Genomic DNA, 70110 nt, shown 5'->3' with positions numbered 1-70110 from the left:
AGTTTCACCCTCAATGGATTCTAAATTTAAAATTTTTACTTGAATGCCCTTGGTAATATTAAAATATCTTACTAGTATTGGATACAATTTAGTTTCATTATGATTGGATGCATCAGATAAAACCGTTACAAATGCTGCAGTTTCCAAGTCTTCTGTAAGTATTTTGTCACAGTAATTTTTAAATACTGATTTAATAATAGCCTCGCATTTTGTCCTGGCACATGAAAATTTAGCATCATGAAACTTTTTCAATAATTTAGTTGTACAATCCATACTACGAAAACTTTAATTGTGAATCATGGTATGAAATGCAAATGTTCCCTCCATTGCAGCTAACTGTTTTTCATTTTCAGAATAATTTGAAGTTTTAAAAAAAACTTGTTATTTTAAAACTGGAAGCAGATGCATCTGATGATTGCTTATGTTTCTTGGTGGTCAAGTGTTTCATAATAGCTGCTCTGCCCCCAACTGCAATACAAAATTCTCCGCTGCAAATATTGCAGAAAACAATGTTATCCTTCTTTGATATGAGGAATGGAAATTCCTTATTCAATTTATCATTGAAATGGCATTTCCTCTTTTTTGATTTTTCCATCCCTAAATGAAATTTAAAATTAAAAATAAAATATAGAGCTACACGAATGATGCAAGCACATTCATTATGAATAAATAAAATTAATTATTAAAACTGAAACAATAACACAAGCGAATAAACATAAATAAAGTTATACATATTTGGAAATTATTAAATAGATAATGAATTAATAAAATGTGCATTATTGTGCTCACCTGTGTATGATTGAATATTCATTGAGAAAGAAGTGAGTCTAATGCGGGCGTGTGTGCCGTGTCGTGTTTCGGTAAGAAGTAAACAAAGCCACTTGTGCTCGGCACACTCTTCCGCGTGGTGCACTCTCTCAAAACAATTCTCCTGTGCGGAACGCATGCATCTCATAATCGCGTCTCGCCGCACTGTACCGAGCCTTGACAAATCATCATATCAAATACAAATACGTCACATCACACACAACGGATCGGATCGGCATTGATCGAATACGGAGATTTACACATTAGTCTTCAAATATCAAAAAAGAGGACATGAAGGAGGACACTTTTCGAGAGAGGACAGAACTTACAAAAGAAGGACTGTCCTCCCTAAAGGAGGACGATTGGTCACCTTACTGTTACGTATAATGCTCCTTGACTTGAAAATCAGGGTGGAAGAATTGCTATTAACAGTTTTGCTTTAAGTCAGAACAAGTGTTTTTTGACTTCGCAACTTTTTAAAGTAGATTTCAACTCCCAGTCCATCCATCTTAAAGTTGCCAAGTTTGAAAAACACTGGGTTAGAGGATAAGTATAATTTATTTTCCCCCTTAATCAAATTATTCTGAAGAGATTACAGACTGTATAAAAACCACACTTAAAATAACCTCAATGTAGTTTAAAGCAACCATAAATAATAACCATTGACATACAAGCCCTCACATAAGGACAGAAAAACAAAGAATAAAATGAACAGAAAGTAAGATGGTAATGGGTATATAGAGAGAGAGACTCAAGGAAAAGTCCTCCAAATCAACAGATATCTTGAACTAGGGCAGCCTAGGACTTTCTCAATGTATCTTGAGAACACTGGTGTCCTTAAAAAAGAAAAATAAAAAGCAGTAATACACCAGCCCTTAGACAGAGTAATGTCCACCATATTATCTGGTTCACAAATGACTAAGCAAAGGTTTATAAAGTACAGAATAAATCAGATGGACTAGCAACATTCTAAACCAAAATATATTGTTCATAGATCATTATGGCTGGATATGTACAACACATTAAGCCAAAGCCAACTAATTATGCTTTAACTAAACATTTTTTATAAGCTGGATCCTTAAACTTATGTTAAAGCATAACTAGAGAAGATGCTTTTAAAAGCCAATAGATGTAATGTTTACAGGGGCAGCCTAGAATTGGGGATACCAAATTCAAAGCCCCACTGTATCACTGTATCTAGGTCTCACCAAAAGATGAAATTACCTACATTGCTGTTATTTGAATAAAAAGAGAATGGAAAGACAGTAAAGCATAAATGTTATTTTTCACCCTAGAGAAGTTGAGATAGAAATGTGTAATTGCCATATAAAAGCAGAATAAAACAATACTTTATTTTATTAAAAATTGTGGTTCCTAGCTTCCTCCAGGTAGATAAAAGCCGGAATGCTGCATTTACCCATAACACTATGCTGAGCTACCCAAATTTACAGGCGATAGTGGAGCTAGTACACATAGAGGCCTGCTGAGTCAATCTTACAGCTTTAGAATGACCTAGAAACTGTCCTAAGCTTCTTTAAGCCTTTCCAAAAGAGATATCATTTCATATCCTTTTAGGACAGTTGTCATTTGTATAGTTAACACTGGGAGAAAAGCATTTGAAGATCCAGAGAATTGTAACTGAGTATATCCATACTTAAATATACTATACAGTACCTTAAAGAAAAACTACATCAATAATTGATTCTTATATTGTAACTTAACATACAGAACAACAAGCAATTTTAACTCCTCTGTCACAAAGTAAATGAATCTGATACTGGGCTGCAAATCTTGGCAATTCACTCAATTTCTCCAAATAAACAATTTGTTCCTTTTTCTTTAGATATTTGGAACTGCTGTCATGTCATCCCTGCCTATTTTTTTCTGTAAAAATGAACAGTCTTTAATTGCATTTCTTGTGTTTCGTGATTTAATTCTTAGTCATCTTTGTTATCTTTCTTTTTGATCTCCCTTTTTAAAAAACTTTGAAATGGTGACAGGCTTGAACAAACACTTCAAGGCTTTGCAGAGCAATATTAGCTTCTGTTGGCTTCCTGTCTTCTACAGTCCTCTGCTGATTTTTGGAAACTTCTTAAAGGAACATGTTTTTTTCATTGTAAGAACCAGATGTCCAATATCTGTCTTGTTCCAATTAAAAGTGTTCACCATCTGCAATAGACCCAGAAGTACACACAATGTCCTTTTCCTGTGAATGAATTTATATATCATAGAACAGTAAAATAAATTGTTGATAAATGCAACACGTGGCATATATACATATATACAATTTTTGACTGAACTCTTCTATATTTCAGCCATACACGATTTATACATCTATTTTGCCACTAGGAGATATTTATTCAATCATACTAAGCTATGATATCATTTGATTTTAGTTTAATATATTTGAATCCAGTTCATTGTGGTAGCCATTAAATTTCAAGAAACCCTGGACAATATCTTATTGTAGTATGTGATTCAGTCCATGTATTTCTGGAAACTAAAATAAGATCAAAGCTGGCTTTTAGGTGAATTAAGAGTGCCAAGTTTCTTAACTTAAAAAGAATAGAAACCCTTCCCAATAAAAAATATACTTTATTAGAGAGCCCAAATTACGTAGACATATATTGTTCATTAGTTCCTAATAGTTTGAAAGTGTAAAGATGATTAAATATGCCAGCACAGATGGATAAATTTTAAAATTCTGAAATAAAGGAAAAAGGTTTGACATGAGATACAGTAAGTTATTGTTTAAAGGAGCTTCTAATTTACTTGACCATCTGGGATAATTACATTTGGGATATAAATGGTGTTTTGACCTCAACACAATTTTTGATTAATCCTTTTTAAAATAATTTATATTCTCACGAGGGGGAGAAAAAACTCTTTTTATAGAAAAGAATAAAATACTAACATCTTTATTATCTGCATAAAATAATATACCTCATACTATACTAACTCATAGTTGGATTAACTGTGGTTTGCTACATAAATCAAATTTGTTGGGTTTACATAGCATGCTAAACTTTCAGCTCACACATCAATGGACTAAGATCATACAATAAGGTAAATGCCAAATAAGCAAAACATATTCTCTCTTAAGAGCGTATGTGACTCAGATCACAGACGGGGGGACATTAAGAGAGTATGGTGGAGTGGTTAAAGCAGGGGTGTCAAACTCAATTTCATTGAGGGCCGCATCAGCATTGCAGTTGCCCTCAGGGGGCCGGGTGGGTAAGGCTAGGGTGGGCACGGCCTACTGGGTGGGCATGGCCAGCTCTACATCGTTCGCATCAAGGGTGCCTATGGGGGCCTGGGCAAGAGTGGGACAGATCTGAGGGTCTCTGGCAGAAGGAGGGTCTCTGGGCCAGGGCCAAGGCAGTGGGGGCTGTTTCCTCACTGTTTCCAGGATGGCTTCGCGGGCCACATGAAACCACTTTGCGGGCCGGATCTGGCCTCCGGGCCTTGTGTTTGATATGTCTGGGTTAAAGTGTAGACTCAAAGCAAATAGACTTCCCTCAGCTATGGAACCATGTTGGGGACTTTGGGATAATATTCTGTAATCATTCTCTTCCAACCCCCTCCCCGCTTTTGTTGTGGTTTTTCTTGTGGGGACAGATAGGAGAAGAGCGCACTAACTATGCCGTCTTCAGTTTCTGAAGGAATGATAATTAATTCAATAAATAAATATATTTTATTTAATGAACAAACCACAGCTTGCTCTATTCACACACTATTTCTTGATTTTGGTTTAAATACATTATTATGTGAACTCAAACAACTTACCATAGCTTGTCTTAATTTATGAACTTGGTTTTAGGCATTGCACCCACCTAATCTCATGTAAGACTAGTTCTACATATATCTGTACCACAATCAACAGCTAGTATTAATTGATGGTTAAATATAAGACAGGATTCATACATCTTTCTAACCCATGGTTTAACAGCAATATAAGAAGCCACAATTAGCATGGTTCACAGTCAAAAGTCTTAGAAAGATTAATTCAAACCACATCTAGTATGAGCCATACCATTTGTAATTTTTAATCCATTATTAAACAAACCATAGCTTATGATGTGCAGAACCACTAAGTGTCTTCCCTAGTTCTGTAAAGGGTTTGTTCAGTTTTTGCTTTGTTATATGAATCTGAACACTGACAAATATATCATGGTTTATGCGAACCATGTCAACTAAAGCATAAACAGTTTGCCCTTGCTATTGCATACATTGGCTCAAGGATGGAAATATTACTTTCAAACTGGTCCAGCTAAAGACACTTGAGACAGGCTCATTAGTGAGTTAAGGGACCAGATGAAAATTCCTTAGCGATTGGCAGCAAAAAAAAATAATGCTGCTAGAAAACATTTGTATCTTGGTTAGGTGCAAAACTGGGGGGAGCCCATATATACCTTGTGATTGATTACATTAATTACAAATTCAACATCCCTTTCATAAGTGTTCTTGTAAACTGGGTGGGATTTTCTCTTATTTTTTTCTCTTGCATAAAGGACTTTGCATGTATTTGTGCTGCTATTAAAGTTCATTTTCAGACCACTTTTCTAATCTTTTACGTTCGGTTTCAATATTGATACTATCTTCTGGAGTTGTAAGCTCAATTCAGAAGTCTCAAAAAAAATAATACAAAGGCACGCCATTTTGTATCATGCCGGGGAAAACTGCACAGATGTGTCCATGGTAAGTCATGATTTGAGTTTTCTCAAAAGTCAACCAACCTTTTTAACTTCTAAAGTAGTGTAATAAACATTCCTTTCACTTCTATCTATTTATTTATTTTATTACATTTATATATTTATGAAAATGTTGAATGGTAAAGGACACAGAGGAAAATCAAATGACACCTCACTCCAGTTTATTTTTTTATTTTATTTTTTTATTTTAATTCCATTTATATCCCGCCCTTCTCCAAAGACTCAGGGCGGCTTACAAACTTAGCAGTAGCCTTCATTCTATGTATATGCCTGCTTATTAGGGCTTTCGCCCCCCCCCCAAGCAGCATTATTACAAAGTCAGCTTAATTGCCCCCAACAATCTGGGTCCTCATTTTACCTACCTCGGAAGGATGGAAGGCTGAGTCAACCTTGAGCCTGGTGGGATGCGAACCTGCACTAATTGCAGGCAGCTGGTGTTACTTAAGGAGGCATTAGCCCACTGCTCCACCAAGGCTATTAATGAAGAACTCCTTGAACTCCAGGTTTAATGAAGAACTCCTTGAACTCCAGGTCAGCTATAGTTCCAGTTGAATCTGAATGTCATGGAGACTTTTGCCCCAAAGTTGAAAATCATCTGCTAAAAACATTGTTGTTATGCAGTACCAAATAACAGATGTAGGGGTCTCTGATGTTGAGTAATTTATTTTTTGAAAAAAATGCAATTGAAAAAAAACATAATACATACTAAACTCAGAAAGGAAAAGGAAAAGAGAGAATAGTGCAAGAAAAAAGAAAAAGGGAAAATGAAAGAGGAAAAAATAAGAAAAAAGAAAAGAAATATTTAAAGAAGCAACTTCAAATCTTCATTACAAACAAACACACAAACTTAGTAGTTCTTCACCCAGCTTAAGGTTAGATGCAAGCATCTGTTTTTCCCACAGCCCACCTCTTTTCCATCTGCAAATCCATCATTAACATTTTACTCCTGATGTCAGCCAAAGGTCCATAAAGGGTTCCCAGAATTTTATAGAAACTAGTCTTATTTTAACCTTGGTCAAAGAAAGCAACTTCGCACTCTTCTTCTTGCTTCTAACAATCTTGATCTTGATCTCATTCAGATGTTGCCATAGAATTTTATCTCTCTTTATCTGTTTGGTTTTGCTTTTTCCAATCCGAAGGGTTCTTTGAGAATTTAGCAAACCTTTTTTATAAATCCAGTAAGATGTCGTTATCTAGATCATTTCTCTTTGTAATTATCATTTTTATTTCTACTATCATCTTTATCTTATAATCCACATTTATTTATTTTCCAGTATTTCAACAATTTCTTTAAATTCTAGTATTTCTGCATGAGGTTAGGTTTGTTTCACCTCTTTATTCTGTAGATCAGGGGTCCCCCCCCACCAGCATGCCAGCAACCTGGCCGCACAAACAAGCAAAGCCCCATCTGCAGGATGCAGGGAGCAAGCAAAACCACGCCCCCTTCAGTCTGCAGAAAAACCTCTCATCATGTAGTCTCTGGTGTCCAAAAAGGTTGGGGACCTCTGCTGTAGATCTTCCAAGATATTATCTTTCACATCTGTTATTACTTCTTTAACATCTTTTGGACATAATCTGTTGATAGAGGCAGACATCACTGCTGACATTCTAGTTGCCAGTTTCTGTCTCTGCTGTTCAAATATCTCCTGGAATATTATATTTCAAATATCATACCATTTTCTGTCATTTTGTACTGACCAAAGACAAAAGAGCAGTCTCTCTCTCTCTCTCTCTCTCTCCCCCCTTTTTTTTCTTTCAATTTTTATGACTGGAAATGTTAGTCCCCTATAGTGTCCAATTTCTGGAATAATGAAATCTCAAATTTCTATTACAACTTAAGATAGACTAAACAATTTAGTTCCCACAAAGGTACTGTTTATTTGTCTATTATTATAAATGATTCATTCATAACTTTCTTGAATTAAAGTCTGAATTAGCTTTTTGTCATTTGTTTCAAATTCTAACAATTATATTTATTTTTTCTTTCATTCTGGAACTATGTTAAACTCATCAGCTGGCTTTGCAAACTTGTCACTAGGAGTCAAACCTATTTACTTTAAAGCAGTAAGATTATCCCTCTACTGAAGACAGTGAAAATAATGTGATGTCTTAAATGGAATTTACTGTTTGTATTATGCTTTTTAAATGTATTGTATTCTTTTTAATTCAGCCCTGTGAACCATGGTTGTTATCACTTACTATACAGGCAATGAGAAGCGTGATGTTGAATGCTAGGCATCTATGCTGAGCTTGGTAGAAGTAAGGCATGAGCTTGGTCACATCTTAAAGTCTTATTTTTATTATGGGCTAAGCTGCTGTGGATAACAGCTCACTTAACATATGTCTTGCAAAATGCTTTGAACCATATTAGATGTGACTCCTCTCTCTTTTTTTCAGCAACTTAAAAACATGACAGAGCTATGTCAGCCTCTGATGATGGGTGAGTCAGAACCCAGCGGAGTTCATCAAGCAGAATCTCCTACTTCCAGTAGCTGAATGGCATCAGAATGCGTGATGTTCCTTGCTGGATCAGACCAAAGGCCAGTCTGGCAGAATTTCCTGCTGGCTCAAAGCTGTGTCTCTCATTTTTTTAAAAAGAATCATACTGCAAAGACTCAGAGTTCCAAATTACTGATGGACAAAGTGAAAACAGTGGACTCCCTATATGCAGTGGCGTAGCGTGGGTTATCAGCACCTGGGGCAAGGCAAGTAATTTGCGCCCCCTAACCCGTGGCGATCCGGCGGCTCGGATCGGATTCGCACAGCCAGCACTGCAGTGAGAGAGAGTGAGTGAGTGAGCCAGGCAGGGGCAGAGAGCTGCGAGTGCGAGCGCGCCCCCCCAGATGTTGCGCCCGGTGCGGCCGGGGGCCCCTGCACCCCCCACACTATGCCACTGCCTATATGAATAGCTGCATAAACAAATACATTAATTTCATGTGGTTCTGTTGATCCTGCCATTGCATTGTAAAACACACAGAACTGTATGAGGTGACAGGCAGACAGACAGACAGACAGACAGACAGAGGATGATAGATGATAGATAATGAGGATGATAGATATAGATAGACAGAAAGACAGACAGGCAGACAACTGTATAAATAAGTTAATTTCAGGCAGCTCTGCTGATCCTCCCATTTTAGTAGCAGAAAGAAACAAACAAGAGATAAAAGACAACCTGCTTCTGCAATAAAATAACTTTCTTCTTTCCAGATTCCTTCAAGTGAGGCAGTAGATCCAGCCCAGTGGCCTGTAATGTCTTTTTGCCACAAGAAGTAACTAGGGATGATTAAACCCAGTGTTTTTTGTAAAACAAAAAGGTGCCGGAACTCACACATGTCATACAACCCGCCTTGCCTACCCTACAAGGTTCCATCCAAAAAAGGTGCCGGAACTCCGTTCTGTTCTGATGACAAAAAAAAGCCCTGATTAAACCCATTTCCTACTTTTGAAGCATGAGATTGCAGTGTATGCCTCCCAGCATACACAAAGGACAGCACAGGGGTCAGCAGAGGGGCTGGACAGCTCCAGGCGATAACTGCTCACTCAGGATAAGCCTAAGGAGTTAAGCTGTTGACAGTCCCAGGCATGGTCAGCCTGGTGGGAAGCCAGGATCTACACCCATTGTCACCTGCACTGGCAGGAAGCCCAGGTTTGAACTGATTGGATGCCATCCACCTGGGCAGGTACAAATAGACGCCAGGCTTCCCTGTTTCCCCAGTTCGTTCTGTTCAGAATAAACTCATCTTTACCCCAGCTCTGTGTCCGTCTCTATGTGAAGCACGCGACTTTACAAGATAACTTCCGTCTACCGGTGGCTGTTAAAATCTGAACGGAAAAGGCCGTTCCTCCTCCCGCTGAGAGTAAGTAAGAGGCTTGTTTGGGGGACAGCGCGAGGACCCCTGGGCCAGACGCAATAGAACAGCGTTTCCCAACCTTAGGAACTTGAAGATGCGTGGACTTTAACTCCCAGAATTCCCCAGCCAGCATAGCTGGCTGGGGAATTCTGGGAGTTGAAGTCCACGCATCTTCAAGTTCCTAAGGTTGGGAAACGCTGCAATAGAAAGCCTTCGGTCGTTAACCCCACCAGGCGCCGCCTTGGGAAGCTACCCGAGAGCTGACGGGCGAGCGTCTAGCGGCGATTGGGACAGGCAAGCCAGCGCCAGGGGGGGGCGGAGGGGGCGGGGAGAGGGTTGGTCTATTGCCGCAGCGGCGGTGGCGGCACTTCGGCTTCTTTGCTTCCAAGCAGAGCGCGGTGGGAGCAGGAGCGGCGACGCAGTTCCTCCGGGCTCAGAATCGGGAGGTCGGGGTTCGTTCGGACGTAGCTCTCGACCCGGGAACCAGGCGACCTCAGAGAGGGCGAAACTCAGTCGCGTTTGTGCAGCTCGCGCGGCTTCCAGGTTAAGGCGGTCCCGCGAAACGGGGGGGGGGGGGGTGGCACGCCGGGGGTCACAACGGCGAAATCCGTCCGGAGTCGAGAAGGGACTCCAGGCGGGGACGCGATCCTCAATCCCCGCGTCCTCCTCGGCTTGCAACGCGCCTCACAAAAGGCTCCGGGGGGAGGCGGGTGGTGGTCAAAAAAGCGAAGCCGGTAGAAGTGGTGGCGGCGGCGTGGGGTGGGGGTGGCGGGACGCGGAGAAGCTAGTTCGGTTCCGATCGCGGGATGGGGTGGGGGGGTGCTGAAAAAGTTAACCGTCGACTCTCTGCAGACATCCCCCCCCCCAACAGCGCCTGGATGGGGTTGCTGAAAGAAGCGCCTGTTACAGCGTGGGGCTGCAGTGCGGGTTCAGTTCACGTCTGAAGGCTGCTGAGGACAGATCAGGGACCGGGGTGCTTATTTGCCGAGTCGCTTTTTCGGAAGGAAGAGACAAAAAGAGAGAGAGAGAGATTCTTCATGTATCAGTTCTACTCTCGTCTCAAAACATTTCGGGCATGGAAAAGGAGAAACTCTTTGCTCGGTCTTTCTTCCTGGGTGTAAGGAGCTCCGGGTATAATTTTTTCTTTACCGACCTAATTTTAATTTAAAATAGCTTTGGGTGCGTTGTGTATGGGGGAGAGGTGAGGGTTGGTGGTTCGAAGGCAATTACAATCTTTGTGTTGCGAAATTATAACCAGGGATAAGAGGGAACCCCCTCATTGGTAATACGCATGTATTAAAGGAAACCCGCTAGGTTTGTAACATTATACTTAGAGGTATCTAAGTATAATGTTGGGCTGCAATTTAATTCATTGAAAACTTATTGAACTTATTGAAAAGCTTTTTTTTAAAAAAAATCCTGAGATATAGGGCACTTCTCAGAAGGATTTTCAAAAAATCTTATGAGTGACGAGGCGTCATCCTCTATTCCATATTGGAAACCCACCACCATCACCACCACCTCAACTGAACAGCCAGAAAGTTAATTTTTTGTTTATTTAGCTACTAGACATTTTATATGGCCACCCATATGAATGCTGGGCAGCTAACAACAAAAAAACAAACAAAAAATATAAATAAATCTCTAAGAAGATTTGTTCAAACTCCAGCAAATGACGCCACATTAAAACAGCCATAATATGATCACTCGGCACCATAAACTGCTTCTCACACACACCATACCTATATTGGGCTGACTCCTTATTCTTGCCCAATGCCTGGAAGAAAAACCAGGTCTTCACAATCTTCTACAACAGGGCTTTTCAACCAGTGGTATGGGTACCACCTGGCAGGTGATACTTGACCATCCTAGAAAAGTGGTAGCAGGGGAGGGGAATGAGCTGAACCGGTGGCAGCACTGCACAAGCCTGAGCGAGAGATGGCTGGAGCTGCAGGGCTGTCAGGGCTCAGTAGAAGTGACAGGATCAGCACCAGGCTCCAGCTGAATCTCGGCACTGATCCTGGTGCTTCTGCTGAGCCATGAAGAAGCACCAGTCAGCTGGAATGTTGCAGCATCTCCAGGGTCTTGGGATTTACATTCAGATGCTTGGCAACTGATTCATATTTATGACGGTCACAGTGTCCCAGGGTCATGTGAAGTGACCAAAACCTGCTGCAACTGCCCAGCATAGGGGGGGGGGAATAGAAACCAAACAACCCCCACTGCCAATCCTCAACAGAAATGCTCACAACAATGAAAGCCTCAGACAGGAGGAAGAGCGCCCCCAGGCGGGCAGGCAGGTGTCTTGCTCGGCTGTGGCTTGGGGGGCACTTTTTTCAGTGCCATTGTAACTTCGAACAGTCACTAAGCAAACTGTTGTAAGTCGAGGACTACCTGTACTTCATCACTTTTTTCCTTTTTTTCTTTTTCTTTTCGATTCTTAAGTTTTTGACACCTTGCTAGGCGACTGGTGGTACTCGGATGTTGCCATATCCTAAAAGTGGTACAATGAGTGAAAAGGTTGAAAAGCCCTGTTCTGGAAGCCAAGATGGTTGGGACCCTCCCAATCTGGGGATTGAGAGCAGTGGGGGTGGGGGTGTGCTATTTCACTGGGCTGGCTCTGCAACATAACCTCTCCTCCCCTCCCTCTCCCCCTTTAAAGTAAAGGTGTGCATAATGGAGTTTATGAACAGCTAACTTATGAATACATGAAACTAATTATAATTCATAAACAGCTTTTGTTGGCAGCATTTTTACTATAACCTGCCTCCTATAGTAAATATGGAACTCTATGATGATTGAGGAGGCTTCTGTGACTGGTAAACAGGAACCAGAAGAATATATTCAATTATAATTTATGTACAATACATCTATGTGGAAAAATAAGATTTTCCTGAAAAGGACAAGATGCCCAGTTTGCTCCAAATTTTTAGAAGTGTGTGTGTGTGTGTGTGAGAGAGAGAGAGAGAGAGAATGAGAAAAAGAGAGGGAGGGAGGGACACATAGCTTATTAATGAGTTATTCTTTTGAACAGCATGGGTCCCAAATAAGCAAAGTTTACTGAGCTAATTTCTAAATAAATTTTAAATTTAGATTAAGAAAATAGGCAAATGTATGTAATGAATTAAAAACTTTGTGTTACTTGGAAAGTAACACAAGGCATACAGACATAGGCATACTTTAAAGTAAGCACCCATTCTTAACTCATTCTGCATGTTTGCCTACTCTTAAATCAATAGATAGTATAGTAAGCTTGTAATCATATATCTAATGATCTGGAGACAAATTCTATTGAATTTTATGAGACTGCTTTGTAGATAAGGATGCTTATAATTACAGATTCTAAAGAATGTTTATTTTTTTTGTGTATTTTGTGTATTTTGTGTATTTTCCATGTGCAAATCAATGTAATCTATAGAATATACTGGCAAAGATGTATGGATTCCTGAAACTTGAAAAGTGATTTGCTACGTACACATGATGCAGGGTTGAATTATAATTTGCGTGAAACCATAAGTATTTATCTTGAGAAAAACATGACGACACCATATCCATCCTATTCCTTGTGTATCTGTCTAGTTTTGGTGCTAGAAATAAGAAAATTAAAATGTTGGGATTTAGTTTTGTCTATAAGCCTACTAAAATATTAGGTGTATATAATCAGGAAAAGTACTTTATGGAATCTTTTGCTCTAATTTAAAACAAACAATCCCCCTCCCAACCCGCCAACACACACTAAATTCTGGAGGTGAGCTTTGATTCAAATAAAACTCCAAATAAGATGCTCTTTTTGCAGCTCTGAATGGAATCCTGTTAATTATAATCTGACCTGATATGTTTTGGCTGGTTTCTTGAAGATGTTTTGCAAATCAGATTTGTCCATAAAACACTCCAGAAAAATGAGCAAGCAAGCCTAATATTCCTGACATGTGTCCATAGAACTTTTTTGCTTCTAAGGGTTCCTTTCTTGGGCTCCACTGGAGGAACTGATTGCTGTAATTGCACAAGGGTGACAGTTGCCCAGAGAAACTTCTCCCTAATCTGTGTTGGGATTGAGGCCATCGGTATTTTCCAGGCTGTGTGCCAGGGAATAAAAGGATGGCTCATAATAAAGCCATGTGAGAGTTACTGTTCAATGTCAGCCAAGAAAGGAAGATTTAATAATGGATGACCCCTTTGTGCTGCTAGGCTTGGAGAATATCCCTCCATAAAGATTTAGCTACTGGTATTTAGCTCTAAAGGGGATCTTATAGGGTGCAGGGGCAATGGAGGTTGCCTGCAACTCTTAGGATGGCAGTCGCTTCGAATTTGAATATATTCAAGCTAGCAAAACTAGCCTTATAAACTAGAATGCCAAGATTTATGTTCAAACATTTGGTCTCCTGCTTTTCTGTTTATGAGACCATTGGAATCACCAGAAGTATCATAAAGGAAAGCAAGTTATGTTTGCAAAGGGTACAATAAAAAGCAAATAGGTAAAGTGAGGTTAGAAAATATTCCAATTCGAGATCTTTGAGAGTTCAAGAAAGAGTTTGGAACTGAGATTGCTTACAACCAAATGGGAAAAAAATGAAAAAAATCGAAACCAGTGGAAACTTGCTGAAGTAGACTCCAAAGAATTGAATTCATAGGCAATTCCATGGCTACTTGGAGAGTTCCTGGCTTAGTTTTGATTATCTGATGCTGCATTATGATTTACTGACAAACCCTTACTGGATCTTCCACAGCTAAGATAGTACAGATGATGCCAGTCACACTTTGTTTAATTTATCATCTGAAACTGGAATTGTGGCTTAGTTCTTTTCAAACAATCCAGAGTTGGTGGTAGGGGTAACAGGAACAAGGAAGAGGCAGAGGTTTCTGCAGATAGCCTCGATAACAGGCAAAGGACAAAACATGTCATGCCGTCGCAATCCAAATTCTGCCTTTTTGTGTACATAAATACATAAGGGGTAGAGTTTGTACGTAACACTTTGCATTACTTCCCTCCCCTTTGTATGCACAAGAAGACCATGCATGACAGGAGAAACTATCCTTCTCCTTCATGACTGACCTGGATACTGTATGTGTGTGTGTTGTATTAAAGGTAATATCTCCTTTGAGTTAAGCTTGACTCCTGGGATTTATAGGCATGCATTAAATTTCTTGGCAGCAGCATGAAAAATGGTTTGCTTTTGCCTTCCTCCAGGATATTTTTCAATCTCCCAGACTAACCTACAGGCTTGACATTTCCTAATAGTCTCCCATCCATGTACTAGCTAGATCTGGCCCTGCTTAGCTTTTGAACCCAGACAAGGTCGTGCTGCCACCTTTTGCAATAAAGGGGAAATACTGTCAAATACTTTGAACAGCAAAACAGCCCGTAATTTGTATTTTATGAAATAAGATTTGTGAGACAGGGCTTGACATGGAAGCCCAGGATTATTAATGACAGCTGAAGCGGAGACATGACTAAAACTTTGGAGTAATAAATGCAGATAGAATGATTTGGCACTGATGCTTCCCCCACCCATGGTTTTTCAGAGCAGTGCCATTTTTTCATTTGCGAACAACATAGCTTTATTGATGCATCTGGGAGAAAAAAATCCCTGAGATCATGACACAATTCCCTTCCCCATTAATCTTGTCCTCCTGGAAAGTTTGGGTGGAGCCACAGGAAACTCAATTCATTCTCCTTTCCCAGACAGCTAATCAGTGGGGCTTTGGTTGAAATTGAGGCTTTTATCTCCACAGGCTGCTGTATTTCTCCAGTTTCATATCCTGCAAAGTGTTTTTTTCTCAGTGCCACCATTAATTTGCCATACTCTGCATTTCTATTCTTTTTCAGTTCTTACGGGCTTTAATGTTAAAATGCAAGAGCCCCAACAAAATATGAGATAGATTAGACTATCGACAACATATAAATACAAGAAGTCCTCGACCTATGACCACTGTTGAGGCCAAAACTTATGTTGCTCAGTGAAACATTTGTTAAGTGAGTTTTGATCCATTTTACGACTTTTCTTGCCACAGTTGTGAAGTGAACCACTGCAGCTGTTAATTTAGTAACATGGTTGTTAAGTGAATCGAATTTGCCCATCAACTTAGCTGATCAGAAGGTCGCAGAAGGAGATCACATGACCCTGGGACGCTGCAACCGTCATAAATATGAACCAGTTGCTAAGTGTCTGGATTTTGATCACGTGATTACAGAGCTGCTGCAATGGTTGTAAGTGTGAAAAAGTTCCTTTTTTCAGCACCATTGTAAGTAAATGAACTGTCGAGGACTACCTGTATTCATGTTTTACTTTTGCCTTTATGGATTGCAATTGCAGTTTGTTAGAGGGATCATGGTTCTTCAGCATTTACAGCTAAATGTAGCACCTTAATTGCTATGATACAACTTCTAATTGGTTGCAGATATGTCACTATCACTAACAGTTCTGTAATGCTAAAGGAGGCATGTTATTATGTAGATCCTGCTTGAACTAAGCTGATGAAAATTAAGCATTTTACTCTCAGCATCATAATCAACTCTTTGGGGAAAAAAACCCTTGATTTTAAAGGTAACATGTAAAATTTAAAAAGTAAATAAAATTGAAGATTGTAAACCATGACTTTTGAATTAGAGCACTGGGTAAACCCAATATATTGTGTTTTATTGAAAAAGCATATCTGACAACTTATAGCATATTATAATAAGCAAACCTGGCCAAAAAAATAATTTTACTGATATTGGCTTAGCATAGTGCTTGAATTAGGTTTATTCATCAATTCACGATTAAAAATCAATAGTTTAATATGAGGGAATCAGATCATTTTGTACATGTCTTAGTCAGACAAAACTGATTTTATTCATTATCCATTGCTTTGAAACAAAAATTTCTTGTCAGATTTCTGCATCTTAATACTTAAGGTGACTCTGTTTCTAGGGAACTGGAAACCTGGACTCGTATTTCACCTTATATCATGGACTGCCTCACCAAAATTTGATACCGCAAAAGAAAGGATGGAGTAGAGAGACACCTTGCCTTGAAAATAGTTGCTGCTGTAGTAAGATTTTACCCTCTGGAACACTTTGTTCAAGGATCCAACAACAAAAGTTGCAGGAAGTATGGATCAAATGTTTTTTGTTCACCAATATATGTTCCCCTTTATAGAAAATGAACAGCAGAGAATGTCTGGAATCTATAACTTGGAAGCTGAGAGACCTCTGTTTTATTTCTATCATTTTTACCAAAGGCTCATTACTTTTCAAGACCCACACTTGTAGGAAGTATGTGAGGAATTTGACAAGGGACAGGAAGAAAGATAACATGCTAGAGATCACAAGGTGATTTCTGTAAGATGCATAGTGTCCATGTCCCCAATATTTTGGACTTCATGAACTTAATTGCTCATATGATTAATATTTCTTGCCATGGGCTGGGGTTGCCAAAGAACTAAGTTGCAACATTGGAAAGATAAATTGACATTTGGCATACAGTAGTGGAGGATGGATGGATGGATGATTTGTCAAAGTTTAAACTGATTTTCTTTGCATTTACATATTACCATGATTTTTTTCTCCTCTAATTGCATATTACATAGGGTATTTATAGCTGTTACCCTCAGACTTGTTATTTATATTTTTTGTTGTGCCAGCACTATATTATAAATGGAATAAGACAAAAAATAAACAGCCAAATTTGAAAGAGGGTGTAGAAGCTGTACCAGGAAGCAGGAGATGAGATGCAATGGGCTTTATATTGTCTATGATAAAAATACATTAGTTTAAAAATAAAATAGTTCTTTAAACCCATTCCTATCCTATGTTTCCTAGAGGAGAAGGGGGAAGAATGTATTGCCTCCTATGCAAACTATTGTTTATTGCTCTTTGATCTGTATAACCTTTTCTCACCATTGTATCCGCTGAGAGAGAGAGAGAGAGAGAGAGAGAGAGAGAGAGAGAGAGACTGATGTTAATTCTTAGGAAGTACTTAGCAAAACAAATGTAAACCAAAAGGGTTTTTTTTATGTACTCTGATTAGGCGATCCAGACAAGAATGTAACCTTTGAAGTCTTTCAAATGGACTGAAAAGGAGGGGAATGGGAAGTCTGGAAAAGGGATGTATATAATGCTATACATTTTGAAGTATCTCTGAGATTCACCCCATTTTGCAAACTGCTTTTTCTATATTCTGCAGAATAAACTCTTTTCTTACCAATCCAATTTTGTTAGTGTTCTAAACGCATTTCTAACATCTGTTAAACACCTTATGCCTCTGCTGTTCCTCTGCCTCTGGTGCCATCATCTTCCTATATCTTACCTTCCTCCCCCCCCCAACCCGCCCCAATTTGATTGCAATTCTATCTTCAGGCTTATCAGAACACTTTGTAAACATTAATTAAAGCCCACATTTTTCCACAGATGAGAGCGAGACATAACTGACACACACAAGACGTGTTGTGTCCATGCATGCTGAGCCTCAGGAAACAGGCTGACATAGCAGTGTGCTGATATATCTTTGCACTGACAAGCCATCAGCTTCAGGCTTTCTGACTGAGCATAACTACCTCCCCTTCATCTCTGTTTTGTTCCAGTTTGTGGGTTTTTTTTTCATTGAATGAGGAGGAGGAAGAATGATTACTAAGTATTTGAATGAAAAATTCTCAATCCAAAGAAGCAAGAAAAATAGAAGTGAAAGAGATGTCAGGGCTGGTCTCAAGTGGCCATGTTTCCAACCCTCCCATATTAAGATTCTATTCCTCAGATGGATCACAACCTTCCTTCTGTTGTTCTGGTAAAAAAATGTCCCTTTCCTCCATATTTAACCTGTCCCTCAAGGTGAGGTTTAGAGCCAATAGCAAATGGGTGCCCGGAGCAGCCACGACTAAGCACAATACCATTGCAAGTCCAGATTGCCCTCTGGATCAGGAGGATTTATAACTGGGGCACCTCTCCACACATTACTTGTGATGTCGCATTTAGTTAAGCTCCTCAACCGTGACTTTTATGTCATATCATAAAGCTGTTGGCACTTTCTATCTATAGCATGGTGATCGCTGTGGAAATTGCTGCAGGCTGAACTGTAGTGAAAACCTCCACCCTCTTTTCTTTGCCCACCTAGTGTAAATCTCTCCTGGATGCGTGTCCTCCGGTTTCATGCTTGTTTGTATAAATGAGCAATTTGCTAACACATTTATTAATTTCTCCATGAAGATGGAGGCATTCACGTTTTTCTTAAGAATATCTTCTCTTTAAGAAGGGAGCTGCTGGTGCTTCTCATGACAGCTAGCCCTAATCTGGGTGCTACAGAATTGCCTACGGCTGGCTGCCTTGAATTACCTAGCCATGAGGGTGGACCACAGCTGCAGTTGTCAAACAATGAACAATAGGAATAGTGCAATTGCGGCATCTTAGCAGCTTATCAAGAAAGAAGGAAGATTCAGGAAGAGATGAAAGTACAATGTATCCAGGGAGTTACTGGGAGAAGACATACCTGGGGGGTAGGGGCCCATCTCCCATAACCTGATTGGCTGGCTAGCATGCTTGAAAACAGAGGAGAAGCAAGCCTCTCCACACCAATTCAGTTTTTTCGTTTCCTCTGCCCTTGATATTCTAGTCATGAGAGGTGGTGGCAATACAAATTGGATAATGGTGATGGCTTCGGCACTGACCATGTTTTGGGCCAATGCAGAGGACACAGAAGATCACTGCTTACCTGGAGGGAAACACAAAGCCAATCCAAGCGCAGAAGAAGAACTGGGTGTCTGCCAGATTTATGCAGAAAGTAAGTATTGCTTCTCCTCAGAAGCTTGTAGAATTATGTGGTGGGGAGAGAAAATGAGAATACTGTAGGATGAGAGTATAAAATATCTATAATATGGATGATGGTGATGGTGATGATGGTAATTGCAAGGCCACCTGACTCCACAGCTAAGGTGGGTGCCTTACAATTAAAAACAAGATAAGTAAAAAAAATATAATATAACGGATTAGTTGCTGGGAGTCTATCACCTGATTTTGACTGTGTTCATCTGGCACACATCTTCCTTGGTCTGGGCTGCAGTTGCTGGAGGGACAGTTTGCAGAAGGCTAATACTATAGCTACTCTCACTCCAAAGAAATGGAGATGTCGACAGATCATTTCTTTCTATAGATGCCTGCTGCACACCAGAAGTTGCCCAGGAACTTTCCAAAGCCAATGCTGGATCCTGGAATCGCTGTGGAAGCCTCAGCAATAGGTCAGCCCTTCCTTTGCTCTGCTGAAAAAAGAAAAAAAGAGGACCCCTTCCGTGTCAGTCATGGGCCCCTATGGGTTGTGGAGCTGGGCCCTGTCTCGTGACCTTTCCTCAGCCAGCCTTACTGATCACCAAGTACCAAGATGGCGGGAGCTGATGCCTGGCTTGCTTTTAACCCCTGCATCTTAGGGTAAATATTTATGCCTGCTGTTGTTTCCTTCCTCTTGGCAGTTGTGAAGAGTACTTTCGGCAACTGGATTGTTTTTACCACTGCTCCCCCATTGCTGCTGAATGGCCTCATCCTCAACAAACTATAGCCTTGATGGCTGTGCCTCTCTGCCAGAGTTTCTGTGACCAATGGTAAGTTATCACATGTCTCCACATCTAGAAGAGGCCATGCTGATAGGAAAGAAGAATTAAGTATAATTGCCGTTGAAGGTAAAAGACACTAGAGAAACTTAAGAAGCTCTGTCTTCTTTTCTATAACTGAACGCATTGGGCTAACTGGAACTATGAACCTTTACCTGCTAATTTGAAAAGAAGAGACTGTCTTTTGGAAGAGATACACATATTTAAGGTCATTATTTAGATAAGTGTTATTTAGGATTACCACGTTTGGGCTGCAAAAGTCTGGACAAGCATTAAATGGCAGCAAAGAAGGTCTTTGCTACCCTCTATGAGACAAACAGATATAATAGCCTGATCTAGTAATTTTAAATTATAAAAAAAATTGAGAAAACTAATTTTTTTTAAATTCCATTTATATCCCGCCCTTCTCCGAAGACTCAGGGCGGCTTACAAGCTTAGCAGTAGCCTTCATTCTATGTATATGCCTGCTTGTTAGGGCTTTCACACACACACACCCAAGCGGCATTATTACAAAGTCAGCTTAATTGCCCCCAACAATCTGGGTCCTCATTTTACCTACCTCGGAAGGATGGAAGGCTGAGTCAACCTTGAGCCTGGTGGGATGCGAACCTGCACTGATTGCAGGCAGCTGGTGTTACTTAAGGAGGCATTAGCCCACTGCTCCACCAAGGCTCTGCCCTATTCTCTATTGGTTCAGCCCTGTTTTAGGGGGAATATATTTTTAAAACTTAAAAACTCCCCCCCCCCCCCCCCGACGAGGTAACTCATTCCATTCTGGAAAATCAACATCGGGTAAGAGCGATGATTTAGCTGTGGAAGTTTGACTTGGGTAGCAAGGGAAAACAAATGTTGTTTGGAGAACATTCTCATTCTTTTGCTTTTATTATTTTGTTAGCCAATGTGATAAAGTATAATATTTAAAAATGAATAAATTTGTGGGGTAGGGTGCTCAGAGGAGGGCAGAGAAGCAAATCAGAAGTTAGTAAAAGTTAACCCAGGAAGTGAAAAGATGTTGGTTTTATTGGGTTGAATATAAAAATTGGAGGTCCCTTCCTGAACTGAAAATGGTGGGGAAATTTCAATTTCAAATTTCTAGTTTATCATAAAATATCACTGAGTAAATATGGGTCTATTAGTGTTGAGTCCAATGCCAATGAGCTGTCTTTCTTAGCACTCAGACTTATTATCCACTCAGGTACAATGCTTGCAGAGAGGATTTGACCTGCCCTGGCAACTGGCCCTGGGGAGCTGATGAACATAACTGCAGTCAGGAATGTCATTCCTTTGGCCAGGTGAGGACACTAAAGGTTGCTGATTAGTTACAAGCAGAACCATCCCTTCCATTGCGTGCTGTAGCCTAAAGGAGTCTGTGCTTTTCTGGCCAAGGCCCACTTTGCTGAAGATAACATTCCAAAAAGAAGGCAAAGCCAAGGCAAAAGGCAAATTGGATCAGAACAAACAAACATACAATTTAATTAAAGCCACTTCTGGTGATTAATCTCTTTCAGCTTAACATTTTTCCCCCTTCAGAGGTGTGGGGGGTGGCGTGGGGGATAAAAATACAGATATCTTGGCTTATGGAGTACAGGAGTTTCAGAAATACAGAAAACCTAATTTCAGAATTCAAACAAATGTTTTTAAAATTTGTATGTATTGGATGAGATCATAGCATGTTTATATGAGGGAACATATGGCGTATGTTCGTACAGGGCCTGAAAATGATGCGTAGGCTGTGGCTTCCGAAACTGAAGCAAGTTTGGGAAGAGTAACTGTGGAAAGTGGGGAGAAAAACAGGAACTGCATTTTCCTGAAAGACACCAATTACACTAAAAACCAATCTAAAGATTTCCATGTTAATAACACTTGCTCCATACAGTTTGAGTATAGTTTAAGTCATGCGACTTTTATAGCAAAACTTGCTTTTTTCTCAAATCTGAATGATTTCCAGCTTTCAAGGGAAAAAAATCAAAGTATTCTCAGAGGGTAGGGAAATAGGAAATGGGAAGAAAAGAGAAAATGCCAGATACAGCCAAATATTTATAGGAAATGTCTTCTTCCTGCAGGTTTTTTTCAGTTTCCCACAGCCTGGCAATTCCCAATGGTCCCCATGAATTCTTATTACATACACTTAGTTTACATATAATTAGCTTACTATGTATAGTAACAGCTTGTGTGATGGAAAAATCTGCAACTTTTTCAAAGTGGCAAATTCAAATGAAAAATACCTGAAAGTTAAAGCTTGTATAGCAGTAACAACTTCCTTATCGTTGCTAGCTCCTTGCCATAATTGTGTTTATTTTCTTGAAATATTGTGGAACATAGAAAGCAACAATTTAATCTTTGGTTATAAACAAATATACAGGATTGGAATAGTTATTGATAGAAAAAGATTATTTATCATGAAATATAGAGACTGAGATAAGCAAGAATTGTCCATTATTTTCTAATGATTGGCTTGTCTCTTTCAACAACGTATAGCTTGTGTACTGAAAGAGAAATGGAGGCAAGAGGATGACAGTGGCTTGTCTTGAAGCTAATAGGAAAGATACATTTCTTAGAAAGGGGTGATGGCTGATGGGCATTTTATGGATTCACCTGCCATGTTTAATCCTTTCCTTCCCCATGAAAGTATCTGTGTAACATTAATAAATGAAGTGTCTTTAATGTTATGAAGCCTATCATAGTATACTCACACAGAAGTATCACTTATATTCTACACAAGGGATAGAATAATTACCATTATGGACAGGAACATGACTTCCTGAAAAAGTTAAGTCACAATGGTTCTCATTTTCAGAAATAAAGCCATGTTCTCTGGATCATGCATTTTGGGGGAAGACTGCAATACTTTTCATATTCCTATGTTTCTAAAGTTTATTTATTTATTTATTTAATACTATTTCTATACCGCCCTTCTCCCGAAGGACTCAGGGCGGTGAACAGGGCAAGAATAAAAATACAAATTACAAAAGTTAAAACAAGATTAAATAAATGCCCACATACTAAAATACATCATTAAAACCTAATAAAAAACAGTAGCAAACCCCCCCCCCCAATCCCCTCATCAGGCCAGGCCAGCTTGTTCAAAAAAGTATGTTTGTTCAGAACTTCAGAATCCATTCCAGTTGCTTTCAAACCTGAATGGGGTTAGAGTTGTGCCTCCCGAGGAAGAAGTCCTTTGTAACACGGGGGCTCTTTTTTCCCTTAGATGTATAAGGATGGCAAGGAGCTGTGTGAGAACATCTGGGACGATGCTTTCATAGTAAGCACCGACCCTTGCCAATGCCTGATGCTGGATGCTTCTGACACAGCCTTCTCCACCTCTTATTCTCACCTCAAAGACAGCAACAGCCTAAAAGAGGTAGGCATCAACAAGGCACGCAAGGAAAGAAAAGATCAGGGGAGCCCTTGCAGGGGCAATCTTTTACTTCAGCGTCTGAGAAGGAATCTGCAGAAACGTTCTATTTTCGTGGAAGACATGGAGGGAAGTGGAAGTGGATTCTAATCCAAGATAACCATCCTTCCAGAAGAAAAAAAGCCCCCTCTCCAGTGATTGCCTGGGGCTTGGGGGGATCGCTTGTGATCTATGCAATTCTGTTACACCCCATACTACCAGCTTCCTGCCATCTTCTACAACTCTGTGCATCTCATGGCATAGACTGTGAATCTGGCACCTTCTAGGATTCTGAGCCCTATGCCCTAGCATTAAACCATTAGGGCACCTCTTAGGAACTTGCCTAGAACCAGGTTTTCCCCAAATACTCAGAGTAGAAATGGTATTAGAGAACTGTAAGGATTTCCCTCTCCATATTCTTCATGTTCTAAGAGCTGGCTCAAGGAAGAGTCATCACAGAACGCAAAAAGCCATTCAAGAGCATTAGCTGAAGAGAAAGCAGCCTTCATAGGCATTAGCTGAAGGAAAATGTCTGCAAGGGAGAAAACAAACAAGTGGCGAGTTGGGTGGGGTTGCTGAGTGAAATAATCAGTGCTGGAAAAGTTAGCCTCAGTTGTTGCCATGGCTTCAAATACAATTGTAAGTAGGGCTCAAGTAAAATGGAAGGATCATCCTGAGCTCAAAAAGAAAAGGGGAAATAGGGAAAGTTAGATTCAAGACCAGCTGACTTTCCTGTTGCATTTGTATGCTAGAAAGCAATAGTTACTGAGGGACGAGCATTGCTAGGTTACTAAACTGGATTACATCTAAAACTGAATTTATTTTTCAAAGCAACCCAATCTGAGAGGGGTGGAGAGACAGAGGTTGCAAAAAAGCAAGATTATGTAATAATCCCTATGTCAAGGAAAAGGTTTCAAACACTTGGATAATATACATAGCATCTAAACCGAAGTTATCAGTGTAGATATATGCCAGTCAGAAACACATCTAATCAGTGGTGGTAGTGAGACTCCAAGAGTTGTCATGCTTTTACCCCTCACATCTTAAAGTAGCGCTCCTTGAGCTTCCACCATCCTCTCCACTCTAAACACTATACAAATCTCCCTTATAATATTGTACACCCAAAACAGACCCATCTCTCTCTGTCCATCCATCCTCATTTATCAGCTGCATTTCACATTTCTGTTTACCTTGGCTACGCTTACCGCAAGTTTCATATTACGGATTGATTCAAACCTGTTAATATTGTGGAGAAATTAAAAAAATGGAGCGCATGTTTGTGTTTTATTATGAAAGTGTAAAAAATCAATGTAGAGGACTGAATCAGTGATTATTCTAGAATACATGTATATGGTTCTGAAAAGAAGAATCTCTGCTCAATTTATTGTACATCAGATAAAAGAGGATTAGTAATATCATGAAACCTTGCCAATACTTTCCTGGTGCAAGGGCTTATGGGAAACCAGCATTTCTTTGAGAAATTGTATATTTCACACTCCCAAAAGGTTGCTACTAAAACAGGTAGGATTTGACCAGGGAAACATCCAACCTGGTTAAATGTGTAATAACATTATGGACAGTGGTAAATTAAACAGAAACATGGTAAAAATGTATATTCATAGTTCAAAATATCCCTTTTTGATTTTTCGCAAAATATAATGACTAGTTACCCACTGCATGAAGGCATACCAACATCTGGGCAACTGGAATTATAGTAAAAGCATTTTTTGAAATGACACACAGGATATTAATGTAATGTAATGTAATTAATGTAAATAACTTGTCTTTTTTCGAGGCCATCCACATATTGTTGAATTACAACTCCCAATGTATCTCACCATTATCAATGCTATCTGGAGCTGCTGAGAATCAAACAGCATCTGCAGGCCACAAGCTTATCTATTTATGGACTACACTAAGCTTTCAAGATTGGATTATATAACTCTGAAATAGGATTGTTATGTCCTGCTGAGGATGCCATGTAATATCACTGCCAAGGAGAATACAATATGACTTAGCCTCTGAGGAAAGGGAAAGGAGATGGAAAGCCTGGAAGTTAATTTAGACAGATAAGAAGGGAGGATGGATAGACAAAGGCAAGTACACTAATATTCTTCTACGTCAAAAGAGGCTTGGTATACAAGCAAATCTTCGAGGCTCTTGAAGAGAAATGAAAAGGGGGGAAGAGTGTTTTAAAATAGGGAAAAAAACCATGCCAAGCTTTCAGAGAGGAAAGAGGAGATGAGGAACTGAAATAAAAGAGCATGTGCAAACTTGGAAGACAAAATGGATCTTTGACCCTTGATCTTTTCCAAGCAGTAGCCCAACTTCACTTCAGGGATATCAAAACTGGACAAAAAATGTTCTACAAAAGAAAAGTCTTAACTAAGGCTTTCCTGGTATGATTTTATTTCTACTTTAAATAGAAGTAATTTTCATTAATTTCATTATGTCAGGGCCATTAAGCAAACTTATTGTTTGCTATCGACATTTTTTCCAAGACACCGGAAATAAAATAGATCTTCATTATTATATATATTATTTGAAATAAGGGAGACCATTTAGTTGCCATTTTTTGGGAAGGGCTAGCCCATTTCTATTTATTAAATCATCTCCCTATTATTGTCCTTATATGTTTATCTTCCATTCAATCTGTTCTTCTTTCTCAAATTTCTTCTGATTTATATAGAAAGTCTTTTCCATTTTCAATGTTGTCACTCCCTTTTCTGGATTTTCCCTTAACTGTATTTGTTGGTGAATTGAGTCCTCTTAGTATTTGATTGTTCCACTTCTTCTGTTATCTTCCACGTTGTTAGTTCTTTGGTTGTAGTCAAAATTTGGGTTTGTGTATCTAAGCTGGCATCTTGTTCTTTCATGTTGGCTCTTAATTTTGTCACAAGCTGAAAGAATGGTTTCATGTTCTGCTTTCAACATGGAAAGGATCTTTTCCTGGTCTTCATCCATATTCTCTTAATGTGTTGAGGACTTTAAAATCAGACGTTAAAAATAATTTTTTAACTAGGTATTGGATCTTTATTTCATGTGTTTATAGGTAGCCTTTATAGTAGAAGTTGTGTGTCAAGTAAGATTTTATAGTCCAAGGTATTTCATCATCTCATATAATAACCAATGTTCCTCAAATAAAGAAATAGGAAGGCAATTCCCCACATATAACTCTGAAAGTCACTAATGGTTTACATTCATAGTTCAAGCAAGCTGGTTATGCTGCCCAGAAGTTCTCTTTACAGTTGAGTTTGTCACAGGTGGTATTCAAAGTTGAAAGAGTTTTATCTGTAGTCTCTTTTAGGCAATAACAAGTTGTAATACCAACCTTCACCACAAGATATCACTGATGCTGTTTAAAACCTTTGAAGTCCCGCACGTTTATTTCTTTTCTTTTTAGATAAAAATCAGCATATCCAGTAGAAATAGGAATAAGAAAAATGTTTAGGAAAACTTTTTAGTCCCTAAATTTCAAAAGTATATCTATCCAATTAGATTAAAGTTGTTTTTATAATTGCTTTGTTTCCCCTGAGTAGTCAGTTGCCGCTGTTCTTAGAGGGTGGGGCAGGAATTCCCTTCCCTCTCTCCTCACAAGGGGAAGAATACTTAGGGCAGCTTTTTCAGGAAAGATATTTAGAGTCTTAAAGAGAAGATCAGATCTCACCCAGTTTCATCTGTGTTGCTTTAAAGGTGCTTGGTAGTAATTTTGACTTCAGCTGTCAGCAGCTTAATGACGAGCCATATTGCTATGGCCGGTCTTTCCCCCACCAGTTTGGAGAGCTGCCCCGGATCAAGCAGGAGAGCTGCCACCCTCCCGCAATCAAGCAGGGATCCCCTCCTTTCTCATCGCCCCTACAGGGTGACTTTCAACCCTTTCCAGGATCCCCCAGTGGGATGAAATCAGACGCTGAAGATGGAGTTCGCCTCCATGCGTCCAAAGGCGCCAATGGCAAACCGGAAGCTCAAGAGAGGTCATTTTTAAAAAGTGTGAACTTTCACTTGCAGCTTTTCCTGGCACGTCATATTAGATTAGCTTTTATTAGGCATGAGTACCTATTAATTTACATCAAACAAAAAGTCTCACTATCAGTTTTGGATAATTTATTAACTAAAAAGGAATTAGTCACAAGAGCAAGAGGGTCTCCAGGAAGAACATTTACCAGATTCTTTCTCTGTTTAATTTTGTATCTTTCAGTTGAACCTTTGGGTTTCACACTGTTTTGTAGCTATGGCTCAAAGGATTTGTGACTGCCCATTAAAAACTAGATGTCATATCAGGAAAATTTTCTGTCAAGTCAAAGTAAGATGATTTTGAATAAGAAAAAAACCACCTTCCACCCACTACAGGCTTGTCACTGTCTCAAGTTTGCGTTCATAAAAGAAGCGATGGGGTGTACGCTTGAAGGGGGAAACTTTCCGGGTAAAGTAGCTCAGCAAGGACTTTGCACTCTGCTGGGATGGGTCATCTTCAGTATCATCCCTGAAGAAGGAAGCAAAGATAGGGAGAAATGCATATTATCAAGTGGAGAAAAGACATCAGGGAATAAGCAGAACTAAACCTTGAAGAGACAGAAATCCCTTGCTTATAAATATCATTTTGAGGAATAAATTCTGCAGATAGAAAGTTGACCCATTCAGATCAAATACAACCCACATTCCTACTATTTAATCCTCCATACATCCCTACTATTCAAAACCCACATTTTTCACCTACTTTCATTAGTCATCTATATTCATCTCATCCCTACTTACTTGGTGTGCAATCAATACTACTATGTCATGCACTTCCTATTCTCCACCACTCTGCTGCAGTGATTAAGGTGCTTGCCTAGAAACTAGGAGACTGTGAGTTTTAGCCCCACCTTAAGGCGTGAAAGCCAACTGGATGACTTTGGACCAGTCACTTTCTCTCAGCCAAACTACCTCACAGGGTTGTTGTTGTGGAGAAAATATGAGAAGAGAGGGGTATTAAGTATGCTTGCCACCTTATTTATTTACTTATTAGCAGGAGTGTATAGGAAGTTATGTAAGTTCTCCTTAATTCACCATTATAACCTTTATACATCAATCCATCTCATAGCTCTTCCATCCACTTACCAATGAACAGGCACAGCTTTGCTCTCCAGAATGAGCTGAGCTGTGCTCCAGCTAAATCGTACAAACTGTGGATAGCCAAAGATTGGTTCCAGGTTTTGAGTGAGCCATTCTTTAGTCTTGGGATCTGGGGAGAGGAGAGATGGCTGAGAGACTCTGCATATTAATGCTGCCCTTTTTATCAAACAATATATTTCGATCCATTAGCGCAGATATAGGAGCAGAGATTAGGCAAAGTGTATAACAAACATTAGGGTAAGTGTCCCCTTCTCTCTCTCCTCTATAATTGCAACCTATTACAGCTCCACTTTCACACTACAACCTCAACTCAGTTGCAGCAGTTGGAAATTTAGTCTCAGCTTCATTGCATCAGATGCAACCTATGGCATCAGTTGAACAACAGTGAAGTTTTGGCACCTTAACCATCTACCCTAATGGAGTGATAAATGATGACATCTCATTGGGAAAAAAATCACTTAATTATAATGAGAACGATTCAAACATAAGACTGGGAGAAAAGAGGACTCATAGGAATACCAAAAATAATGTCTTTGCTTTTCGATATTACTGCATAGGAACATAAAGCCCTGTTAGGCCAAGGCATGAAAACAATATATGGTGGCCCCTAAAACTGGTGTTCATACCACTTCCATTTTCAAGTGCAGAGCCTTAGATGGCTAGAAAGGTATTACAGAATGGAATATCCTGAAAAAATAGCATGCCCATCCAGATGTCACCCTGAATTAGAAGCTCTTCACAAAGCAAACGTTTTCTGCTTGTCTAATCTTATTTTAAACCCACCTGACCTAATCATCACTATCACTTTACACAGCTCCTAATGTACAGAGATGGAACTGAAAGAATAAACTAGAATTTACCATTGGGATAGCCAGAGCCATAATCCAATTCTGTTTCTTCCAGGATTTCCAAGAATTTCCAATTCTTTACAATCCGATCCCTTGCTACCTAGAGATCGTTAAGAACACAGGGACTGACTTACTGACCGTACAAAAAGTCCATATAATTTAGCATTCTTTCTTCAGTAATGGACAAATTATTGCCTAAAGTAAGAAAAGCCTGATGGTTTCTGGAAACCCCATCCCCTTATGCACTGGGTCTTATAATCAGTGGCATTCTAGATTTATAGACGTAAGTTTGACTGAACTGCTGGGCCAAGTAATGCATCTTGCCAGATAACATAGCATACATGGAATTGGAGACAAAGGAATTTCGCATTCACCTTGGCACAGATGCTGGCTGCGCTTACAGTAGGGAAAAGAGAGTCTGCCTTGGCCTTCACTGTAACCTCCAGCTCAGGAAACTGCTGCTTTAGCTTTTCTTGGTATTTCTCTGCTGGTCCAACTGTATCTACAAAAACCTGAAAACAAAAAAGACCCATGAAGGATTTAAGGGGGAGGAGGGAGAATGTCTTCTGGCAGTCTAGGGCACTAAGCTAGTTCACCTCTGCAACTTGCACTCCAGAATCTAGTGCATGCTGGATTAGGCCAATGGCTGTATCGTGGGACAGTGCATTCAAGTTGTACTTTGTCCTGCAAGGAAAAGGAAATCACATTGACTTCTGAGGGCAATTGACTATGAAATTAACCATCAGAAAAGAGGTGGATAGAAACTGAGATTAGCTAATGTGATTTGTCATTAAGGATTCCAACTAAGATAAGAGGAACCAAGGATATAATCCCTACTTGCTGATAGATCTGCCAGGGTGATGAGGACTGTCATTTTTACTCAGTACAGTCTACTTAAATGGATAATTGTTGTGAAGAAAAAATCAGATGTGACTCCATATATACTGCCTTTTTTCAATATACATATACAAAGAAATATAAACAGAGAGCAAAAAGCCACTGCTCCATTCACCCACTGTCAGCAGCAGTTGCAATTTCATACAAGAAATACAAATTAATGATCCTCATTCTGGGCAAATAAAAATAATTAGAAATTGGATGGCACATTGTGTGCTACAATGCATGAAACAAACTTTTTTGTAACTTTGAGTGACATTAAAAATATGGATCTATAATGTGTCTATTTCTTTAAAATTTACATAAATATTATACTGCACTCTTCTAGAGCTTACACACCATTTTGGATGGTTAATAATAATTCAACCAACTCTCCAGGTGTATTTTATATATAGTGCACCACTTTAGAATTAGATCCTTAGGATCCATGTGTTCCAATTCCAATGAGAGGTAGGCCAGGCAAAGGAACAATTTTAGAGAAAGGTGTGCTGGACCAGTATATAGCCATCTGGTCCACTATATAGCTAGCTTAGGAATTAAGAACTCTGTTAGAGCATTTAACATTTAAAGGGTTAAAAGCTGTATCCTTAAAAGAACTGTTAGAACATTTAGCATTTAAAGGGTTAAACGCTGTTTCCTTAAGAGATGGCCTCTGGGAAATGTAGTCTAGTTGTTAAGTCAGTCCTATATCTTATCTAGTCAGTGGGAGGAGCTTTAGTTTATTACAGGACATCCTGGCTATGTGCCAGGTTGTAAAAGCCTTTGTTTTAATCAAGCATCATGTACACATCAATTGGCATCCATAACCATGCCTAGCTGAGATGGAGAAACTATTCCTTTTTTACACTACAAAAATGGACAGTTATTATTATGGCCGGATGAATCTACTGCAAAGTAAGTCTCTGCTTAGAATTCCTGGACAATAAATATTTGTTTTAAAACCTTTTCGTGGAGTTTATGCTATCTGGATTGGGACTATAACGCATCTCAGTTCATGGTTCCAGAATAAAAGTTGTGGCACCTTTTAAAACCTAAGATTTAATCTACCTAATAGAGAGAGTGCCTTGTCTCTACCACACTCACCGCCTCTGCATGCTAGTCGAGATGAAATTGGGGGAGAGGATGTGTAGGGTCCATCCTACAAACTCCTTAGCTGCATCTATTTTCTCAAAGAGTTCTTCCCGTTGAGCTTCTGTCAGAGTTTTAGAATCTGTAAGCAAGTGGGAAAAGATAATTTCCAAGTGATGTGGCATGGGAAAAATAAAAATTATTCTTCTACCTTGCTCTCCTAATAAAAAGAGTATTTTTATTTTTATGTACAGAGCCTTTGCCCTGTGACACAGCTGCAATATTACTGAAATATAATCACAACCTGACACTCCTTTTACCTGCTACTTTCAATGTTTCTAGGTCTCCCTGCCGAGACACAGGACAGAAACAGATTCCATAGACCATGGGACCTGGAAAAAAAGTAAAAACCAAAAAAGCTACTCAGTCTCAACAACTAGGAACTGCTTACAATAAGTATATTAACTATTGTTCTTGTAAGATAACTAGGCAACACAAATGAAATGGCTTGAGAAACTGCTTTGACAGTACTTAAAAGCTACAAAACGATTCTTACAATAGGCAAACCTCCATAACATTCTCTTATAATAAAACTTTAATTACATTGCATCGGAAATGAAGAATGTGAACGTCGTAAAAGTAACATTTTAAAGTGGATTTAAAGGATCAGAAGCATATTGGCATAAAATGAGAATTAGGAACAAAATGATTATGTACTATGTCTACAAGAAAACACTGCAATGTGTAAGTTAGCTTCACACCAACAGGCAGTGATGAAATGTAACTACCTGGAAATCTATAATCCAGGGAGCTACAAGATTCACTCTGGACGATGCTTTCGCCGATACTCCAAAGATTCTAGTTTTCCCTCCTGTATTTGAATCCATACCTAATACTGGTCCCCTGCCTGCCTCATCGATGCCCAAACTACAGGGCTCAGTCCGACAAATAGGAGGCACCACCGAGGCCAACAAACAATTCACCGAATTGTCCCGTTCGAATTCACCGAGATCCATTTTCGCGCGCGCGCTGAGAGCACCCGGCCGAGGACATAAGAAAGGGAAGTGCAAAGACTGCAAGGTCTTCTGGGAAGCGTAGTTTGTGATACGAGATGATTCGCTACTCAGTTCCATTGTTGGTCCAAACGCTGTGGGAATCTCCAAATGAGAATAGGGAACGGCAAGACGTTTATTAAATATTCCAGGTGGCATGCCGTGAGTAAAGCTCCGGAGTACTTTAATGCAATTCTACTTCCAGAGCTTACGCCTATCCTCAATGAAAGTATGAAACGGACTTTCTTTTGTTTAATTTGGTCCATCCCAGTTATCTGTTCCGTTTGGCGGAGTGTTTGGCTTTCGGAATCTTGAGCCCGTTTTGTGAGGACACATTAGCTAGAAATTCAAGTGGGATCAAACCTGGAATCGGGATACGGAATGCACTGTAACTTTAAAGTTCTTGAGTGTACAGCCATAACAGAAAGAAATAATATCTTTACATGGAGCAATTACGGGAGATAATGAACTGCCTTTATTCGTTCAATGGATTTCTTAAAAGCATTACGATATCCACGTAATGCTATTCTTTTATTCTGCAACCAAAAAACAAACAAACAAAAAAATCCTTGCCCAATGTTTTTTTTTCTCAAGAAGAAATGATTCCAAGTATAGCTTTCTCAGGGCGATCAGTGTTAGAATTTTCCCGGTTGGATGGCTTGCCTTGGCAGCCACAGGGAGAAAATTGGTAGGCAAACTTGGTTTGCCTATAGGGACGGCGAGCGGGAAAAGCACATAACAACGATAAAGCCTAAAGGGAAGAGAGATTGCTCTTTCGGTTTCGCGAACTGCTTTTCTTAGCCCAGGGGTAGGCAACCTCGGCTCTTTTATGACTCGTGGACTTCAACTCCCAGAATTCCTGAGACCGCTATGCGGTCTCAGGAATTCTGGGAGTTGAAGTCCACGAGTCATAAAAGAGCCGAGGTTGCCTACCCCTGTCTTAGCCCAACGAAGACCGAGCTCTTTTAACAGTTTGGATTGCGCTTCAATCGTTGACGAGAGGCACAAGTAACCTGAATCTTATCAGCAAAAGCTTGTAAGCCGCCCTGAGTCTTCGGAGAAGGGCGGGATATAAATGGAATTAAAATAAAATAAAAATAAAAGGCCCGAACTGAGGGCAGCAAAAAAAAAATCCGAACCATGGATGGGAGTTTCCGGCAAAGCATGTAGTAGAACAGGGGTCTTCAAACTTGGCCCTTTTATGACTTGTGGACTTCAATTCCCAGAATTCCTCAGCCAGGTGCCTGGCTGAGGAATTCTGGGAGTTGAAGTCCACAAGTCATAAAAGGGCCAAGTTTGAAGACCCCTGTAGTAGAATCACGCGCCGATCACCTTTTGTTTTCGCTCCAAAATCCTCCTTTCGGATGCGATCGAGAGAGGGGACCGCGTGTGCCCAGCCCCCGCGAGAGCCAGGGCTCTTATCGTGCCCCGCCTTTACGCAGCCTGACCCGCCCCCTTTCCGGCTCGTGGAGTATAAAACCCGCGCCGCAATAGCCGCGGTCTCTCTTGCTTGGTGCCACACCTCCTCCCTTGGAAGCGGTGACTTTGTTTTTTCCCCTCGTGCTGTTCGCGAAGGCTGCGGTAGGTTGGAGCAACCGGCTGGTTTAATGCTATATTTTTTTAAAAAAATCCCATTTATAGCCCGCCCTTCTCCGAAGACTCGGGGCGGCTTACAATTTAAAGCACAAATCAATGTGCTTTAGCAATAGCCTTCGTTCTATATGTATATGCCTGCTTATTATTAGGGCTTTCGCCCACCCCCACCCCACCCCCCAAGCGGCATTATTACAAAGTCAGCGTATTGCCCCCAACAATCTGGGTCTGTATTGAGGGTTATGAAAGCCACAGGGGGCGGTTTTGATGCTTCAGCCCGGGACGCTTGGGATCCTTCCGAGGTAGGTAAAACGAGGACCCAGATTGTTGGGGGCAATTAAGCTGACTTTGTAATAATGCCGCTTGGGGTGTGTGTGAAAGCCCTAACAAGCAGGCGTATACATAGAATGAAGGCTACTGCTAAGCTTGTAAGCCGCCCTGAGTCTTCGGAGAAGGGCGGGATATAAATGGAATTAAAAAAAAATCGGCAAGGTTTTTCGGGGCGGGTGGGCCTGAAGCGCTTTGCCCCCCATCTTCAGCCTTGTGGTCCTTTCCAATTATTATTTTTTTAGAGGCGTGATACTGGGAGAAGGTGGGGGGTCGGGGGGGGGGGAACGCTAATGCTGGATTAAGGGCTCTGCGACGCACAATCTCTTCATTCTCCCCAAAGCTGCCAAGGTAGGCGGGCTTTCTTCGAATGAAACTGCAGTCTGCAAGCGAGAAGTAGGGTTCTCTTTGTGTTCGGAGAGAAGATGGAGAAAGGCCTGTCTGCTTCCTTAAAAAAAATCCCTTTACCTTCCCATTGCTGGGGTTCTTCGCCCCAAGCCCCGAAAAAAACGGCGAAGCTTTCTAGGCTGGCTTAATTTTTGAAGCAAGGCAGAACAAGTAACCGTGATACTTAAGACAGGTTTTTTCTAGTAACCTGAAAAAGACAAATGTATAGTTAAAAAGGCGTGGAGCGAATGCTTTTCCCTGTCTTTAGAGTTTGCAATAGTGTATACCCAATTTCTAGAACGCCTAACCATGCTGGCTAGGGATTATAAAAGTTGTATCCCAGTTTCTCTGAAAGGCTGCTTTTTTAAAAAAAAATAGAGGTATGCATATTTTTTTAAAAAAGAGTACAGAATGATATAAGGTATTTTCATATCTCAATTTTCAGTTTCAACCTTTAAATTGATAAACTAAGCTTTTCGGGTTTAAGGAATAGCTTTTAGGTTTAAGGGAGTAGAGAGAACCAAAGGTATAATAATGGCTGTGGGCTGGGATGCTTAATGATTTTGTTCAGAATATCATTTTCTTCTAGGCAGCTGCATGAATAAATGCAAAGGTCATACAATCAGGTGTTTTGCATTATGCCTATTAGTGCATTTTTTCACTTCTTTGAACTACAAGAGTATTGTGCAAAGGCTGAATACTAGTTCTGTAATGCCATAGTCTGGGAATTCTGTTAAGTATTAGAACACTGCCAAAGGGGGGGGAACAGGACATCAAAATTAGAGATATTCAGAGCATTTTCTGTCTGCTACCTACTCATAATCTTCCTAATAAGTAGGACTTTGCTGCTATAATTGTGTGGAAGCTATTGGTTGCTGAAACTATGGGAGGAAGTAAAAAGTATGCAGTAGAAATGGTCAAGGTTGGGCGATACTGCAGTGTATAGATCAGTATTGACTAGGTGCAAACAGTCCCTGGATTGGGGCATAACTGGTCCACACATCCCAAAGCATATTTTTTTAAAAAATGGCAGTTACTTAACCTATTGATCAAACTAAATATCTTAAAATGTTACTTCCCATTTTGAGCCAAGTCAGTTGATTTTGGCCCTTAGCAAGAGTGTGATGGTTGGCAGTGCTAGGACCAGCTACACCCTTACGTTTTCATGAATGATCTGTATCAATCAACTGCACTGTTCCATTAGACCACAGGTCTGCAACCTGCGGCTCCGGAGCGGCATGCGGCTCTTTCAGCCATCTCCTGCGGCTCCTAGTCTTCTGCTATGTGTAGTCCAAAAAAAAAAGTGGGACTAAAAAAGTTCAACCAATCAATTCAGATATTTATAGTTATTTATTTATTTATAGTTACATTTATATACCGCCCTATTCCCTGAGGACTCAGGGCGGTTTACAGGGAATTAAAAATCCACCATACAAAAGTTAAAAAACCAATTAAAAAATATTAAATTACCCTGTATACATTAAAACCCCAATTAAAATTTCTCCTCAGCCTGGGCCTGAGAGCTCAAAGAGCCAGGTCTTCAGGCCCCGGCGGAATGATCGGAGGTCGGGGGCAGTCCTCAGCTCCACCGGCAGCTGGTTCCAGAGGGCAGGGTAGGTGCATATCTCACCTTGGCTCCACTCTTCAGTCAAACCCTGTTCTGTGCATGTGCGCATGTACGTGCATGCGCACCCATTTTTTGCGGCTCCCAGTTTTTGTGAGGGAACCGGTTCCGAGTGGCTCTTTCACTGTTTCAGGTTGCTGACCCCTGCATTAGACCCTTATGGTTGCCACCATTTAGAACTCTGGTGGTTTGAAAAGACACTTGTCAGGTGTCTTTTGAAACAACTGGTGCCAAAAGATGAGATCCAATTGAATCCAGTTTTTTATATGCTTACATCTAATGTAGCCTTGCAAGACTTAAGCTGTAACCTTCAAAGGTGATAGATTCTAGGGTGTGGCTATCCTGAAGCTTTTCGTCCTTCCCACATCCAGTTCAGGACTGCACAACCTCTTAACATGGTTCTCTCTTTGGAATGTGTGCCTCTTTCCAGGGAAGTTGGGTGCTACTGCTGACTTTGTCCCTTCCCTGCCAGTTCAGCTGTACACTCCCTAACAGCAGCCAGTTTGTGAAATGTCACCTGAGGCAGGGGGTTGTCGGTTTATTAACATGTAGGGACAACCATGCCTCAAGCCTAGAATAAAGTGTTCACATTTTTGTTCTGCTAAGAAAATGATGAAACTGTGCTGTGGTTCTTTGATTTGCTACTACAATTTGGGAACTACCTGCCCCAGCCCCTCAAAAGACACAAGAGTTTTAATGCAGAGAAGAACAGGAAAGTTAAATAGTAAAATGAAAATACCAATTACCTTCTTTATAGTACCATACATTTATGATCTATTCTCCTTCCCATGCAACAAATTAGGAGTAGTGAGAAATCTTTGGATCATATTGGACATAATTTGAATTTCATAAATTCTAATTTGAAAATTGGTAAATCGTTTTATTGGAAAGCTTGGGTGGAAACTGGGATTATTTAAATCAGCTACTGTGTAACATTACTGTGTAACAGTAAAAGCATTTTTAGCTTAGACATGTTCTAACAAATATTTAATGAATTGTTTGTTTGCACCATACTTTGCTTTGCACCATACTTTCTATAGTTAGCAAGTTGAAGGAGGCATCTGAGTTAGGAAATGCAACACATTGTTCCTCAAAAGAATAAGAACACCTAATAGCCTCATTTTGCCTGCCTCAGGGTTTGCTGTGGATTTAAAAGTATTATTAATACTATTATATTGAACCAGTTCCTGTGACTAGGGCTTTGAGTAGCATTATAATGGATTGGTAGACTTTGTTCTTTCTCTGAGTTTATAGGCTCTAATTGGGTAGGAACTTTAAAAGTTGTGGTGAGAAAATGGGAAAAGATAGAGGCCAAAATAGCACGGCCTGTTTTTAAATCATCAAAAGGCAATTAGACAATACTTCCTCTGAATCAAACAGTGTCATTCCTAAGAAGTGGCGCACTTGCAAACTTAAGGCATAAATTATTGTTCTGATATTTTAGGAAATGGCCTCTGGTAAAGCATGTATTGGAAAACCAGTTCCAGATTTTCGTGCTACAGCAGTAGTGGATGGCAACATCAAGGATATAAAGTTATCAGACTACAGAGGTAAGGCACTGTTGCTTCTATTAGGTTTTTAATTGTGCAGTGGTGGCGCAGTGGGCTAATGCCTCCTTAAGTAACACCAGCTGCCTGCAATTAGTGCAGGTTCGCATCCCACCAGGCTCAAGGTTGACTCAGCCTTCCATCCTTCCCAGGTAGGTAAAATGAGGACCCAGATTGTTGGGGGCAATAAGCTGACTTTGTAATAATGCCGCTTGGCGGGGCCCAAAAGCCCTAATAAGCAGGCATATACATAGAATGAAGGCTATTGCTAAGCACATTGGTTTGTGCTTAAATTGTAAGCCGCCTTGAGTCTTCGGAGAAGGGCGGGATATAAATGGGATTAAAATAAATAAATAAAATAAATCCATTGGATTACTTAGTATTCTAGCCTGTCTAGACTTTATGGGAAGGCTAATGAAGATACATTCTCCATAGAGAATGTTTTATGAATCCATTTTAGCAATGTTGGCATCTTTAGTAATTATAGAGCAAATGCGTATGCTCTCATATTTTATTTTATTTATTAAATTTGTTTGCCATCCATCTCATTGTGAGGCGACTCTGGATGGCTTACAATATTAAAATAATATATACTCTGTGTCATGTATAATAATATTTTTATACATTTATAAATACATAAAAATCACATTAAAATTGCAATAAAATACAAGTTATTACTAAAGATGGGGAGGAAGGGAACAGAATATACAGCGAGGGGGAGGGGAAGTGGGAACTGCTATTAGCCGATCAACCACCTCCAGTGTGGCATTCCCCCATCGGGGCCCCAAGCCAACTGACGGAGCCAGGTCTTAAGATTTTTGTGGAAAGTCAGGAGGACAGGAGCCAATATCACCTCAGGGAGTAAGATGTTCCAAAGGGCAAGAGCCACGGCAGAGAAGATTCTTCTCCTGGACCCCATCAACTGGAATTCCTTGACTGATGGGATCTGCATCATACCTCCCCTACTGGCACGGGTGGGGTTGGTCTGTCCTATAGAAGTGACATGCTTCCTCAAGTAATCTGGACTCATACCATGCAGGACTTTATAGATAATAACTAATATCTTGAATTACACCCAGAAATAAACGGGCAGCCAGTGCATCCCTCGGAAAGGTGGTGTATCATGGGTCATTCTTCTAGGGGCCCCAAAGACTGCCCATACCACCGCACTCCAGTTAAAGCAGACATGTCAGACACAAGGCCTGGGGGCCAGATCCGGCCCGCGAAGCCATCCTGGAAACAGTGAGGGAACGGCCCCCACTGCCTTGGCCCTGGCCCAGAGACCCTCCTCCTGCCAGAGACCCTCAGATCTGTCCCACTCCTGCCCGGGCCCCCATAGGCACCCTTGATGCGAACGATGTAGAGCTGGCCATACCCACCCAGTAGGCCATACACACTCTAGCCACGCCCACCCAGTAGGCCACGCCCACCTAGGCCATGCCCACCAGGCCCCCTGAGGGCAACCGCAATGCTGATGTGGCCCTCAATGAAATTGAGTTTGACACCCCTGAGTTAAAGCTTCCAAATGCTCTTCAAGAGTAGCCTCATATAAGAAAACTCTCCAGGATACATTTGTAGTTTTAATTTTAATTTTTAATTTTAATTCCATTTATATCCCGCCCTTCTCCGAAGACTCAGGGCGGCTTACAAGCTTAGCAGTAGCCTTCATTCTATGTATATGCCTGCTTATTAGGGCTTTCACACACCCCCAAGCGGCATTATTACAAAGTCAGCTTAATTGCCCCCAACAATCTGGGTCCTCATTTTACCTACCTCGGAAGGATGGAAGGCTGAGTCAACCTTGAGCCTGTTGAATGAAGTTGAAGATATATATCATACTTAGTTCGATATGTAATATATTATCAGTGTACCTAATGACCAGCCAGTTTGGTGTAGTGGTTAAACTTCAGGCTATAAACTAGGGAACTGTGGGTTCCAGTCTTGCCTTAGGCCCAAAGCCAGCAGGGTAACCTTGTGCCTGCCACTGAGCCATAGGAAGGAGGCACTGGCAAAGCCCTTCTGAAAAACCTTGCCAGGAAAACTGCAGGGAGTTGAAAACTGACTTGAAGGCAAACCCCCCCCCCCAAAGGCCAAAGAAGAGGTAGCTGACAGTTCATAGTTCTGTATTCGAATTAATGGTGCTACGACTATGAATGAAGTACAGGAACATATTCAGTCTACATGGCCATTGCATTAATAAAAGCTGGTTGGGTGACTTTGGGCCAGTCACTCTCAGTCCAGATCACAGGAAAAAATTGCGTGTGTTCACTGCCTTGAGTTATTTATAAAAATAATGGTAGGATATAAATAAAAATAAATGCATAGATAAGTGACGCGTTTGTTTTGTAAAAGTCCTGATTTGACCGGAGTAAGATGCAATCGCCTTATAGGTGTTCTAGTGACTCCAAGTCTTGCTCCATTTATAAACTTGAATAGGGATACTGTTCAAAAGACTATGGGAGTGCAAATATTTTGGGTCTCTTGATCGCGATTGTTTTACTGATGTCCATTTCTTCCATATAGGCAAATATGTGGTTCTGTTCTTCTACCCACTGGATTTTACTTTTGTCTGTCCCACTGAGATCATAGCTTTCAGCGATCGAGTTGAGGAGTTTCGCAAGATTAACTGTGAGGTTATTGCTGCTTCTGTCGACTCTCAGTTTACTCATTTGGCTTGGTGAGACTCCTAGTATATAATTATTCATAAAAGTTGTTGTGCTGGAAAACTAGTTCCAGAGGTGCATATTAAAAGCTGGCTAATAATAGGACACTGACAGACAGGAATAATTGTGCTTTCTAAGAAGTGTACTCTGGCCTGGATCTTGCTGATATATGGATTTATTTTTTTGGGTCAAGCTTCATTGCCCTAGGAACTGGAAATATTCCAGTCATAGACAGAAGGTACAACTGATACGCCTGTCACAAGAACTGCTTGTAGTTATAGTGCTGAGAAGCATTTAGGCAGATGTTAACTGACAGATGGGTGTGGAGGTCTCCACCAATTTTATCTAGCAAAACTTGGCTGTTTGTTGGGGTTTATCAGTTGGCTCACTAGCTGACATTAGCCGGTTGTGCAATTAATGCTGGACACCTGAAATGGGTGCAGAGAACTGTATGCACTTCTTTCGGCCTGCATAGTGAACTATAAATGAAATATTTCCGGAAAATCTAATTTTTTTAGTGAGGAGAAAAATGGTCTACCCGTTTTTCAGACATAGTTGCTTTCCCATAGTTTTGTCTTTAGGACGAAAAAGGGAAATATTTTCTATGTTTAAAGTTGCTGGTTAATTCAATAATTTCTAAAATATAGATGGTTTCAATGTAATGAGTGTCAGGTCATTAAAACAGTAGTATTGTGGATATTATTTTTTTTTCCTGTAGGACAAATACAGGAAGAAAAGATGGTGGCTTGGGTTCGACAAATATCCCCCTTGTGGCAGACATCAACCACAACATTTCTAAGGACTATGGTGTGCTCAAGGAAGAGGATGGCATTGCATACAGGTATGGAAAGTTAGTTCTGCATGAGTTTGGAAAAACCTGTGGTGTAGGTGATGAACATCTTGGTAACTTAGTTGATATAGACCCAGTTAGCATATGTCCCTAGTGATGTAAGTAGAGTGACCGGCCCTACTGTCATAGGACTAATATATACTCTGTTTATTAGCTATGTCTTAACTAATCCATATTCCTCGAACAACTATGTTAGTCAAGTAAATATAGGAAACCTATAGTAATCCAGTTCTTACAGCAAACGCAAACCTACAAGATAAATGAATGCCTGGGTTCAGAGTTTACTGGATCTCTCTCACCTTGCCCCAACTTTTCTATCTAGCTTAACTGTTTAGATTGAGAAGGCTGCATATGCAAAAATTCAAAATACCACAGTTCATGTTTGATCCTGGCCCTGTGTTTTATTGATAAAGGTAACCAAAGATAAGTATAAGGTTCTAATAGGTCCTAATGGCCTGTAGCTTTTAAAAACACGATAGTGCTTGTAATTAATATTGTACCTTTTCTCCCTCAGAGGTCTGTTCATAATAGATGATAAAGGCATCCTGCGACAGATCACAGTGAATGACCTACCAGTGGGACGTTCTGTGGATGAGACATTGCGTCTGGTTCAAGCCTTCCAATTCACAGATGAGCATGGTGAAGGTGAGTGATGAAATGGACACAGAAAAATAAAGCAGTAGTGCTGTGGAAAAGATGATCAATTTAAGATTGGTTCATTGTGCCTACTTTCTCTTTAGGGTGCAATGATAGGTCTGAGTGAGTCAGTGAGGATTGCGTAGTAGTTTTCAAACAATTTAGCAGAAAGATAAATTTGGCTTTATCTTAAATATAGCTTTCTTCCCCAGTCTAAACTCCTGCTGGTGAATTAGTCTTCAGTTTTTATCATCTCTTAGTCAGCATGGTCAACAGCCATGTTATGGGAAAGCTACAATGAGAAGTTGTCTTTTAGTAATGCAGAGATCAGGAGTCTTCCCAGCTGCTGCATACATTTTGCAAAATTACCAAATTTCAGTGTTCTCCCATAAATTTTGCTGAAGACTTTATATATATATATATTTGTCGATGGGTGGAATGATTTTATTTATTAGATTTATGTAGCATCCACCTCACGTAGGCGACTCTAGATGGCTGAAAATAAATTAAGTAAAATACATAGTGCAAAAAATCAAAGACATAGCATCCAAGTATCATAAAAAAATCACTAATGTAGCAAGGAGACGAGCTTTGTCACATACCCAGGACACCAGACTCAGGCATTAAATCAAGTTTTTAAGGCTTTGTGGAAGGTCAGCAAGGATAGAGTTAATCTAATCTCAGAGGGAACAGTGTTCCAAAGAGTAAGGCAACACTGCAGAAATGACTCTCTCTGAGTCTCAACAGCTGACACTCCTTAGTTGATAATACCAAGAACGTGCCTCTTCCACTGAATCAGGGAGAGACGGTCCTTTAAGTAACCAGGTAGACCAGGGGTGTGAAACTGCCAGCCCACGGGCCAGACACATCAAGACGAAACTGCGCCCACCCCATTGCCGGCAATGGGGAAAAAGTTCCAATAAGTCAGAAGTTTGACGTGTCTGAGGTAGATAGTTGCTGACACTGTTTCAGAAAGTAATTAATGTTTTATACCCATGCCAAATAGTGAACCTCTTCAGTAGAGTTTTTTAATATATGTAGAATTTCTGAGATAGTTAGCAATACTCTTAATAATTTTTGCCTAGAGCAAACTGGAACATAGCTTGGTATCTTTCCATTTCTCATGCCTTGTCTTGGAGACAGTTTCAAGAATGAACATGAAATTACTTTGATCTGATGTAACAATCTTAACTTGCAGAACCAGCTTGTGTGTAGAGAAATAGCTAGTTGCCCTGTTGTGTCCTGTAATTTAGATCATACATCTAGAGTGTAGATCGGACATGTAAAACTTGTGATGTCGTCAGACATATTGGGACTGTTTTGCCATTGCCGGCAATGGAGTGGGCGCAGCTTCCAGATGACGCGTCCAGCCCATGGGCCAGCAGTTTGACACCCCTGGTGTAGATCATTATCCAAAACATTTCATAAAAGGAACATTTTCTAGTCAAATAACTATTGGTAATTAAGCCAGTAAAGAAGCATAAGGCATTTGCTTTCCCAGGCAGACATGCATATTCTGAAGCCAGAATAGGAACTGCGAGATCCAAACGAAGTGGACTGCACGGAGTAACAGTGTACATATACAAACAGCTTAACTAAATTGCCTTAACTAACTACATTAAATATCAGAGTTAGAATATTTTGGTAGGCTAGAATGTTATGGTGTTTGGATATCCTGGCAATCCTGCTTCCTCCACGGCTTGCTTAATAGTGTATGGATCAGGAATACAGGTTGATTTTTTTGTTTGCCCAAAGTGCAAACAATTCCCAGATAGCATGAGGTCATCATCCTTGTTTATTTAGCCATTTCTGCCATTGCAAATTGCTAATTTCCAAAATCTTTTATGATCCTTGCTGATTATGCATTCTAGTGTACATTATACCTATCTTAAACCATCTTCCCCAAAAGGGTGACAAAAAGCCCCAGAAGTAACCATTTTTACTTTTTTGGATGGATGAGAGATAAAATAACGCTCAATATCATTTTTTTCGGGCAAATGTATTCCAGCAGAAAATACTGAGTTATGGGGAATATTGTCTTTTGTAGAAATTCTAAATAGTCTGCATGCACATATGCACCCATGTTATGAACTAGCTTGGGTGCCTTTCAGTTGTTAATTCAACTAACTGGATTTATCTCTCGCTAACAGAAATAAAGAGGTAGCCTTGCTTAGATTTGATCCCTTTGTTGTCTTGAAAAATCTTTATTCTAATATATATGTCTGCTCTAACACTTACTTCTGTTCTTGCTGCAGTGTGCCCAGCTGGCTGGCAACCTGGCGGTGACACCATCAAGCCCACTGTAAAAGACAGCAAGCTTTTCTTTGCCAAGCAACAGTAGATGTCTCCTTTTGTATGCTCTATTACTGAAGTAATCTGGTTTAATGTAAAGGGATTCCCAGTAAATGCTCCACAAGAAAGATTTGGGAGATAGCTTGTCTATAAAGGTTTGCTGCTATGTAAGTATTTGCCCATAGAACTAGATTAAATGCAAATGTCAGTTGGGCATCTTCATTCCTCAGTAAAATGATCATTAAAGGAAGACTGATGGGTACCTTCTAATGTCTGTATTGCTGAACTTATTTTAAAATAAGAAAACAGTTCCAAGATTATAATGCTGAATTAGCATTTCATGTTATGTGAGAGGTCGGGTTGTATGTAAAAAGTGAAAATTCCGCAATAGCTCTGTGGAATTCCCTGAAGCAGAACCAGACAAATATGTCTGATTTGGAAACGAACAGCATGCACTCTCGTCTGTCTTTGCTATCGTGCCGTTTGATAAACTCTCATTGTAACAGGCACTGGATTTTTAAAGTGCTAAAATCAAGGGAAGACATAGCTATTAGCTGACAAGCCACAAATCAGTCCATCTATCGCAGACATGTCAAACACAAGGCCCGGGGGCCGGATCCGGCCCACAAAGTGGTTTCATGTGGCCCACGAAGCCATCCTCGAAACAGTGAGGGAACGGCCCCCACTGCCTTGGCCCTGGCTCAGAGACCCTCCTTCCGCCAGAGACCCTCAGATCTGTCCCACTCCTGCCCGGGCCCTCATAGACACTCTTGATGCGAATGAGGTAGAGCTGGCCACGCCCACCCAGTAGGCTGTACGTACTCTAGCCATGCCCACCCAGTAGGCCACACCCACCCTGGCCACGCCCACCCGGCCCCCTGAGGGCAACCACAATGCTGATGTGGCCCTCAGTGAAATTGAGTTTGACACCCCTGATCTATTGGATAAGAAAGTAGATCGAAATCTGTTGAGATGGAAATCTTGTTTATTCCATTGTCATTCAGTTCTAGAAAATACACATATTCCCAGCACCTGCTATCCTGGAACATTTTATTTATATAAAATAGGATAATGACTTCTCCACTAGAAAATCCATTCCTGTGGACTTAAGGAACTTTGAAGACCATGAGGTAATGAATTTGAGTGGGGAGAGTAGGGGAAAAAATCAGCCCCCTTCTGCGAATAGGGAAGGACTTAAAAGAACTGCAAACAATTGTAAATTAAATAGGTTCGAGTTGATTACTGGTGACTATAAGGCATCTACCTTCTGCAGTCCTCTATTTAACATACTGTGTAGTTTTAAAGCTTGCTGGACTGCTACCTAGAAGTATATAATATTGACAACTTTGCTTAGTAAATTATTTAGGACTTAATATTTTTTTATTCTTACTCTTAGTATTCTTTGTGTTCAATTGCTTAATTTCACCATTCCTAGCTATAATGATTTAAATTCTTTTCATAAATGTCACATTCATCTTCCTACGAAAAATGTGTAACGAAAGAAAAATAGGACTAGGTAGATCCCTTAATTCTGCAAAGATGCCCTGATTCAGGATATACAGCCCTAGATGTATAACCACAACTGGGACTGGAACCCCTTCTTCTAAGCAGGGCAGTTGTTGAATGAGCCATGACTGATTTCTGGCCCTCTTTTGCCATGGTGGTTAAGTAAATCTGGCTTCCCCCCCCCATCGTCTTTTCGTTTGTGGGAAGCCACCTGGGAAGCTAGTAAATGGAGACTGTGTGACCCTAGGATGCTGCAACGTCCACCAAGCACCCCAAATTTTTTATGATGTGACTATGGGGACTGGCCATACATCACTTTTTTTTCAGCTCTGTGGTAACTTCCAAGTGGTGATTAAACAAATGGTTATGGGTCGAGGACCCTCTGTGGAAAATTTGCTGCAGACTAGGAGTTTGGTTAAATTGCCAATTGTTATGAAAGCTTAGAGCAGGGGTGTCAAACTGCTGGCCCGCAGGCCAGATGCATCATGCAGAAGCAGCGCTGACCTCATTGCCAGCAATGGCAAAACGTCCCGATAAGTTGCGCAACATCACGTGACGTCACGAGTTTGACATGTCTGGCTTAGAGGAAAAAGGATAGACAGTACATACCCCATCAGCCCTTTTGTGGTGACCCCCAAAGCGGCCTTCCCCCTAGTTCATACAGTCAAACCTGGGGAGGGGGTGGAGTAGGTTTTTGTTTCCTAAGAAAAGGGCTGCAAAGGGAGTGATTTTGTGCGTCACAAAAATTGCCAGTTAACCAAATTTTGGAGCCAGCTCCTCCTTTGATATAGTCCCATGGCCTTTAGAAGCTAGAAAAATCTTCTAGACCAGACATGTCAAACACAAGGCCCGGGGGCCAGATCCGGCCCGTGGTTTCATGTGGCCTGCGAAGCCATCCTGGAAACAGTGAGGGAACGGCCCCCACTGCCTTGGCCCTGGCCCAGAGACCCTCCTCCTGCCAGAGACCCTCAGATCTGTCCCACTCCTGCCCAGGCCCCCATAGGCATCCTTGATGCGAACGACGTAGAGCTGGCCATGCCCACCCAGTAGGCCATATGCACTTTAGCCACGCCCACCCAGGCCACACCCACCCGGCCCCCTGAGGGCAACCGCAATGCTGATGCGGCCCTCAATGAAATTGAGTTTGACACCCCTGTTCTAGACTCAATCTCTGAGTACATAAGCATGTCCTTCCTTAGTTTAAGGAGGAGGACCACCTCCCACGCTTCCTTAAGTTCGCTTAAGCCCAGTTTTCCCCCTCCCTCTGTCTAGATAGAATGTAAGCAGCATAACTGGTTTTGGCTATGGTTATAGTTTGTTAATTTCTGCTTTACTTAATCTTGGTATTTTAGGAGGGAAAAACATCACAAATGGGACTACTCAACATGTTACATTATAAATAGCCACTCGGCTCAATGTGGCATACCTACTTGCATAAACTTTACATGTCATAACTAACCAAATACACCCTTCTGATGGGTGAGACTACAACTACATTGGCTACTCTGGCCAGGTCTGGAAATGCAGTCATAATGCTCTGTGTTCAACAGAACTAAACTTTCCATATTCTTTCAAAATAAATTACTGAAATTCAACCATCATGTAATAGTTATTTAATATTACTGAGGTACTGACTTTGTATGAGCAATATGAGATGCTGCCTTTTTAATATTATTCCAATTAAAACCTCGACATTATCATGAGTAGATTTAAGAAGCATTTTATAAATAATATGTTGCTTCTAGCTTAATAACGTCATCATTTCATTAATAATTTTGTTGGCAACAAAGCCTAAGTGACTTCTCGTTGCTGCCTTTTTTGGTTTTGGTTTTTAAACTTTCCAATCTTGTCTACAGTCCTGGTACTCCCTGAAAGTTTTCCAGCCAACTACAGTACCAACTAGACTTGACTATCATTTTTCTGGATAGCCAAGAATTGTATTTAGACTTCAAAGGGAAAACTTTTCCTCCTGTCCATGTTATGCCACTAGAGGACGCTGTTGCTTCACAGAATGAGTTTCTTATTTGTTTTTTCCAAAACAAAAAGCAATGAATTAAGTAAAGCTTTCCAATTTTTGATTGGGGCGCACAAACTTGAAACAGTGAATGCAGATAATATGTGACAAAGTAGGAGACAGAATATGCTTTGTTAATACCTAGAGCACTATTGGACTGTAACAGCCGGTATTTCTTTAGGAGGACAAGGCTTTTTTGGTGCAAGGGATTCCGTATAATTTACCTGGTTTTCTTTAGAACTGAGAAAAGCTTCTGGAAATCCTGTATACTGCTTCTGGTTTTGAGCAAGAAAGGTCTTTTCCCTCCATCTATTGCTTGAATTGGAACTTACAGACAGTACTATTGACTTTTTTCCCCACTGAGCATCATTGCAGCTGTTTTACTCTTGGAGGCTGGAAAGTGTTTGATTATTCTTTCCTGGTTACTCATGAGTTTCAAGTTGATTTTTCCTCTTTAATCAAAATGACTATAAGACACACATAGAAATGTTCTATAGCAGAGTTGGGAGCTATGTTGGGAGAGCAACATAATAAAGACATAGTGTTTATTATGTTGGTTTCCCAAGTCTGCTTTAATTCAGTCAGCAGAGAACCATCTAAAACAGAACCGGGTGTAAAACTGCTGCTTTCCATCCTATTAGATCATCGTGCCTTTTTCTCTGTGTGTATTCAAATATATGCAGAGAAAGAGTTAACTTACAGTGTCTTATTGTGAACAGTTTGGAAAAGTTTTTCTAACCAACAAATCCTGTCTCATGTATGCCAACTCAGTTTAGTTTACCCACTGTCAAAAACAATGAGAACAAGGGAAAGGTGATGCTTTTTAAAATTCTTTGATGTCTATGACTGCAGATAGTCCTCATTTGGTGACTTGCTTCATTTAGTGACACTTCACAGTTATGACCTTGATTAAAAAGAGACTTTGCAACCACTCCTTGCATTTACAACCTTCACAGGTGTGTAAAACAAAGGAAAGCCGAAGTAAGTCAAACCGAGCAACACTGACTTAATGACCAAATTGCAGGTCCCAATTGTCACTAAACAAGAACTACCTATATGGGCAAATCTCCAGTCTTTGAGCCAGAAGGCTCCCCTAATCTTATTAGATGAGAAAATGCCTAACTTGACTGCTGGCATATCCCACCCTACCCGACCCCTAAACAAAATAGAAACCATTCCTCACACATTCACTTACTTTAAAAAGGTAACTTAGGTGTTGTGTATTTACTAATTGTTATTACATTAAGTTAAACAGAAGTTACAGAGCTGAGGTAAAACCGCGGCAGCTTTTGACAGCTGTCAAAAGCTGCCGGGCGAAACCGCGCAAGCGCCAACCATTGACAGCTCAACACGCGCTACAGATGACAGCTCCGAGCTGTCAAAACCAAACGAACCCGATTGGCGGCGACCACGGCGCGGGAGCAGACTCACCCCGGATTGGTCGATCCGCCGGCAGCTGTCAGTATAAATAGATGTCATGTTCCCTTGTTCTTTGCCTGGTTCAGAATAAAAGGTTAAACTGTTAACTAGCTGTCTCGCCTGCTTCTTAGTCAAAGCACTGGCGACGAGGATGGGATGCTGCTTGCTTAGCTGAAGTCACTACCTAAGGGGAGAAGAGATTTTTTCCCTTAGCTGAGCTGGTCACTTGCTGAAGTCACTGGAAGTCAAACTTCCATTCAACGCAAGCAGCGGCACCTCAATTACAGACAGCATGACGAACCACGGCCACATTCGAGAATTCGATACCCGCCACCCAGAAGGCTGGGAATCGCATCTGGGCCAGGTAGAAGGGTACCTGGTAGTTAAGAAGATCACAGATGACCGGGCCAAGGCGGCCGCCCTCCTCTGGCTCAGCGGCCCTGCTGTTTATGATGCCGCTGTGGGGATCTTCACCCCGGAGCCGGTCGCCACCATCTCCTATGCAGACCTCACTGAGGGGCTGAGTAAATACTTCATGCCCCTCAAGTCAGAACTCTACTGGAGACTGAACTTCGCTCGGAAACTCCAGCTTCCTGACGAGCCAGCAAATGACTTCATAACCAGGGTCAGGCATGCCGCACGTCGGTGCCGGTTCCCGGATTTGGAAGACCGAATCCGGGACCAGATTGTCATAGGGCTCAAGGACGAACGGCTGAGGAAGAAGCTGATCGCCAAGCCTGAAATGACAATGACCGATGTGGCTAGAGAAGTCATCGCATACGAAGACTGCCACGGAGACGACCGACGGGTACCGGACAGCGGACCACGGGGGTCCGTGCACCAGGAAGACGGCAGGTTCAGCGGTTCTGAGGACGACGACGGCCCCACAGATATAGACGCGGTGCAACGGCGGTTCGAGAAACTGAGGATGCAACGCAACTACAAGGGGGGCCCTGCCAACAATCAGAGGGGGGCCAACTTCCCGACTAACAGGGCGAAGTGTGCCAGCTGCGGGGGAAGCCACCCTAGGGCAACGTGCCGGTTCCGCAGTGCCAAATGCCACGGGTGCGGGAAGACAGGCCACCTCAAAGCAGTGTGCCGCAGCCGGAGCCGGGAAAACCTGCACGACCTGGAGGTGACAGCCGAAGGTATGGCCCCATATACACTCAGAGCTAGGCACAGCCCCAGAACCCCAGTGTCCAATGTAAGGGGGAGGGCGGAGAAACATACAGTCCACAGCATTCTTAAGCCCAAAATCAAGGTGGACGTACGGATTCAGGGAATTCCCTGTGAGATGGAGGTGGACTCTGGGTCCTCCGTCTCACTAATTTCATGGCAAACGTACAGGGACATTTGTAACCGAAGTAGGAAAGGGCCCGCCCTTAGACCCACCAAACTCCGCCTAGCCGACTTCCAGAAAACGCCCATTAAACTCCGGGGAAAAGCTTCCGTCCCCGTAGAGTTCAAAAAATTTAAAGGATCCCTTCCTATTTTGGTGACCCAAGAAAACAGAATAAGCCTGCTAGGATTAGACTGGTTCGAGGCACTAGGAATAGCGTTGACAGGTGTCAACGCCATTCAGCTGTCAAAATTGGAATCCGTCTGCCGACAATTCGCGGACGTTTTTGACAGCTCACTAGGGAAATACACGGGACCGCCCGTATCACTTAAACTGAACCCAAATGTGGTGCCTGTCAGAATCAAGGCCAGAAGGGTTCCCTTCGCCTTGAGGGAAAAAATAGAAGCGGAGCTTGACAGATTAACAAACTTAGGGGTCCTCGAACCGGTAGAAGGGGCCGAGTGGGAGACTCCCATAGTGACCCCAGTTAAACCAAACGGCCAAATTAGATTATGTGCCGATTATAAAGCGACCCTCAACCTCGCTTTAAACGCACATGCCTACCCGGTCCCGGCTGTCAAAGACATCCTCGCGGCCATTAAGTCAGGCGCCATATTTGCCAAGTTAGACTTGGCGCAGGCGTATTTACAGTTGCCTGTCACCCCTGACACCGCTTTGGCTCAAACAATAGTCACCCACAAGGGAGCATTCAAAATTAACCGCCTTCAATTTGGCATCTCTGCAGCCCCGGGAATCTTCCAGGAAATCATGGAGAAAACACTGAAGGGAATTCCCGGGGTCTGCCCATATTTTGACGACGTCCTAATTGCAGGGGAATCAGAAAATGACCTGGCTGGCAAACTAACCAAGGTACTCCTAAGGTTCAGGAAGGCCGGTCTCAAATTAAAAAGAGACAAATGCTCCATCGGGGTGCCCTCAACAGAGTTCTTAGGGTTTAAAATAGACGCTAAAGGAATTCACCCCACGGACACAAAAATTAAAGCTATCAAAGCAGCACCGACCCCCAAAAACAAACAAGAACTTCAGGCTTTCTTAGGGTTAGTCAACTTTTACCACACCTTCCTACCGCATAAAGCCTCCATTGCAGAACCCTTACATAGATTAGTAGACAAGGGCAAACCCTGGACGTGGACCCCTGAGCATGATAAAAGTTTTAACCTCCTAAAAAACTTACTCTCCAGCAACGCAACGATAGCCCTGTTTAACGATCAGCTGCCCGTATGTCTCGCCTGCGATGCCTCCCCGTACGGCATCGGAGCGGTCCTAAGCCATTTAACTAAAGAAGGAATACAGACCCCTGTAGCGTTCTATTCGAGAACGCTGTCAAAACCTGAGCGGAATTACGCTCAAATCGATAAAGAGGCTCTAGCTATAGTAGCCAGCGTAAAAAAATTTCATGATTACCTGTATGGCCGACCATTTACTATTTATACTGATCATAAGCCCCTGTTAGGACTCTTTACAGTAAACAGGCTAACACCACAAATATTGTCTCCCCGCATCCTAAGATGGTCTACATTTCTATCAGCCTATTCATACAAACTAGAATACAGACCAGGGAAAACCATGGGCCATGCAGACGGCCTGAGCAGACTGCCGCAACCAATTGTGGACCCAGACCCAGCACCAGCTGGAAGAATACTGGCTATCTCAGAGCTGCCAGAATGCCCCTTATCTGTCAAAGATATCTCCGCAGCTACCACGGCAGACAAAATCCTAGGCAGAGTCCTAGGCTATGTCACAACGGGCTGGCAATATTCACCCCGGGAACCACAATTCCAACCTTACTTCTTAAAACAAAAAGAATTATCCACCCATCAGGGATGTCTCTTATGGGGCAGCAGAGTAATCATCCCTGACAAACACAGACTTAAAGTACTAGAGAGCCTCCACGAAGGGCACCCGGGCACCGTCAAAATGAAGGCTCTGGCCAGGAGCTATGTTTGGTGGCCGGGTATAGACAAACACATTGAGGCACACGTAGCTGGCTGCTATTCCTGCCAGCTAGTTAGAGCAGCCCAGCCACAGGCGTCCATACATAGATGGGAAACGACAAAGTCACCTTGGTCTCGCATTCATATAGATTATGCAGGTCCGTTCCAGGGACAATCATTCCTAATTGTCGTAGACAGCTTTTCAAAATGGCTAGAAGTGGCGCCAGTAGCCAATACAACTTCCTCGGCCACTATACAAGTTTTAAGGGGATTATTCGCCACACATGGCCTCCCTGATGTTATAGTTTCCGATAACGGGCCCCAATTTACCTCCTACGAATTCCAGAGTTTCACAACGGCGAACTCTATTAGGCACACCACCTCGGCTCCCTTTCACCCATCGTCGAACGGCTTGGCAGAGGTGATGGTAAAATCAACCAAGGAGGCACTACGCAAGATCATCTCCGGCAACTGGCACCAAAGACTGGCACAATTTCTTCTCTCCCAACACACCACGCCTTGCACAACTACCGGAAAGTCCCCAGCAGAGCTTCGCTGGGGCAAAAGATTGACCACCAGACTGGACCGTCTCCACCCAGACAGATCCCCTCCAGACCCAGAACTGCCCCTCCATCATAGAACTCTCAACACTGGGCAAGCTGTCTGGGCTAGAAACTATGGGGGAGGGAACAAATGGACACAAGGGGTGGTCATCGAACAAACAGGCCCCTTGTCATACATCATTGACATTGGACAAAATATACATATCCGCAGACACATAGACCAATTACGCCAACGCAGTCCTCAAAATATAGGGGGAAGGGGTGACGACGAAATACCAACAGAAGCACCGGCGCAAAGACTGGCACGACAAGACTCCCCTGATCGGAACATACCATTTCAACACCCCACTCCAATCAACGCAGATCCAGCAGAGCCAAACCCCCCACCCCCGGAGCCAACCCAAGAAGCGCCAAGAGAACCAGAACATACTACCGAGGCTACCCCCCGGCGCTCCGAGAGATTAAGGAAACCTCCCACATACCTGAAAGACTATGAATGGGGAAAACCAAAAAAGAAACAGTTGGGGTAAAATCAACTCAATCAGAGGGAGGGGGAAGGGGTGTTGTGTATTTACTAATTGTTATTACATTAAGTTAAACAGAAGTTACAGAGCTGAGGTAAAACCGCGGCAGCTTTTGACAGCTGTCAAAAGCTGCCGGGCGAAACCGCGCAAGCGCCAACCATTGACAGCTCAACACGCGCTACAGATGACAGCTCCGAGCTGTCAAAACCAAACGAACCCGATTGGCGGCGACCACGGCGCGGGAGCAGACTCACCCCGGATTGGTCGATCCGCCGGCAGCTGTCAGTATAAATAGATGTCATGTTCCCTTGTTCTTTGCCTGGTTCAGAATAAAAGGTTAAACTGTTAACTAGCTGTCTCGCCTGCTTCTTAGTCAAAGCATTAGGTGAGTCGGGTGGTATAAAAATGTGATGAAGAATTGGGACTTGAGTTTCTGTCACTAAATGGTGCATCACATGATCGCATTGCTTAGTGACAGCAATCTTGTAATCCCGGTTGCTTTTGTAAGCCGAGGATCATAGGGTTGTTAAGTGAGAAGAGGCGGGTGCCTTAGGAAGCAGCCTGGCAGATGTCACAGTTAGGTACACTGGTCCACAGGGACAGGGGTACCATGGCTGGGTGAAAAAAAACTGGAACAACTTCAGTTTCCCCACTGACATTGCTTGTAGGAAGCTGGCAAGGCATGTTGGAAAGTGATCGTGTGACCATCTCACTGTGACATAATCTTAACCCAGCATCGAGGATCTGGATTGTAATCCCATGACGATGGGGACACTAGTTGAAATTCCATGGACCAGTTGTAAGGTTCCCCCTTCTTCAGCACTGTTGTAACTTGATTACCTGTACTGTTGCATTATGCTGGTTGAGCTGTCTACAAGGAGAAATTCAATATATCTAGATAGAACAGCTTAAGGAAAAATGCTAAAGCAGAGGTCCCCAACCTTTTGGGTACCAGGGACCGATTCCATGGAGAGCGATTTTTCGGCGGACCAGAGGGTGCATGGTTTTGGGTGCTGCCTGCATCCCAAGGATGGAGCTTTGCTTGTTTCTGTGGACCAGTTTCTGGCATGCCGCGGACCGGTACTAGTCCACGGACCGGGAGTTGGGGACCCCTGTGCTAGAGAAAGCAAATATTAATTACCAGGTTCACCAGCAGGGAACACACTTTTTAGCTCTGGGGATGACAGAATGAACAACTCAAGATATTTGTGCCGTAGTACTCAACTTACGACCACAATTGAGCCCAAAATTTATGTTGCTAAGTGAGAAATTTGTTAAATGCCCCATTTTATGGCTTTTCTTCCCATACTGCAGAGCCTCAGACAGAATCTCTTTGAAGCTCAACAGTGTGTTCGCTTAAGCTGTTGTTGAGTATTCATACCATACAGGTGGAGCCCCAAGTTTCCATATATAGTAAAAATGAGAATCAAACCCTCTTGTAAAGCTTTATTCTACATATAGTCTAATGAGTTTAACTTTCCTCAGGGCGAGGAAAAATGTTCTCATCCACTCCACCCATTTGCATTCTATGGTACTTATCCTTAGTTTAATTATGTGCGGCCCTTTGCCTAGATTTTGCAAAATAACAAATGAGAATGAAAACCTGGGAGTCATGAGTTTTAGCTACATATGTTCCCAAGTATTCTGAATTAAAGAAACAGATGGTAGTAAAGATCACAAAACTACCACTGAGTAGGAGATTCTATGCCTTTAAATAAAAGAAGACAAATGGGTGTTTCTCTAAATTGTTCTCAGAAGATCTCCCAAGAGGAAATTGTATCATTTTTCTTGGTATATACTCCTGAGCTACTCTTGGCCCAACCCCTGTTATTTAACTTGTACCTACTATACTGTAGTTTAAATGCATGTCTCACCTTGCCTAATCCCCAGAGCACAAGGTTTACCATCATTTACTTTCCTGTGCGTAACATTTTAGCATTGTTTTTTGCTGTTTTTATTTTGTCTGCCAATTTACTGCATGTTTGTATCTCTTCCTTGCCAATTGCTTATCATTTGGATGAGAAAATAGATAATCCTGTTCATTAGTATATGAGGTGGCTACCCACTTCCTATTATCTTTGTATTTCTTCCTCAAACTTTTTAATAAGGCAAAAAGGCTATTTTGCCATGGAGGTATTCAGTAATATCTTCAGAATAAATTATCCTGCCAAAATGGATAATTTGACTTAAATTTCTGATAAAGAATACAGAAGCTAAATTTATGCTGTCCTTTTTTTAAAGCAAGTTTTGTTCTCTTGCCTTAAAATCTAGTTGCTTGATTTATTCCAATATCTTGCTATTTTTTTTAAAGCTCGTCATTCTTTGAATCACTTTATAAAACCCTGGCAAAAGAGTTGTGCTATCCACTACTCCTTTTTCCTGCGTCTTGTGGATAAAATTCAAGGTATTAATTTTGATCTCGAAGTCTGATATGCCTTGGACGCTGCCCATCTCAGCATTTCTCCTTAGTTCTTAGTATAATTTTGTTGACTTTACCACCTATGTTTCAAGCTTACACAGAGGAGATTGTGCCCAACAATTGTAGAATTGTAGAATCTTCATGTTCCTGTGCCTTCCTGGAAGAGTGAAAAAATAACTCCTCCTTGATTCACCTAGTAAATGCCAGCCAGGTTCAGTCTGTTACAACTTTATTGTCTTACATTTCCTGTGAGTTATCCATTCTAAGTCCTTCGAAGAGTCAAGATAAATGTAAAAAAAAAACCACCCCAAAACAAATGTAGGACCTGGCTTCTGCATATTTATCTTTAAGAAATTTGCCCCATATCCCTTTTAAGACTCTTGAAGCCACCAAGATTCAGCAACGTGAATTCAGATTGCCCAAGTATTTTGAATCACCATTCTACCTTTTAGCATCTTTGTTTTTGTCAATATTACGTATCACTGCAATTTCCTTCTTTGCCAAGAACTGCACATTGAGTAATCCCAATCCCAATCTTAAAACAAACACAGGCACGCGCACACACGTGCACCTGATCTGCTTGTTTGGAGCAGAGCAACAAATCCACTTCCCCATCCCCAGATTTACTTTGGTTGCTAATAGTCTTAAATGTCTGTGTTGTCCCCAGCATCCTTTGTTAGTTACAACTTGTTTTGCAAGTTTGCTGTTCCAGTTTTGTCCCAGTGTATTTATGCTACTTGTTCCTTGATAACCTGTTTTGCTTTTTTTACTTCCTTTAAGTTACCTTATGATGTCGGAGCATTAAAGGGTTCTCCGTGCCTTATTTTTACCTTCCCAGTTTCTCCTGTCCCTTCCAACTTCAATCATTTAGGTATGAAATGAAAGAAAAAAGGAAAACTCCCTGCCTGCCTCTCTCCCTCCCTCCCTCTCCTCTCTTGCCACCCTCCACTCCCTTGCCCAGAGGAACAGATGAAGACAGGGACAAGGCGCTGCCTCATCTTCAGCTGTGCCATAAATACTGCAGCCACATTCCATTTCCACATCAGCTCATCGTCCTACCAGGGACAGTAGGTTGCTCTATATAACTCCAGGAAGGCCTAGCAAGGATCTAGCCCAGTTCCTTTAAGTGATAGCAACAAGTAGTTAAGATCCCAAGAAGGCAACATAGTCAGAAGGAGTTTGGTACTCTGGTGCTAGCTAAGGTAAAGGTAAAGGTTCCCCCGCACATGCGTGCTAGTCGTTTCCGACTCTAGGGGCCGGTGCTCATCTCCGTTTCAAAGCCGAAGAGCCAGCGCTTGTCTGAGGATGTCTCCGTGGTCATGTGGCCGGCATGACCTAGACACCAAAGGCGCACAGAACGCTGTTACCTTCCCACCGTAGTGGTCCCTATTTTTCTACTTGCATTTTTTACGTGCTTTCGAACTGCTAGGTTGGCAGAAGCTGGGACGAGTAACAGGCGCTCACTAGCTACCCCTTCCCAAAATCCATTGTTTATCCTCAGTGATAAATGGGACTTGAGGAGTTTGACTGCTATAATTTCTGTCTGCTCATGAGACCTTCATCAAAACCCTGACTCAGGGTTAAATGTCCTTGTACACCTATTTTATTCCTCGTATGCCCTTACTATCCTAATTTGGGATCATAGGAGTTGTAAAGATACAGTTCCTAAATCAAAATCTAATTTCCCATTTTTTAATATATTTCTGTTCTGCCTCTCAGCTTATGAAAGTATTTTCGAGCTAGGCTCCTCTGCATAGCCCTTGCTTCCAATAATAGGACAAATTAAAAATAATAGCACACTACTTAGTGAGTTCACGCACCACCGTAAGTCACAATCCGTGTGAATTGACATTTCATCCTATCTTGTTCAGCAAATTACGGCTACAATAGCAAGTATGAGACCTTCCAATTATAGCAAAGTTTAAGAAAATCTCATGTTCCCAGAAGAATGGTTGAAATACAAATGTTCACATTTGATTTACTCCATAAGACTTTTTGGAAACAAAGAAACCATATAAAATTAAAAAAAACCTAAAATATGAAATTTATTTGACAAAAAATTATCTGCTGATTAATTCTTAACTAATCTAGTAAAGTTAGGCTTTTCAAAGTTGTTCTTAGCAAGTTATTTTATAAGCTTTTAAAAATAACATGATTTTCTTTTTTTTCTTTTTTTGTGTGAAACCTGTGTTTCACATCATATATAATCAGAAACTGTATATACAAATCGAGAACAGTGGTTGCCAGTTCTCCTTTCCCCAACTTTGGCATCTATACTGTGAGAAATAACCATGTCCTCCCCCAATTCAAAACCACTCTATGTGTCATACATAAAGTTAGTGTTGCCTTTATGAACACTTGTCAAGTAATCTTTGAAGACAAATTGCCAAAATGAATTTGGCAGTTCCACTCCAGGAAAACCCCAATGCGCATGTCTTTCTTCAGCCATTGCTATTAGATGACTATAAATGTTCTTTATGGTCCGACATCCCATCTACTTTTTATTGAGTCACACTGACCTTTTGATCTGTGGCTGAATCGTGGACTAGCAATTTTTTTAAGACAAGAAAAGCAAGATATCACATCCTGCTGTTATGAGTAACTTTGTTTTAGCCCACCCACAACTTCATTTACAAGTCCAGTTGGAAGCACATGCTGGATTTTGAGCCAGGGCATATATGAAATATAGAATGCCTGGTGTTCCATTGCCTAAACAAAATCTCTAAATTAAAAAAAGCTGACACAAAAACTAAAATCCAATGGTCCAGGACACTATGTTCTCTCTCTTTGCTATACATTTTCTGACACGCAGCCTGTAATTATTCATCATAAAAAGGTAAAGGTTCCCCTGCACATGCGTGCTAGTCGTTTCCAACTCTAGGGGCCGGTGCTCATCTCCGTTTCAAAGCCAAAGAGCCAGCGCTTGTCCGAGGACGTCTCCGTGGTCATGTGGCCGGCATGACTAGACGCCAAAGGCGGACGGAACGCTGTTACCTTCCCACCGTAGTGGTCCCTATTTTTCTACTTGCCTTTTTACGTGCTTTCGAACTGCTAGGTTGGAAGGAGCTGGGACGAGTAACAGGCACTCACTCTGTTACGCAGCACTCAGGATTCTACCCGCCAAACTGCCGACCTTCTGATCGACAAGCTCAGCGTCCTAACCCACTGAGCCACAACGTCCATATTATTCATCATACTAAGCTGTAATTTCTAATTTAGTGTCATTTTAACCCAAATGCGATTTGACAAATCATAGTTAAAATAAGCCATGGTTTACTGTGATGTGTGAACCTAGCCACAATGCTACCCAAGGCCATCAGTCTGATGACACCAAAGAAAAGACTATTCAAAGTGTGTTTACAAATTGACAGTATTCTAGCCAACTTTAAGAATAAACATTAGCAAAGTCAATAAGCAAATCAAAGATCCTTCAGATTTTCTCACAACAGAATTCAGGAATAATCATGGCTGAAAGGACAGCTACTTTGCAGCATAGTTTGTGCATCACAGTAAGCCAGAAGTGCAGAATCTAAAGCCCAGAATCTAAAGCCCAGAGTTTTTGAACATTATTACTAAATTGTTAATCTTTCATATGATCAGAGGGAAGACTTGACCATATAGGGAGTAACAATACTTATTTAAAATTAAATTAAATGGAATCAAAATTAGATTTTATTCTGACTGCATCTACTCTTTTTTGGAATATGGCCCCCAGCATACTCCACTCAAAATCAAGAGAAGTCCTAAACTCAGGAAAACTTTGGCATATCCATGTATTGACCTATAATGGGTAAGTTCACATCATGCCTCACACAAAGGCAAATTTGCCTGACAATTTAGTTTTACCTGTGAACCACTCAAAGAGAGTTAAGCAAGAAATGGAAGTAAGATACATTTTAAATGGGAAACTCCTATGGTGTATAGCTCTATAGCTCTTCTTTACAGATGCAGAAGTAAGAATATGCTCTTGAAAGTCCCTTAAGAAAAATTGTACATTGTGCATAGCAAAGATGGCGGTGATGATCTAAATTTGTTTAGATCTGTCACTATATTTACATTATATAAAACTTAGTACCAATGAAGGAGAAAACTTAGTGCATTTATTAAGCTGCCTTACATTTCTTCTTCTGTCCTGTCAGATGTACTTCCTGCAGTACAAGGCATCGGGAAGCACATAGTGCAACAAAAATAAAATGTACAAGGAATATATTCTGAGGCACAGAAACCAATCATGATGAGCTCCAATTGTGGATTGTAGTTTGCTTCGTTAGCAATTTACTTAGGTTTACATTGTCTTTCTTCTTAGAGCTCATAGTGGTGTATGTAACATTCGCTCTTCCTATTTTTCTCTATAACAGCCACCCTAGGAGACAGGTTGGGCTGAAAGAGAACAACTAGCCCCAAATCACCCAGCTATATCCATAACTGGAGAAGGACTTAAACCTGGATTACCCCAGTGCTACACCAACACTTGAACCATTAAACTACAGTGACTCTTAAATACACAGCTATCTAAGGTTTGCCCCAACTATTATTAGTGGAAATAGACGGCTGGACCATACAGCATATTAATTCATATGGTTTGGTTGACTTTGTCTTAGCACGTTGCTTGCATCCAGCCTATTGTGATTATTCCGATCATGCCTTAACAATGCCTAAAACAAGTCAGAAAGACTTAGTTCCCCCAGCACATTAACCCACTAAACAGTTTGCTTGGTTCCTTTCTATAAAAGGTAAAGGTAAAGGTTCCCCCGCACATGCGTGCTAGTCGTTTCCGACTCTAGGGGCCGGTGCTCATCTCCGTTTCAAAGCCGAAGAGCCAGCGCTTGTCCGAGGACGTCTCCGTGGTCATGTGGCCGGCATGACTAGACGCCAAAGGCGCACGGAACACTGTTACCTTCCCCCCATAGTGGTCCCTATTTTTCTACTTGCATTTTTACGTGCTTTCAAACTGCTAGGTTGGCAGAAGCTGGGACGAGTAACAGGCGCTCACTCTGCTACTCAGCACTCAGGATTTGACCCGCCAAACTGCCAACCATCTGATCGACAAGCTCAGCGTCGTAACCCACTGAGCCACCGCGTCCTTTCTATATGTTGTGTGAAATCAAGTACAAATATGTGTCTACCCCAGCATGTGAAGCCAATCAGTTTTTTGTTATTCAACCAGCCATGACTAAATTAAGTCTAGCTTAGAGCAATTGGTGAATTCGGTGTCTTCTGTAAAGGGGCAAATACTCTTTAGCAGAGGGCACCAAAACAGATTGTCACAAAACCGACAAAGAGCAAGAAAACTCTTTTCTTAGACGAGGGATCTTCAAACTTGGCCCTTTTATGACTTGTGGACTTCAACTCCCAGAATTCCTCAGCCAGGCACGTTGGCTGAGGAATTCTGGGAGTTGAAGTCCACAAGTCATAAAAGGGCCAAGTTTGAAGACCCCCCCCCTCTTAGATCCTTCACCATTTTAGCAAAACACCACTAATGGTAACATACGACCCACTAACGAATCTTCTGAACAGGTCTTCTGGAAGAGGTGCCTTGCTTAGCCAGCAACTAGGAAAGGACCTGAGATTTGGATTTGAGAGCCAAAGTAGCCTCAGGTACTACTAGTTTCTCAGCTCCCGGATGAGGGATAAAACCAGCCAATACCCTCAACTGCACTATTTTAGGCCTAGCTTAGCGTTTTATTTTGGAAGGAAAATCAAGATACGTTCAATCGTTAAGATCAGGGGTCTTCAAACTTGGCCCTTTTATGACTTGTGGACTTCAACTCCCAGAATTCCTCAGCCAGCCATGCTGGCTGAGGAATTCTGGGAGTTGAAGTCCACAAGTCATAAAAGGGCCAAGTTTGAAGACCCCTGGTTAAGATCATCTCCGTTTGTAGAAATCCGATATGGATATGCTCTCAATTAAGAAGACACGGCTTCTGAAGGGGGAGCCGGGCTCTTTCCTCGCCAGCACAAACTCCGCGATATTTACGGAGCAATACTTTTGGGTTGACCACGCTAAGCTTCTCGGCAAGAGACAAGTCTTACGGGAAAACTAACAAAAGCAAAAGCTGAAAATCCACAACCACGAGCCTTCGACAGTGTGTCATTCCCTCCCCAGTCCCCCCCCCCGCCCCGCCCGCCCGCCTCGCGCCTCAGGGCAAACGTGTGAACCAGGCATTTGCGTTGCCCCCACGGGCTAAGCGCGCTCCACCCAGCCAGCTCGCTGAAGTTCGTGGCTTTGCGGCGTCTTGGGACATTCCCAGCCCCAAAACGTCGCCCCCTTCCTTGTTTGGCTGGAAATTGACATCTGAGACCAAAGGGGCCTTTGCCTGGCAACGTGGGCGGGGGTTCCCGGAATGGAGCCCGACCGGCAGAAACGTCACGAGGCAGAAACTGCCCATATATGGCCATCTTCCCCTGCGTCAGCACGACCCCCCTCCCGCTTTGGCCCCGAGAGGCTCCACCCACTGGAGCTGAAGTCAGAACTTGCGAGATCAAGGAAGCGAAGCGAAGCGAGGCGTGTGGGAGGCCAAGCCCTGGGGCCCTGAGGCGCGCCCCCTCCCTTTCCCGTCCCTGACAGGCTTTCGAAGCACCGGAGCTTTAAGCAATCCAAGCGGAGAGTTTGACATCAAAGGGAAAAACTGGGAGGGGAGGAGGGGAAGGGAACCGACTCCGAAAACCTCGGGAGAATGACGCGCGGCGGAGGGGGGCAAGCAGAGGCAGAGCAGGTGGCACCATGCGGGGAAGATGAGGAAAGGCAAGCGAGCCAGAGGAAACGCGGTGAATTCCACCGGGCACATGACGGCCGGTCTAATTTAGGTTTATACTAACAGGCCCATTAGGAAGAATAAACATCCACCGGAAGGGTTAACGACCAGGTACTGCCGTCAGGGCGTTCCAGAAATTAAATCTTCCCCATCTATCTACGTTTGATTAAGTTTTTCCGAGGTATTGTTAGAGATTAAGTAGGTCGCGTCCGTGCCTGTAGAGAAATCCACAAAATACTTTAAAAAAAAAAGGTAAAGGAGTTGGTTAAGTTCTGGCACATGAAAAGAGGCACACGTATAAAGTAGTTCGAACATGTTTACTTAAATAGTTTCAATAAAAAGTCAAAACACACAAATACAATCATGGGGAGTGAACTTGAGGACTCAAAAGTATTAAAAGCGCTAGTAAACAAACCCGCTTCCCCTTCTTGGCCCTTTTGTCCACGCAATGGCCTCTTGGGGGGAAGAGAGAGGCTGAGATTTCATTACATCCCTGTTTAAACTCTGTTCTGGTCCCTTTTCTTTCAGTTATAAATTAAATTAAGTCCATTTCTTTTTCTACTGGTGTGAAAGAGACCAAAAGGCCAGTTTTCTGGACTCCGTCTCGAGTACCTCCAGTTCCACTGCACCATCCAGCGATGCAGCCGAGAGAGCCAAGAGAGCGAGAGAAACGCGTTTCTTTTAAATACACACACATACGAAATCACGCTCACTGACAGCTATAAAAAAACTTGTACACACTCAGCACAGATCGAAGTTCTGGATCCACCAGACTGAGTCACAGACGTTAACTAGGAAAACACGGACTTGGAAACAGAGACGCATAACGTCAGTCCGGCTCCGTGTAAACTTTTGCGTGACAAGTCCACTTCTCCTTCTCAGGGCGGAAAAAGTCTCTGAGACGACGGCGATCTACCCGGTCCCTCACCGCCATCAGAAGGACTGCTGCATCTTGGTCGTCAAGAGGAGCTGGCAGCCGTTGTTCACGTGGTTCATTACTTTCTGCTTCAGCTGCGCTACCTGGTCTCGGAGCGCGCTGGCCGTGTTAGACAGTCCCGCGTTCTCGTTCTTTAAGCTCTTCACCTTCTCCTCCAGCCGAGCGATGCGCTCCAGCTTCCTCTTCCTGCATTTGGTGGCGGCCAGGCGGTTGCGCAGCCGCTTCCTCTCCACCTTGATGCGCTCCTGATCTTCCATGTTAATGGGAGACACGGGCGGGCTTTGCACATCCGGCACAGTCTGGGGCTCCTCTTTGAAGCCCCGCGCGGGGTGGGGCAAAGCTAGGCCGTGAGGCTGCGGCATGTAGCTCAGGTTGGCACTGGGGAAGCTGGACGTAGTACTCAGAGAGCCGGTGGGGTTATAGCTGGTCAAGTTGGTGTAGACCGGAGGCGGCTCCTGGGGAAGGGAAGCACCATAGCCGCTACTGGCCGACGAAGCTGCTACCGCGGCCCCGATCGAGACGTTGGGGGGTGGCATGTGGTTCATCTTATGGAGATCGTCCAGCGCCTTGACGAAGCCGTCAGCGAAGCCTTCCTGCTCTTCGGTGGCTCCCCGCGGGTAGTAGTATTGTCCCGGGGGCGTGGGAGTGGTGGTGATCACGCCGTTGCTGTTCTGAACTATAAGGCGCTCCAACTCCGGGGCGGCCAGCTTAAGCGAGGAGCTCGCCGTTTCAGCCGACTGTTGCTGAAGCGAGCTCGGAAAGTAGCCAGCGGGGCTGTCTTCTTGGCCGCGGAGGTGATGGGGAAGCTGGGACTTCAGGCCGCGGAACGGCTCGGCCGACAGGTTCAAAGCCATGCCCGACTTCAGCGCCTTGTAGTCCTGGCTGTAGCCGGAGAAAAAGGAGTCAGGGTAGAAAAGCTGCTCCATCTTCGTGCACATCAGCCGCGCGCTGGGAGGAGGAGGGGGTGGATACCCGGGCTAGGACCGTCCGAGATGGCTCGGGGCTCGCAGCAAAGGCCTTCTCTAGCTGCCTGCCTGGGGCGTGGATCGAGTTCTTCTCCCAACGCGAGGAGAGCGCGCTTCCGCCTCCCTCCCAAGCTTCACTTCCAGATTTCAGAGCGAGACAAGACAGAAGAGGGGGGGGAAGAAACAAGCTCGTCTTTCCGGCGGCTTCTCCAACCACCCGCCCTGACTAAGCTCTGCTAGCGAGGATGATTCACGCTCGTCCCCCACTGAAGGCAAGCCCACGGGACGAGCGTGCCGGCTTCCAGCCCTTCCCCGAGAAGCAAAAGGAGCAGGTACCGTACCGGCCAAGGGAGAGCCTCCAAGCGCGCAGATGCCAATTGTGAATTATCTGGGCTGCAGCGTGCGTTTCCCGGCGCCTTTTATTCTGGCAGCGCCCGCGACGCTGGCGGAAGGGCGCCGTCATTGGCTGGAGAGCGGAGCGCCTCCGCCCACCGCGGCTCACGCGAAAGGGGAACTGAGCTCATTGCTCGGCAGCTCGTGCTCCAGTAAACAGCCCGCGGGGCGGCGCGGGGGGGGGGAGGGCGGGTGGGTTGGAAGGCAGACGCGTCAGAGTAACGGGATGGGCGGGAGAGCGAGGAAACCGGGAGCGAAAGCAGCAAAAAGGGCGCAGCCGCGGCGAAGGACGAGGGGCGGCCGTGCGAGCGCGAAGGCACGCAGGAAGCGGGAGACGCGCGCGGGAGAGGTGCTGCGTGACGTCCTTGGCGCTGGGGAATAAGCCTCCCTGAATTTAGCGCTGCTTATTTCTAAGCAAGCACGGGCATTGTAACCCAGAGGTAATAGAGGCGGAAGACGGCTTTCTTTCATTTTTTGGAGAGAATTCCCGAGAGGCGTCGTGGTCGTGCCTCGGCGGCCGGCTGGGTATTAGTTTGGAATTGAGTACCTCCAAGTGTTGCAATGTATGGCAGTGAAAGCTGGATCATAAGAAAGGCTGAGCGCCAAAGAATTGAAGCCTTTGAGCTATGGTGCTGGAGAAGACTCCTGCGAGTCCCTTGGACTGCAAGGCGATCAAACCGGTCAGTCCTAGAGGAGATCAACCCTGACTGCTCTTTAGAAGGCCAGATCCTGAAGCTAAAACTCAAATACTTTGGCCACCTAATGAGAAGGAAGGACTCACTGGAGAAGAGCCTAATGCTGGGAAAGGTCGAGGGCAAGAGAAGAAGGGGACGACAGAGAATGAGGTGGCTGGATGGAGTCACTGAAGCAGTAGGCGTGAGCTTAGATGGACTCCAGAAGATGGTAGAGGGCAGGAAGGCCTGGAGGAACATTGTCCATAGGGTCGCGATGGGTCGGACACGACTTTGCAACTAACAACAACAACAACCTCCAAGTGCTTTTTTTTGTAAAAGAAAAAGGTGCCGGAACTCACACATGTCATACAACCCGCCTTGCCTATCCTACAAGGTTCCATCCAAAAAAGGTGCCGGAACTCCGTTCTGAGCGTTCTGTGAGGAAAAAAAGCCCTGAGTACCTCTTAGTTAGAGGTTTTAAGTTGGCTGTGTGATCTTTGGCATATCACTCCTTCAGCCCTAGCCAACCTCATGGAGTTATTATAAGGAGAAAAGTAAATAACGCTCATAAGGCAGGCAGCCAACCAGCCAGCCAGCCTTACTTGGAAGAAAGGTGACAAATCGGTACTGTTCTTTTTTTTAAAAATGCATTCAAAAAGGCGGATCAGTTTCATTCTCCGAGCGCCAAAAACCCAATCTGATTCTTCAGGATTACAAGAGTTTCCAGGGTTAGTAAATATCAGGGAAGCAGTTCTTTGAAAGAACTGCCTCTGTGAAGATAACATGATTCGTCAATTCTAGAAATGCCTTCCGAGTAAATATTTTGTAATGAATCAGACTGTATGGAGATACAAATTTAAATGACAGTTATAACCAACCTCTGATCTAAATGTCCTCTCCTATATGACAGTTTAACTAGACACAAACAGTTCAGCCAGCATACTGAAGAATAAATGTTTACAAACAGGTATGTACAAATGTCATAAAATTATGTAGAAATAATCCCATGTCAAATACATACATTGAAATCAGAAACCACAGACAAATACCACTTGAAGGCACAGCTCAGACATAAGTTACACCCTGCCATATTCAAAATAAACACAGATGAACAACATAGAGAGATTTGCATACCACATTCAGATTCCAGAGAAGGAAAAGAAGAAAACACACCGAAGATCATAATGTACACACGAAAGCTTAGATTTTTTTTAACATGTACCTAAAGTGATCATTAAGATGAAAATGGCTAGGATATTAGTACAGTTATCTTAACTGCTTGCAATAGCAGGGAATAAGAATTAAGGGGTTAAGCTAAAACTCACCCACACACTCAAGAATTTTGGGAGAACACACACCAAAATCTTCAAAATACAGATCTGTATCCGTTCTGATCTAACCTAGTCACCTACAGCTGTATATTTTATATTTCTATACAAAATAGCCATACTCAATCCCGGTATCTACTGAGAGGGTCATCTTTTTCTTCTAATCACAAGTATGTACAGGTAGTCCTCGACTTAACCAGTTTATTTAGTGACCATTCAAAGTTATAACAGCACAGAAAATAGTGACTTATGACCATTTTTCATACATACGACCTGCAGCATCCCATGGTCATGTGATCAAAATTCAGACACTTGGCAACTGACTTATATTTATGGTGGTTGCAGTATCCTGGGGTCATGTGACCACCTTTTTGTGGACTTCTCATAAGCAAAGTCAATTGGGAAGCCAGATTCACTTAAGAACTGCAATGACTCACTTAACTGTGGAGCAAAATTCACTTAACCACTGTCTCGCTATGCAACAGAAATTTTTGGCTCAATTATGGTCGTAAATCGAGAACTATTGAGTCCTATGGGAATAGGGCGGTATACAAATCCAATTAAATAAATAAATAAATAAATAAATAAACTATATTACATATATTCTCTTAACATGCTTACTTTTTACGTATAGGCACGTATGTCTGTGTGTGTATGTAGGTGTGTATATGCATATACATAGACATGTAGATAGTCACATAAAACAAGTATTTTGAGGAAACCCCATATTAAATATATTCTCCATTAACACAATACCAAGTTTGTCTCCCAGCTCACTGGAAGCACTAACGATGAGCCTAATGCTTAAATGTTTTGGACACATAAAGAAGACAACAGACACTGGAGAAGACCCCGATGCTTAAAGACAATAAAAAAGAGGCGTCAGAAAGACAGAGAACTAGGCACTGTCACCAATTTCATAAATATGCTTACACAAACTCAAACAACCCTTGCAAAATTATGTCCGCTGAGCTACAAAAATTAGAAAAAAAGAATGGCTAATAATAATAAAAAGCAGGAATAGGTCTCCCCTTCATGGATTACTGCCTTGTGGCAGTCTAATTATGTTGATCAAGAAATTAGAGAGCTCTGTCTAGCCAGAAAATTAGAAAAAGTATCCAGAAAAGATAAGCCACTTCTGTACTACTATTAAGAATGAAACTACTTCCATATTGTTATCAAGAAAACTACATGAGGTATCTATGTAGTCTCTAGGAGTGGACCTCGACTCAAGCAAATTTTGACTTGATTTTTAAAAATTAGAGATGATGGGGATCAAGCTTTCTTAAATGAGCTTCATCCCACCCCATGATATAAAGGGATCAGTAATTATTATTCACTGGTGACTAAAAAGCTCTTTAAACATACGCTATATACGTATGCCAAGTTTGTCTGACAAACTTAGAATACAGGTAGCCCCTGACTTACAACCGTTTGTTTAATGACCGTTCAAAGTTACTACGGCACGGAAAAATGTGACTTATGACACTTTTTCAAAGTTACGACCTTTACAGCATTCCTATAATCATGTGATCAAAATGTGGATGCTTGGAAACTGGTTCATATTTATGACAGTTGCAGTGTTCCTGGGATCATGTGATCACCTTTTGTGACCTTCTGACAAGAAAAGTCAATGGGGAAGCCAGTTTCACTTAAAAACCGGGCTACTAGCTTATCAAGCGCAGAGATTCACTTAACAAGTGTGGCAAGAAAAGTTGTAAAATGGGGCAAAACTCACTTAACAAATGTCTCAACAGAAACGTTGGGCTCAATTGTGGTCGTAAGTCGAGGACCATCTATGCATTTAGTGTAGGGCAGACGTTTATGGACTAAAGCACTGGCAAACTTTGACTCCCATTGAGTTTAAATCCCCCAAACACAAAAACAATGAAGCCTAAAGTTAATGTCAGGCATAGCAATTTCTTTCGGGGCCAAAGAGTTACGGTATTAACAAATGGGAAAGGGAAAGGACAGGGAGAGAAAAGATGGATCCACCTACCTGGACTCTGGTTACACCCACCTCTTGTATAGAGATTTCAACAGACGACACCCACAAGAATCAGGCTCTCTGCAGAAAAATGATACTGTGCCACGGCCTAGGCCTAGGAGCAATTTCCTTTATGTTGAGATAACCCTATTCCTGTCCACAGGAATTCTTTTTGAAGTGACAGTTAAAATATATGCAGGATTGTTGAAATGCTGGAGCATACTCTAAATTGTGTGGAAACTAAATAGCCATGCAGAGTGCAGGAAAGAGAGGGCAGAATTGAAGGGAAGGGGAAGCAACCTCACAGATGCTGTTGCAAAAATGCATAACTCATAAGTGATGAAAGGAGGTGTTCCAGATAGACAAACACCGTAGGCTCTATCAGGCTGGAACAAGAGCCAGCCTTAGATTTTGTTCTCTTTCCTAGTACCGTAAGCAGGAAGTGCCAGCCTCTGGCGTTGCCATTTAATCGTTACCTTTGTTTGCCTGCTTAACCCAGGCATCAGACAAGAGGGTGAAGGTTAAGGTGCGGCAGGGTGTGGCAGGGAACACTCCCTTCTATGGCAAGCATCAAAAAGGTACCCAGCCTTGCAGAGCTTGCTTAATAGTGGGGAGAGAGAGGGAGGGAGGGAGAGGGAGGGAGAAAGAAAGAGAGAGGGGGGGGTATACAAAATAACTTTTGCACTGAAGCAGCTTAGCAATGGAAGTTGATACATCCAAATGATCTTTGTAAAGAAGTACACCTTTCTTTCTTTTGCAAGAAAATGGGCAACTCTATAAATTTTATTGATTAAAAAAATACTGTACAAATGTTAAGGTTGATGAAGTTATTTTTTTTAAAAAAAACCATCATTTGAAATATATAATAAAAAGTAAGCAGGAATGTCAGTTTGTGGATTTGGATGAAACATTATACATATTTATAGAGATTATTTTATTTCTATTCATTCATTCATTCATTCATTCATTCAATTTCTATAGCTGCCCATCCCAGTCAATGACATGGGGTGGCTTACAATTAAAAAAATTGAGCCTCAAATTTCTGTTGCTGAGTGAGACAGTTGTTAAGTGAGTTTTGCCCCATTTTTGATCTT

At 42.1% G+C, this 70110-nt stretch overlaps 4 protein-coding genes and 1 long non-coding RNA gene across 8 annotated transcripts; 2 read left to right on the top strand and 3 right to left on the bottom strand.

The window, feature by feature from the left end:
* Positions 1–9780: 9780 nt before the first annotated feature.
* RTBDN (retbindin) lies at positions 9781–24606 on the top strand. The gene is made up of 6 exons (XM_081315515.1): positions 9781–9916; positions 18958–19125; positions 19495–19579; positions 19808–19936; positions 21141–21237; positions 23154–24606. The coding sequence occupies exons 2-6, from the start codon at positions 18960–18962 to the stop codon at positions 23448–23450; spliced, it is 774 nt and encodes a 257-aa protein (XP_081171641.1). The 5' UTR covers positions 9781–9916; positions 18958–18959; the 3' UTR covers positions 23451–24606.
* A 2358-nt stretch (positions 24607–26964) lies between these two features.
* RNASEH2A (ribonuclease H2 subunit A) lies at positions 26965–32306 on the bottom strand. 3 transcript variants are annotated; one of them, XM_081316726.1, is made up of 8 exons: positions 32157–32306; positions 31588–31659; positions 31283–31409; positions 29899–29986; positions 29677–29814; positions 29315–29402; positions 28440–28563; positions 26965–27822 (listed from the first exon to the last, which is right to left on the bottom strand). In XM_081316726.1, exons 1-8 carry the CDS (start codon positions 32281–32283, stop codon positions 27684–27686), a joined length of 903 nt encoding a protein of 300 aa, XP_081172852.1. In that variant the 5' UTR covers positions 32284–32306; the 3' UTR covers positions 26965–27683. The 3 variants fall into 3 exon arrangements, with proteins under 3 accessions (XP_081172852.1, XP_081172853.1, XP_081172854.1); XM_081316727.1 differs by having other exon boundaries at positions 32056–32243; XM_081316728.1 differs by lacking the exon at positions 29315–29402.
* A 1410-nt stretch (positions 32307–33716) lies between these two features.
* PRDX2 (peroxiredoxin 2) lies at positions 33717–44508 on the top strand. Its single transcript, XM_081318595.1, has 6 exons — positions 33717–33900; positions 37695–37800; positions 40321–40474; positions 41179–41301; positions 41825–41955; positions 44202–44508. The coding sequence occupies exons 2-6, from the start codon at positions 37698–37700 to the stop codon at positions 44285–44287; spliced, it is 597 nt and encodes a 198-aa protein (XP_081174721.1). The 5' UTR covers positions 33717–33900; positions 37695–37697; the 3' UTR covers positions 44288–44508.
* LOC308662589 lies at positions 41882–53872 on the bottom strand. Its single transcript, XR_014025239.1, has 3 exons — positions 53813–53872; positions 49190–49254; positions 41882–41995 (listed from the first exon to the last, which is right to left on the bottom strand). It is a non-coding gene; the product is annotated as an uncharacterized lncRNA (long non-coding RNA).
* A 9158-nt stretch (positions 53873–63030) lies between these two features.
* On the bottom strand, positions 63031–65098 carry JUNB (JunB proto-oncogene, AP-1 transcription factor subunit). Of its 2 annotated transcripts, XM_081316976.1 has the most exons (2): positions 64976–65098; positions 63031–64551 (listed from the first exon to the last, which is right to left on the bottom strand). In XM_081316976.1, exons 1-2 carry the CDS (start codon positions 65095–65097, stop codon positions 63666–63668), a joined length of 1008 nt encoding a protein of 335 aa, XP_081173102.1. In that variant the 5' UTR covers position 65098; the 3' UTR covers positions 63031–63665. The 2 variants fall into 2 exon arrangements, with proteins under 2 accessions (XP_081173102.1, XP_081173103.1); XM_081316977.1 differs by having other exon boundaries at positions 63031–65034.
* Positions 65099–70110: the final 5012 nt, after the last annotated feature.

The sequence above is a fragment of the Vipera berus genome, assembly GCF_964194415.1.
Source record: "Vipera berus genome assembly, chromosome: 2".
NCBI classification, from domain to species: domain Eukaryota; kingdom Metazoa; phylum Chordata; class Lepidosauria; order Squamata; family Viperidae; genus Vipera; species Vipera berus.
This window is presented reverse-complemented; position numbering and strand designations above follow the sequence as displayed.

Bases quoted from the DNA above. Each gene is read 5' to 3' on its own strand.
- PRDX2 (XM_081318595.1), top strand. From the start codon at position 37,698: ATGGCCTCTGGTAAAGCATGTATTGGAAAACCAGTTCCAGATTTTCGT. The intron at 40,475-41,178 runs GTGAGACTCCTA...TTTTTCCTGTAG, and splicing joins CAGTTTACTCATTTGGCTTG to GACAAATACAGGAAGAAAAG. The intron at 41,956-44,201 runs GTGAGTGATGAA...TTCTTGCTGCAG, and splicing joins CACAGATGAGCATGGTGAAG to TGTGCCCAGCTGGCTGGCAA.
- RTBDN (XM_081315515.1), top strand. From the start codon at position 18,960: ATGAGAGGTGGTGGCAATACAAATTGGATAATGGTGATGGCTTCGGCA. The intron at 19,126-19,494 runs GTAAGTATTGCT...TTCTTTCTATAG, and splicing joins CTGCCAGATTTATGCAGAAA to ATGCCTGCTGCACACCAGAA. The intron at 19,937-21,140 runs GTAAGTTATCAC...TTATCCACTCAG, and splicing joins CAGAGTTTCTGTGACCAATG to GTACAATGCTTGCAGAGAGG.
- JUNB (XM_081316976.1), bottom strand. From the start codon at position 65,097: ATGACGGCGCCCTTCCGCCAGCGTCGCGGGCGCTGCCAGAATAAAAGG. The intron at 64,552-64,975 runs GTACGGTACCTG...CTCCGGCTACAG, and splicing joins TGGAGGCTCTCCCTTGGCCG to CCAGGACTACAAGGCGCTGA.
- RNASEH2A (XM_081316726.1), bottom strand. From the start codon at position 32,283: ATGGATCTCGGTGAATTCGAACGGGACAATTCGGTGAATTGTTTGTTG. The intron at 29,987-31,282 runs GTGAGTGTGGTA...TTTTCCTTGCAG, and splicing joins TCGACTAGCATGCAGAGGCG to GACAAAGTACAACTTGAATG. The intron at 29,403-29,676 runs GTGAATGCGAAA...AACGATCTCTAG, and splicing joins CAGCCAGCATCTGTGCCAAG to GTAGCAAGGGATCGGATTGT.